This window comes from Triticum aestivum, chromosome 3B (genome assembly GCF_018294505.1).
Source record: "Triticum aestivum cultivar Chinese Spring chromosome 3B, IWGSC CS RefSeq v2.1, whole genome shotgun sequence".
Taxonomy (NCBI): Eukaryota; Viridiplantae; Streptophyta; class Magnoliopsida; order Poales; family Poaceae; genus Triticum; species Triticum aestivum.
The window spans coordinates 395,361,439-395,433,527 of NC_057801.1; positions in this window are offsets into that span (position 1 = coordinate 395,361,439).

Here is a 72,089-nt window from a genome sequence, read left to right on the forward strand (position 1 = left end):
GTTGATGTTGGACAAGGAAGACAATGTAATGGGTTATGTTTTCCGACATCTCAGTTAAAGTATATTGTCATGGATCATTCAAACATGTTGAGCTTGCCTTACCCCCTCATGCTAGCCAAAATTCCTTGCACCAAGTAGAGATACTACTTGGGCTTCCAAATATCCTTAAACCCAGTTTTGCCATGAGAGTCCACCATACCTACCTATGGATTGAGTAAGATCCTTCAAGTAAGTTGTCATCGGTGCAAGCAATAAAAATTGCTCTCTAAATATGTATGATCTTTTGGTGTGAAGAAAATAGCTTTATACGATCTTGTTATGGAAGCAATAAAAGCGACGGACTGCATAATAAAGGTCCATATGCAAGTGCAATATAAAGTGACGTTCATTCGCATTAAGATTTTGTGCATCCAACCCTAAAAGCGCATGACAACCTCTGCTTCCCTCTATGAAGGGCCTATCTTTTACTTTATGTTTTTTACTTTATGCAAGAGTCAAGGTGATCTTCACCTTTCCCTTTTTCATTTTATCCTTTGGCAAGCACCTCGTGTTGGGAAGATCCTGATATATATATCCAATTGGACGTAAGTTAGCATGAACTATTATTGTTGACATCACCCAAAGGTGAATACGTTGGGAGGCAACACTATAAGCCCCTATCTTTCTCAGTGTCCGATTGAAACTCCATAACCATTAGTATTGCATGAGTGTTAGCAATTATGGAAGATTATATGATAGTTGAGTATGTGGGGTTTGCTATTCCTGAAAATAAGATGAATTGCAATTGTTTGATGACTAAGAATGAAGTTTGCTAGTTTTCAAGAAAGTTTATGGTCTATGCTTTAGCATGTAAATTGCTTGTTACTTTATCATGAGAAGTTTTATGAGATGAACTACTGTTATGACATATAATCATGCTAGAAAAGGTGATTGAAATTATCATTGATCAAACTTGTGCACCTTCTAGCATTCACACTTCATAAATTCTTTCTTTTATCATTTACCTACTCGAGGACGAGTAGGAATTAAGCTTGGGGATGCTGATATGTCTCCAACGTAACTATAATTTATGAAGCATTCATGCTATTTTATTATCTGTTTTGAATGATTATGGGCTTTATTATACACTTTTATATTACTTTTGGGACTAACCTATTAACCGGAGGCCCAACCCATATTGTTGTTTTATTGCCTGTTTTAGTATTTCGAAGAAAAGGAATATCAAACGGAGTCCAAACGGAATGAAACCTTCGGCAGCATGATTTTTTGGAAGAATGTGATCCTGGAGACTTGGAGTTCATGTCAGAAGATCCTCGAGGAGGCCAGGATATAGGGGGAGCCCCCCCCCCCCTACTGGGCGCGCCCCCCTGTCTTGTGGGCCCCTTGAGCACCTCCCGACCAACTTCTTTCGCCTATATAGTCCCACGTACCCTAAAAACATCCACGGAGAAGATATATCGGGAGTTCCGCCGCCGCAAGCCTCTGTAGCCACCAAAACCCTCTCAGGAGTCTCTTCCGGCACCCTGCCAGAGGGGGAATCCCTCACTGGTGGCCATCTTCATCATCCCGGCGCTATCCATGACAAGGAGGGAGTAGTTCACCCTCGGGGCTGAGGGTATGTACCAGTAGCTATGTGTTTGATCTCTCTCTCTCTCGTGTTCTCACTACAAAAAAAGACACATCCGTGACATTTTGGGCCGAACGAATTTTTTTCCTGTCATACATATGACACTTCTATGACGATAATTGTGACAAAACCTGGTATCATCATAGATGTGGTGGGCTCCTACTTCTATGACAAAAAATCATGACAGAAAATGGGCTTTTCGTCCTGGGCGGGCCAGAGACGCAGCTGCATGACATTCTTTGGGCCGTCCATGACGGAAAAAACCATGGTAGAAGCGAGGGGGAGGAAAATTTTGGGGAGTTGCCGGTTACGGTGGGAGGTCGGGGGCCGAGCGATGCGCGTTTCTCTCGTACGTACGCGCGTGTATGTGAGGCGTTGGCGCTAACTAAAGCCAAGCGAGGCATTGGGCTCTAACTTAACCCGAGCGATTGTGCTGCAGGCTACGCGTTACTGAACCCGAGCGATCGATCGATGGCTGTTAACTGAACCCGATGGAGCGATTCCTTCGCTACCACTGCTAACTGAAGCCGATCGATGCTGCCTCTGGGATGAACAGTGAGCGTTGCACGCGGGGGGGGGGGGGGGTTGGATGAACAATGAGCAGTGGCGTTGCCTCTGGATGAACAGGAACCCGTGGTGTGGAGAGCTGGATGAACAGTAGACAATGGAGGGGTGGCCGTGGAGGGGTGGTTGAATAGGACCCCGTGGTGTGGAGGGCTAGATGAACAGTAGACGGTGGAGGGGTGCCCGTGGAGGGGTGGTTGAACAGTAGCCGGTGGAGTAGCGCGTGGTGGAGGTTGGATGAACAGGAGCCCGTGGAGGCTGGAGGAGGTCGACGGTAGCCCGTGGAGGCTGGAGGAGGTCGACGGTGGAGATGAACAGTATCCCGTGGAGTCCCATTTTGTGGTACGCCACACCCCTCCCGATGAACAGGACCCCCGTTTGGACCGTAGCGCTCCAACACAAGTCCGTTTCGTCCGTTTTGCGGTACGCCACACCCCTCCCGATCAACAGGACCCCCGTTTCGACCGTAGCGCTCCAACACAAGTCCGTTTCGTCCATTTTGCGGTACGCCACACCCCTCCCGATCAACAGGATCCCTGTTTCGACCGTAGGAGGCCCGTTTCCTCCGTTTTGTGGTACGCCACACCCCTCCCGATCAACAGGACCCCCGTTTCGACCGTAGGAGGTCCGTTTCCTCCGTTCTGCGATACGCCAGGCCTCGTTTCCATCGCCTGTTCCATCCAAGCCGGTTGGCTCCCACACGTTCCGTTGCCTCCCCATGAACACGACGCATTCCGTTGCCTCCCCATGAACACGACGCATTCTGTTGCCTCCCCATGAACATGACACATTCCGTTGTCTCCCCATGAACACGACGCATTCCGTTGCCTCCCCATGAACACGAGCCCTCGCCGTATGTATGCGCAACTAGGCGTTCGAGACCCCGCCTGTATGTATACATACGTGGCCGTATTTTCTTTCTTGCACCATGGCTGATGTACGTACGTGTACATGCTACGTGCACACCTCTACTAGGACACGTACGCCTCTACTACGACACGTGCGCGCCTCTACATCGACTAGTATATATGTACGTACACGTTCACGACCAGAATGACAACGCTACGTACGCTTCGACCAGGTGGGTCCCGACTGTCAGGCAGTTCCTTGCGTGCAAAAATGTAGCTGGTGGGTCCCAGCAGTTAGAGGGGCGAATCGTTTTTTTTTTGCCCGGACGCACTTCCTTTGCGTGCGAAGATGTAGCTGGTGGGTCCCAGCAGTCAAGGGGACGAATCGTTTTTTTTTTGCCCGGACGCACTTCCTTGCATGCGAAGATGTAGCTGGTGGGTCCCAGCAGTCAGGGAGGCGAATCATTTTTTTTTGCCCGGACGCACTTCCTTGCGTGCGAAGATGTAGCTGGTAGGTCCCAGCAGTGAGGGGGCGAATCGTTTTTTTTGTCCGGACGCACTTCCTTGCATGCGAAGATGTAGCTGGTGGGTCCCAGCAGTCAGGGGGAACATTTTTTCATGAAATACGGTGGCCCGTCCGGTGGGTCCCCGCTGTCAGGTGGAGGAATCATTATTTTCTGCATAATAAGGAGGCACTTCCTTGCTGCGGCCGTGGACCCAGCTGTCAGCCTCTCCACGTACAGTCCACGTCCGATGGAAGTCGTTCCTTGACCACGTTGGCGACACCGCGCCGAGAGCACCACGTCGGTGGACGACGGCGAGGCCTAGGAAGGGGACGACTCGGAGCCGGGGAAGACGCAGCAGTGGATGCCCACGCGAAGAGGAGTACGAGGGTTCACTGGTTCGGCTGCGGTGTGAGGCTGTTGTCGCTGTAGATTAACAGGGGGTGTGGGTGCGTAGAGGGATGGCCTGGCCAGCGGTGGGAGTAGTAGGGGGCGGTGAGGCCTCCGCGGCATCACAGCCAGCCACGGGAGGCAGGAGCACGCGGCACGACCGGCGATGGTTTGGGCGGCTGGAGCAAGAAGACCAGAGGTTGAAGAAGCACTACAACCGTTGGATGAACATCGTACGGTAACAGGAGCTAGAATCGTTCATATTGACTAAGTTGACAAAGCCATCCATCCCCGTCAACTTGGTAGGCCCACAAGTCAGCCTCCCAGTATGCTGGGTTCCAGCTGGCAGGGGGAGTATTCATTTTTTTGTGCGTAATAAGGAAGCACTTCCTTGCGTGCGAAGATAGCTGGTGGGTCCGACAAGTCAGCGGGGGGCACGTTTTTTTCACGAAATACAGAGGCCCTTCCGGTGGGTCCCAGATGTCAGGTGGAGGAATCATTATTTTACGTGTAATAAGGAGGCATTTCCTTGTGTGCGGCTGTGGACCCAGCTGTCAGCCTCTCCACGCACAGCCTACTTCCGATGGTGTAGTTTGTTGAACATGTTGACCACGCCGCGCCAAGCGCATCCAAGGTGGTGGACGACGGCGAGGCCCCGGACAGCAACGAGCCGGAGATGGGAAGACGCGGGAGTAGAGTCGCAGACGGAGAGGTGTATGAGGGTTAACTGGTTCTAGTGTGGTGTGGTTCTGCAGTCGGTGGAGAAGAACAGGAGGTGTGGACGGTTGGAGGGATGGCCTGGCCAATGGTGGAGTAGCGCTTCATAGCGAAGCATGCTAAGCAGAGCTGCTAGCAGCAGGAGGCGGGAGGTGGTCCCGGCGGCACTGGAGGAAGAAGATGAGAGATTGAAGACGGATGTCGGCCGTTGGATGTAAATCCAACGGCTAACATGTCAGAATCATTTGTTGACTAAATTTACAATGACTTGCGTTGGCTTCGACCTATTGGCCCACATTTCAGCCTCCAAAAATGTGGCACGTATTCAACCCATTTTTCAGAATTTACAGTCTTTTTTGCGCGGTAGAATTTACAGTCAATTTGATCTTTTTTTTTTGAATTACAGCCATTAGCTGGGCTGGGTGAACAATTAATGTAGCTTTCATGCGGCCCATTTATTTTATTTCCTAAAAAATTACAGGCCATTTGCACTTTATCTAGATACACGATTTTGCTGGGCTGATTCTAATTATAATGTTGGGTTGGGCCAGCAATGTTATCAAAAAATAAAAAAGGGCTGAGCATTTTGTTATAAATATATTTAAATAATAAGTGATATTATTACATTCGTCCTTAAATCTTACCAAGCTTTTGTACACAATCACTAGGATTTTCGTGCCAAAACAATCCAGGATTTTATTTGTTAAGAAATTATTTTTATAAGTTAATAAGATGTGGGATATTGTTTTCTTACATATGTAAGTATCTGTTAAATATATGATGACAATAAAAATAATATATAATAACATATAAAATAATTTAAATATATATAATATAGTTAAAAGGGAAACATAAGTTGTACCTGGCGTTCCTATTCTTATATAGAAAAATAGAACAGACCGCTGCGTTTTCTTCAAAAAAATACATAAATTGGGCTGCCAAAAATAAAACCTCGGATGGGAGGTCCATAGGCCGGTCGATACATGACGGCCCTAAGAAAATACAAATAGGCCCTCCCATCCGAGGTCGTGGCTGCGCATGTTAAAAATGAAAGCCTAGACGGGGCAGCCCAAAACCACGTCCAACACTTGCCAAAACTCCGTCCCTTGTTTTCTCTGTGTTTCGCACACTCAACATTGTGTGGGCATTTTGACTGTGCATCATATGAAGATGTGCTATGCATGAATGTTGATCAGCATGATGTTAACTGGCTGGTAGTTCCATTTTCGACCACGAATAAAACTTCCAACCTGATGTTAACCCTGTTTGAAAAGGTCGTGTTAATATAAATGCCCTGCCTTTAAAAGTTGCAGTTTCGTATCTGAAACTGAACTTGCAGTTTCTTATCTGAAACGGAAACTTGCAGTTTCTTCTCGTCTGCACTTTTATACTCCTATGAAACTACATTTTTTTAAGTGCTAAAAATAGATCTCTAGAATTCATAAAATTCTTCATATGCTCAATACTGCAAATCTGAAATTCAAAAGACATTCATATCTGAAAGTACTCTCAAAATACACAACACAAAACACAATTCACAACCTGCAAATACTGACAACCCTAAGCTCCTCCTGACAATTCACAACCTGCCCGACTATTGAGCTGGGGGCAGTCCCCTCCTATTCCTCGGCGGCAGACAGCCGCCCCGTGAGATGATGTGAACGGCGAGGGAGACGATGGTGGGGAAGCGCCGTCGGGCCAACTGCTTTTCTCCTCTTGCAGTTGGGTTCGGTCGACGAAGACTCCACCGACTCGCTCTGGCAGGACACCCTCACAAACGGCACCCTGTAGATGCTAGATCCTTCAATCTCTGGTGGATGCTCCATCTGGGTTCGATACTCCCACCACCGCTCCCTCACGATTGGATTCAGTGAATCTGTTTGCTCCATGGCCCAGAGGAGCAGCTCTGTGTACTCCAGCGTGACTCCCTCCGGGAGTATCACTGCCTTTTCGCTTTGTTGCAGATATTTGGCCATGGATGTCGCCGTCGCCACTAGTTGGTCCTTGTTGTCAAACCAATACTGTATCTCCAACATCCTAGCTAGCTTCACAGGGTCGCCGTCTGCGATCCTCACGTATCAGTTGTACTCCTCCATCGATCTACTTCTCCACATCACCTTCACTTGCCGGCGGTGGTTTTTGAATGGAAGAGGAGAGGAGCGGCGCTGGTTTTGGATTAGAACAGGAGAGGAGCGACGCTGGTTTTGGACTGGAACAGGAGAGGAGGGGCGGTGGTTTTGAAATGGAAGAGGAGAGGAGCGGCGCTGGATTTAGATTGGAACATGAGAGGAGCGGCGGTGGTTTAAGAGGAGAAGAGCGGAAGAGCAGCGCTGGTATTGGAAGTATTTTTTTGTTGTTTTGCGTATTTTGGGTCAAAGTTTGACCATGTACTGTATGTGACAAGCAAAATGTGAATGCATGTCACCAAAAATTGTATCGTTTGGTTCGTATCTGAATGTACTTTCAAATTATATTATTTTTGCAACGTATAACATATATTTTATGTGCAAAAATCATGGTCAATTATGACCCAGAATAAAAGGGAGACTAGTTAATGTGGGGTCGCTTTCTTAATTGAAGGGTAAATTGATTCTGATTTTGATCCAGTCACAACGCGCCGGCCCTCTCGCCCAATCCTAAATCGCTGCCACACACTCCTCTCCCTCTTCTCCATTGCAAAACCACCTCCTCTCCTCTCCATCATCTCCATTTCAAAACCACCATCTCGCCTCTCCCTCTTCTGATCTTCTCCATTGCAAAACCACCTCCTCTCCTCTCCATCATCTCCATTCCAAAACCACTGTCTCGCCTCTCCCTCTTCTGATCTTCTCCATTGCAAAACCACCTCCTCTCCTCTCCATCATCTCCATTCCAAAACCACCTCCTCTCCTCTCCATCATCTCCATTCCAAAACTACCGTCTCGCCTCTCCCTCTTCTGATCTTCTCTCCATTGCAAAACCACCTCCTCTCCTCTCCATCATCTCCATTCCAAAACCACCTCCTCTCCTCTCCCGCTTCTCTATTGCAAGACCATCGTCTCTCCTCCCATCTTCCAAAGCTAGCACTGGACCACTCAGAACAACATCTATGGAGAGGATGCAGTAGTGAATCAGGCAGACACCGACGGCGACCAGGCAAAGTTAGCCAGGTTGAAGCAGATCCTTAGTTGGTTTGACAATGAGTGGGAGATTTCAAGGACGGTGCGGGCCATGTGGCAATGTATGCGAAAAAGCGAGACGGCAGCGATGAGGGCGGCGATGTACATGTACTCCTCGGCGGCGGTCACGCCACAGTCCTCCGAGTTCATCGAGTATCTCCTATGGGCGATGGAGCAGACAGATTCTCCCGAGGCGACAGTCAGGCGGAGGTGGTGGGCGTACAGGTCGAAGGTCGAGCACCCAGAGGATAATGAATTGATCGAGTATGGTGTGCCGTTTGTGAGGGTGCAGAGCCAGCCGGAGCCACAGGAGTATTCGTTCTCCCACCGCAAGAGGAGGCCGGATGGCGCGACGTCGCTTCCCCGACGTTCTCCACGGTTCCCTCGATGCTCGCCTCGTTTCAACGGTGGCGGTAGTGTTTAAGGTAAGCTTCGCACTAACCTAATCTTCCACCTGCCCATGCTTACAATCAGTGTGACAGCTAATGAAAATCATGCTTACAATCAGTCTCCGAGTACTACGCCAATCACCCTAAAATAGCTGTGGACCTTTGGGTCAAAGTTGTGACACAATGTACAAATAAAGAAAAATACATTGGTGCTTCTCAGAAAAGAGTACTCCCTAGAAAACTGCCAATATAAGCTACTCGTATTTGGTTAGAGGATTTGCTGCCGAGAAAGATCCGTCCATAGAGAGCGCCACACATCCCACTGGTTGTGGTGGATGCCAATGCGTGCATGCAGCATGATTGGTGTCGGTAATTTTTACTTGGCACACCTCGCACTCTGCATATATGTCAGTTCCATATGTACATTTGTGCAGTTCCACCAAAATGCAGCTGAATAACCATGTTTGCACAGATAATGAAAAAGCGTGATTACATTATAGTGGCACTAGTTGATGAAACACACAAAATAAATAGAAGAAAATATTGCGATAGTATCATAGTATGCCATGCTGTGAGGGCGAGATGGGCCCTCCGACGCCTCATACGGTACGCCTCATACTAGACATCGTCCCAAGTCTCCCAGATACACCTTCTGCCAATGATGAACATCAGTGTACAGCAGTAGTACAAGGAGGCGCCTTGAGACATTCAAATCTCTATTTTTGTACATATCAACTAAAATTAAGCACCCCAGTTTGCAGAAACGCTTAAACATTAACAATGGGACTAGTTGATGAAACATACTTTAACAAAGAGAAGCACTTTCTTTATCTACATTGGAAATGAAATGATAGAGATGACACTCGCTCTATTTTAACTGTATTATTACTTCATTTTATCAGTGACACTAGGGTCGAGCAGGTGGCAAACGAGGTGTACCGTGCGTCGCAAGGATGGAGGCCGGGGGTGCTTAGACTGGGATGCTGAAGCTGGCTCTTTCAGTCACCAACATGGATGATTCAATTCATGGGACCTTTTGGTGCAGTTCACCTAAAATGAAGCAATGTCCCGTGAGCTAGCAGCTTCTTCTTCAAATTTTTTAAGAAAAGGGCTCCAGCCCCGGTTCCATTTCCATCAGAAAACGAAACCCACAGAGCTTCTTCTTCATTAGTTGCAATAAAATTGAGCAACATCAAGGTTGGTTGTGAAGCTCCTGGAATGCTCAACTATAATTTGGATATCATTTGTGCAGTTCAACTAAGATCGAGCGTGAAATGTATATCTCTGTTTGCACAAAAAAGGTGGAAAGGAGGGTGACTAACAAGTAACAAGTGATGAAACATGCATCAAATGAAAAGAAGCATGTTCCTTATCTGAATGGCAATCCTACAAGGACAGTAGCAATTTCTAAAGCAGTGGCATTGCTAGATATTAGTGTGGGCATCAGGATTAACTATGACAACCGTTAAATACGACATTACTTTGGGCACGGGAGAGTAGGCGGACCAGGACAGTTGCATTTCTAACGAAAAGAACCAACTTATCTTAATGGGAAATTTTAGCAGGACATGTAAAGAAGTGCCATTGATTCATATTACTGGAGGCATTACATTGAAAACAACATTGGTTTAACGTGTCCTTACTTTTAACAGTGCGACTGCTACATTTTACCAGTGGCATTACATAAGAGTGGCTCGGGGCAACAAACATCAGAACAGGATATCTGGGTTGGTCCCATTTTTGTTCGGTATAGCCACCTTATACTGTGTGAGGCTAGCAAATCTAGTGCTGGACTTACTCTGTTGACTTGTCCCCCAGTCCCCACTTTCTTTCCTTTTTCAACCAATAGATCGGGTTTATATTGAGTTTGTACTGCGTTTCCCTTTATTTCCCTATTAGACCTAGAGACCAGTTGGATAGCTAGTGTCTGCTACTTTTCGCCCCCATTATTTCCTCTTTCGACCAAGTCCTAGATTCAGGTAACAAATCCTCCCCCACCCCCACCCCCTTTCTTCCTTGTTTGAACCAAGTAGTACTAGATTCGAGTGCATCAACTAGTTTTACTTCTTAATTAGGTGGTTTTCGAACAGCCGATCGATCCTATCTACGAGGGGGCCTGAGAAATAGTAAAAGTTACAAATGCAGCGACGTCAGGAGCTCGGGAAGTAGAGCAAGGCCGATTTCGAAGGAAGTTATACCTGATGGTCGCCGGGGTGTCGCTAGGTGGGCGGCGGGAGGCCGCATCTGCCCACACTACGGCAGTGAGGAAGAAGGGGTCGGAGGCCCTCCCTCGCCAGCGGTGCTTGGGAGAGAACGGCAAGGCAGGCTGATCGGGACGCGCCCAGCAATGGGTAAGAGCCGTCGCCGAGGACGACTGCGTGAACGTTGCACCTTCTCACCTTCCTCGGCGGAGAGGATCCGGCTGGATCTGTGACCAGCAGTGAGCAGAGAGAGAGAGTGTGTGGCCACCGCTATCGTGTTTAGATCTCGAGAGGCCGAGACGGTGTGAAGAAAGCAACACTAGCAAGCAAGCGCGGAGGCTCCTGCCTATATAGTGGAGTAGTACTTAGTTTTCTTTTGTCTACCGGAGCCGGCTTGACCTCGTCAATGACTGTCGAGAAGTCTTCATGCACGTGGCCCGGAGGCGCAGTTGTCATCATTTTGATCTGAAGCGCCGGATTATAACATATAACACGAAAAAATGCCACATGACAAGAAATCATAACCTCACTGCCCAAAGGAGGCAACATGAATCCCGATGGACAAACTAGACGAGGAACAAAGCTCAAATTACAGATAAACTCGTAGAAAAGGGGTCCGTCGATAGATGTCCTAATTAACATAGCCGGCTTGACCTAGATGGCAGCCGAGTAGTCACTGTTCGTGCATGTGCCCCCAATGACTAGCCCAACTCAGTTGTCGCTGTTTAACCCTCGCAGTGATCCGAAGCACATGACACATAATTTTGCGAGATGACAAGAAACCTTTTTTTAGATTTCTCACCACAACTACAGCCATGTACAACACAGCCTGCACGATATGTAGACGATAGCCAATCCAGGCGTGTCTGCTGGAGTCTGGTCACATGCATGGACGAACTGATCTTCCGTGTCTTGCAGGGATCATCCAGGCACCAACGTAGTACAACACTTCTCTAGTACTATCGCTCGTCTCCCTCTTCTATTAAGTCACCCGACTTGCGGGGCCGGGGAGTGTGCCTATGGTCGGTTCTCAATTGCCGTCCCACATGTGTGCGCGAATGCAATATGACGCGCGTTCCATTCGGAGAGCAGCGTGCCAGACCGACCGACCGTCTGGGGTGCGACGCGAACGCGACGTGCGTGCTGTATACTCCGTACATGTGTACCGTCGTTTTCTAGATGCTTTGCTCCATGGCGCGGGGGCAATCCATGGATACAAAATTAGTATACTGTATACTATACTATTTAAAAGTCGAGGGCGGGGCTTTTCCTGCCCGGTAGGCCGCGGGACAGTTCCGCCTAGTCGGTTCGACAGAGACGCGAGAAGACGAGGGAGTAGGCTGCTGCAAACGTAGGGTTGTGTGATTTGACAGCGAGTTACTGCTGGACAGGTGGGGCCCCGTGATTTGACTTGCCATTATCATTTTAACTGCGGCACTACGACCGGCGTGAGTCTCCCGATTCCTGACCACCTCCATACAGGTGCCTCTCCCAATGCTCCACCATGTAGTAGTAGAGGCTGGCTCTTGCATGAGAGCCCACTTCTCCACTTTTTCCTTGCCTCTCTTTCCTCCACATATGCTATACTTACTTGCTCCTACAGGTGCTTAAGCTTGCCACATAGGCATAAAGTCTGATGTGGCAAGTTAATCAAGAAGAGAGAGACTAGTTTGGTGACCCAAGGAAGAAATGGTGCTAAGCGTGTGTACCTAGGTGAAAAGACAATTTTGAGTCTATAGCTAATTAAATGAAGCAAACTTAGCAACACCATTTCATTGGAAGAGGTCACTCCTTGGCAAATGCAATAAATACTAGTACTCCCTGTGTCCCATTATATAAGAACGTTTTTGACACTACACTAGCTAGTGTCAAAAACGTTCTTATATTATGGGATGGAGGGATTACGAAGAAAGAGATAGAGAGGAGTAAAAAAATACACTATAGCCAACCTTATAGCCAACCTTGTTGTAGTATGAGTGACTAAGTGATGACTATGTATGACATGCCAACATCAGATAGCCTAACGCGCCGTGTTAAATCTCCAAGGGCGCGAGCAACGCGACGGTCGTGGTAGGCGCGACCATGATACGGGCTGCTGGCAGCCCTTGGATCTGAGATCAAACGGTCGCATGCTAAGTTGCTGAAAATTTCCAGAATAACCCTCCAGGATAGGATATTCACCCATAGGTCTAGAATCACGCCATGCAACCGTTCGATCTCAGATCCAAGGGCTCTCGGAAGCCCGTATCATGGGAGAATGGAAAGCCACTACCCTGCCGTTCACACGCTGGCAGTTCGCTCCTACTCTTTCCCGCACGTCCTTTAATACTACGGCGGTTCGCTCCTAGTCGTCCCGTCCATTCACATTACGGCAGTTCCACTAATCCTAACCCTCCTCCCAAATCCATGGCGTCCCAAATCTCCCCGATCGGCGGTGAGTACAAGGTTAGAACCATCACCGGCGATGAGTTCGACGTCATCTACACCCGTACTTCCGCGGCGGTGAAAGGATGCCTTTCTCGCTTCAGACGCATGTTCGAAAACTCACATGATGAGTGGGTCACTGGGCTAGATGTTGAGTACACCACAGTCGTGGGACGAGAGAAGGATCTAAATGACAAAGAGAGGAAGAAGCCCGCCGTGATCCAGGTTTGCGTACATAACGTTTGCTTGGTCTACCACATATGCCATGCCGACGTTGAGTGCCAGGATTTTAAGAACTTCCTCGAGGACAAAACAGTCAAATTCGTTACTATAGACTTTAAGAACGACAAAGAAGTCCTGCGTCGGATAGGCCTCGTTGTAGGCAACCCCTTCGACCTCCAGAAGAATCGGCTGGTGCCCTCTTGTCAGCCCTCAATGCTGACCCTGGCAGGAGCCACGGTTCATCCTTCGTACCGCAAACTGGATAAACCTCCATACACGTTTCATCGTCATGCATGGCAGCGGAATGTACTAGATATAGACCACATCCAGTACGCTGCAATGGATGGCTACCTTTGTTTCAATATCTACAAGGGTTGGATGAAGAGCAACAGCCAAGTTGGCGGTTCAAGCAAAGAAGTATCGGCCAAGAGGAAGAGGGACAAGGACGAAGTCGAGGACGTGGACGAGGACTCCGAGTAAGGTGGCAGTGTCGTTGCTCATGGCGGTTCTAAACTTCTAATGCAGTGTCTACCGGATTAGTTGCATAGTTTAATTTCAGGTGTGCTTAGTTTAATTTGAGGGGTGTGTTGTGCTGAGCCCCCAGCAGAACTATGTTATGTTTCTTCTCGTTACTTTAACTCTTCAGTATGTACATACTAGTACTAGTATTTCTTTAATAGAATTTAGCACCCCAATTAAGCACGTACTAGCTTTTTTAATAGTACTATATGCATAATTTGGCGACGAGCGCTCTCTATATGTACCACCTTTTTTTAAAATTTCAATTTTTGCTCCATGGCGCAATCCATCGATAGTGGAGTACTACTGTACAAAAGTATACATTTTTTAAAAGGCTAGCGTACTGTTCATCACATATATATATAGCCAGTTAAATTCTCAACCTAGAACGACGTGCATGCCATGTAGTAAACCGATCCGGAGGAAGTATAGTAAAAATGAGGTGATTTTACCCAGCGATCGGCGGGGGAGCATGGCCTGTCATGCGGTCCCACGTGTCATGATGTACCAAGGCGATGCGCGTGTCCCTCTTGAGGCAGAAGCAATACTAGTACGTGGTTTGAGATGATGTCGAACCGAAGTGTGAAATAATGGTTGCTTCGTCCGTCTGGGAAGGTGCGGCATTGTGATTTGACGTCTCATTGCTCATTACTAACACTGGGCCGGTACGAGTGGGGTGCGTCCCCCTGCTGTTCTGCACTGTTATTTGGTGCTTGACACGTCGACCCGGTTGCACATGAGATGACCCCCACATCCTTTGTCAAAATAAACAACACCCCGATCAATGCATTTCACTCTTCCGTGCAACGGACGGGCACCTTACTTGCTCCTACAGGTGCTTAAGCTTGCCACATAGGCATAAAGTCTGATGTGGCAAGTTAATCAAGAAGAGAGAGACTAGTTTGGTGACCCAAGGAAGAAACGGTGCTAAGCACGTGTACCTAGGTGAAAAGACAATTTTGAGTCTATAGCTAATTAAGTGAAGCAAACTTAGCAACACCATTTCATTGGAAGAGGTCACTCCTTGGCAAATGCAATAAATACTAGTACTCCCTGTGTCCCATAATATAAGAACGTTTTTGGCACTACACTAGTGTCAAAAACGTTCTTATATTATGGGACGGAGGGAGTACGAAGAAAGAGATAGAGAGGAGTAAAAAATACACTTATAGCCAACCTTATAGCCAACCTTGTTGTAGTATGAGTGACTAAGTGATGACTATGTATGACATGCCAACATCAGATAGCCTAAGGCACCGTGTTAAATCTCCAAGGGCGCGACCGCGCGAGCGACACGACGGTCGTGGTAGGCGCAACCATGATACGGGCTGTTGGCAGCCCTTGGATCTGAGATCAAACGGTCGCATGCTAAGTTGCTGAAAATTTGTAGAATAACCCTCCAGGATAGGATATTCACCCATTGGTCTAGAATCATGCCATGCAACCGTTCGATCTCCGATCCAAGGGCTCTCGGAAGCCCGTATCATGGGAGAATGGAAAGCCACTACCCTGCCGTTCGCACGCTGGCAGTTCGCTCCTACTCGTCCCCGCACGTCCTTTAATACTACGGCGGTTCGCTCCTAGTCGTCCCATCCATTCACATTACGGCATTTCCACTAATCCTAACCCTCCTCCCAAATCCATGGCGTCCCAAATCTCCCCGATTGGCGGTGAGTACAAGGTTAGAACCATCACCGGCGATGAGTTCGACATCATCTACACCCGTTCTTCTGCGATGGTGAAAGGATTCCTTTCTCGCTTCAGATGCATGTTCAAAGACTCACATGATGAGTGGGTCGCTGGGCTAGATTTTGAGTACACCACAGTCGTGGGACGAGAGAAGGATCTGAAGGACGAAGAGAGGAAGAAGTTGTTGGGGATATTACCACTGGGCGTGAACCGGCCTACCTGGGTCGGGTTAGCTTCATTAGTAGTGTAAAGGTGATTAAGCAGATGAAGGCCCAAGGCCTGTAGTTGGTTTAGAACATGTAGCCGTAAACCGGCTTGATATGTAAACTTGCATTGTAAGTTAGGAATAGAGAGAGACCAACCGGGATACGAGTATGAACCAGTGTGGGACTCTGTGGACCAACGGGCGTCACCCGTGTATAAGGGGATGACCCGGCGGCGGTTCAGGGAGAGACAACAACAACTCGAGCCTAGGCGAAGCTTGTTTGCTCCCTATCCATCGAAACCACATCAATTCCATCACAACTAGACGTAGGCTTTTACCTTCATTGAAGGGGCCGAACTAGTATAAACCCTTGTGTCTTTGTGTCGTGATCCAGGTTTGCGTGCATGACTTATGCTTGGTCTACCACATATGCCATGCCGATGTTGAGTGCCAGGATTTTAAGGACTTCCTCGAGAGCAACCTAGTCAAATTCATTACTGTAGACTTTGGTAATGACAAAGAAGTCCTGCGTCGGATAGGCCTCGTTGTAGGCAACACCTTCGACCTCCAAAAGAATCGGCTGGTGTCCTCTCGTCAGCCTTCAATGCTGACCCTGGCAGGAGCCATGGTTCATCCTTCATACGGTAAACTGGAGAAACCTCCATACACGTTTCATCGTCATGCATGGCAGCGGAATGTACTAGATATAGACCACATCCAGTACGCTGCAATGGATGGCTACCTTTGTTTCAATATCTACAAGGGTTGGATGAAGAGCAACAGCCAAGTTGGCGGTTCAAGCAAAGAAGTATCGGCCAAGAGGAAGAGGGACAAGGACGAAGTCGAGGACGTGGACGAGGACTCCGAGTAAGGTGGCAGTGTCGTTGCTCATGGTGGTTCTAATGCAGTGTCTACTGGAATAGTTGCAAAGTTTAATTTCAGGTGTGCTTAATTTAATTTGAGGGGTGTGTTGTGCTGAGCCCCCAGCAGAACTATGTTATGTTTCTTCTTGTTACTTTAACTCTTCAGTAAGTACATACTAGTATTTCTTACATTTCATCTTTTAGTTGGTACAGTACTATCACTCGTTTATTCACATTATATACGTACAATATATATGGCCAACATCATATAGCCAGCAGTTTAGTTGTCAAAGAATTTCAGGGTGCTTAGTTTTGTCAAAGAATTCCAGGGTGCTTAGTTTTATTTGAGGGGTGGGTTGTGCTGGACACCATTATTGTGACTAGCCTTTTTAATAGTACTATATGCATAATTTGGCGACGAGCGCTCTCTATATGTACCACCTTTTTTTAATTTCAAGTTTTGCTCCATGGCGCAATCCATCGATACTACTGTTGTACAAAAGTATACATTTTTTAAAAGGCTAGAGGGCGGGGCAGTCTAGCTTGGTCGGTTTCACGAGAGGCGAGGGCCTTTGTGATTTGACGGCTCATTACTGCTGGAAGGCGGGGCCTTGTGATTTGACTGCTCATATAAATGCGCCGATGACCTGATCGAGGAGGAGCAAAGAACCGTGCGGTATACTCAAGTTTTCCACTGGAGTAGTACTGCGACGGAGGAGCACGAAACACGGCAGCCCAGTGCCATATGGCAATAAAAAATGATCTAATTTGCTAGTCATCTCATTGTTAGCATTGTTCTATTCATTCCCTCAAAAAACAAAAACCATTGTTCTATTCATGCCTCGCAGAGAACGTGACACGTGCGGCGAAACACCCGAAGCAAAAGATGAAACACAGCAGCAAAAGAAGAAGGAACATTATCACCCCAAATGATCTAATTCGCCACGGAGTCGTAACTGCTTCCTCATCGCCTCCATGACCTCCATCTCCTTGCGCGTCTCCTCCGCCATCTTCTTCATTCTGTCCATGACGCGGGATTTCTCGACGCGAGCCTTCATCATCTGTTCCACGGCCGCATTACGTACCTTGACAGCAGCCGGGTGCTCGATGCGGAGCTTCGCCAACTCCTCCTTCTGTTCCATGACGAGGGCCTGCAGCATCTTCATCGAGGAACTACTATTCTCATGCAGCTTCTTCCAGCCGGCGTTCTTCTCCTTCAACAGGTCGATCTCGTGGCAGAGCTTCGCCTTGTCCTCCTAAAGTCGCAGGATTTCGCCGGTCGCCTTCTTCTCCGAGGCAATGCTCTTCTTCAGCAGCATCACCAAGCCGGCGGTCAACTCCCCCTGCTGATTGAGCTCAGCGGGCATGTCGTCGAGGCTCTCCTTCAGCAACTCCGTCAAGCCTTGGATGAACTCCTTCTGCTTATTGAGGTGCTTCTTGAGCTGATCGGGCATGCCGTCGAGGGATAACGACTCCAGCTCCGCCGGCTCGGCATGTTCGCCTCCGCGGCTAGGGCGCTCCTGGGAGCCATCGCCTGCCCGTGAGAGATCTTTCGAGGTCTCTGCGTGGCGGCGAGCCCTCTTTTTTTTCGCAGCCTTGGTTGCCGCTCCCTTGTTACGAGTAGTTCTCGACCTAGAGCTCTGCTCACCGGCCATGGCAACGACAGACGAAGAAGAAGCACTTATGAGGAGGAAAGGTAGAGTAATTTTCGGTTAGGTAGTTCCCCTTTTTATAACCTAAGTACTAGCACTAGTAGTACTAATACCTGCATAGTGGGAACACGTTCAGGTTTGGTACGTAGTACTAGTAGGTGTGAGCAGGCTTTCGAATGTGATGGGAACAAGGTAAAGATTAATTGATGGTTTTGGTTTCGAGGCCCGAAACGGCTCCCGATGAGTTTAGTGGAACATAAATTTCAAGTAGACTACACTGCTCAAATGCGTAAATATTATGTTACTGTCAAAAATTGGCACAAAATACGAAGGAGACCAATGGAAGTACTACTAGCAACCCACGATTTAACTACTCGCATGCGCGCAGTGGAGTAATAATGTCTTTCTTCCGCCCTCACGTCCACTCAATTTGCATGCGCTGTATTAATTGACCATCAATGAAGTGAACGACTTTACACGCGTCAAATTATCACATGGGGTGGATCTTGGTACAAAATTGCGTCCGCCCGTGTACCCGCGTGTGCGTGCGAGGGAATGAGTGCGTGCGTGGCGTGCGTGCACATCTTCGCTTCGTGCATGTACCGCCAGTATGGCTCAGGGAGGACGAGTACATTCTTCTGGAACCAGCAGCACGTCACTGTGATCAATCCATGCAAGGAGGTCGCGACAACGCCTCCACATGTGCCACGTGGCTTCATGAACTGTAAGAGAGACACTGTGTAGCGTGCCATTGGTATTCTAATTTACGTGTTTTGCACATACTCGAAGTACTAGTAATTTACACGTGCATTGCACGCATCAGATTTTGCAACCAAATTATGAATAAATACCACACTATAGCATGTAAGCTCTTAGTCATATATGCGTGATGTAGCCCTTCGTTTAATTCTTATAGTTCATCTCATTCAAAATCAAATTAGTTTTTATAAAAAGCTAAGAACGCGTGAATAGGAAAAACATGGGATTATAGTGGAATGTCGTATTGAATCCTACAGGATTGTACGAGTGTTTGATTGTGCATAGAAAAAACGCAGAATTCTTTCAAAGAGGTTTGAGTGGATGGGATGTTTCCTATGAAATCTAGTGCAAATGAATCATATGGAAAAATTCCTATGGTTTACAATCCTACGAATCAAACAACCAAGATAGGAAAAATTCCTAATGATTAGAATCCTCCAAAATTCCTTTGAGAATCCTTTGAATCAAAGAAGCCCTTAATCTATTTTATGATTCATGGAATTGTGCGTTGTAAAGCATAAAGTAAAAACAAATAATGGCAATTCAACTAGAAAAAAAGTTTGGGCAGTTATGATACGGAAGATTCTAGAACAAAAGAGAACCACTGTTGTTTTGAGGTTTGTGCATTATGCTTAAGTTCAACCATGGAGTCTGCTAGATTGTACATGTGGCAAAATCCGGTGGGGGGCTAGAAGATGGTGCGAGGGGCCGAGTGGAGGGAGACTATGAAGGAATGCACAAGTGCGAGATCGATATTTAGAGAGAGGGGGCGAACACGTGCGCTGTTGCACGCAGTGGCGGAGCCATGAAAAATAAATGAGCTAGGGGGCCAAGCATTGCTAATCCTTTACGAGGAGGGTCAATTCATGAAATTAAACCTTTTTAGCAGCAATTGTCTAATGATCACATTCATATTAGCCTCGATATATAGTGATGTTAGGGGGGGCAGGGCCCTTACTGCCCCCTGTCTTCGCCATTGTGCACGCATCTGAGAGATGAAGCGGAAGGCATGGATGATGAGAGGGGGACGTTGGATATATAATTAATGTGGGTGTATTAGCTATTTATGTTAATCCTATATAGAGAGGTATAGATTGATCGATGTGGACGTGGGAGAGGTATAGATTGATCGATGTGGACGTGGGAAAGAGGGTGAGACCTCACTGGATATATCGATTGATCGGTTTGTGTGGAAAACTATGAAAGACCTAGCTATATACACACATACATAGAGGAACATCGATCGTTGCGCATGCACGCGTGAGAGATAAAGAATGCCCGGTATGAGGGAGAGGGGGATGTGTGTGGGTGTGTGCCTTCATGGGAGACCGACCTGAAGAAAAAGATTGCATGCGTGCGATAGATAATGCCGACTGGTAGTGTGTGTGCATGCATGCACGAGAGAAAGTTAGTGGTACAATTATAAAGAGAAGACTACTGTGTGGGTGTAAAAGAATAGGTGAGGTCATAATCAATGTAAAGTTGAATTCAAATATTTGAATAAGAGATCCTGATGTTTGAAACCCATGCATGCATGAATATAACGGAGATCTGCGCGGTGTGCTTTGGAAACGAGCATGTTGTAATGTATACACATTGAACAAGGTCAGACTGATTTGAATTTGAGATACCGATGGCAGACATCATTTGCCCATGTCGCATCCGTGCATGTAATTGGAGATGATGGGCGGCTTTCGCATCACATATCTATATCTATACCCCTATATATATATTATATTATATATATTTTTATATTGTGAGCGGGTAACTTTAACTTTGAAAGATGGTCGTTGGATGAGGCGAATCCGAAGGTCCAAAGATGGCAAATTTGAGCACTATTGGCCGTTGGATATCATCTAGATTCCACCAGATTTCGCCACATGTATAATCTAGAAGACTCCATGGTTGAACTTAAGCATAATGCACAAACATCAAAACACAAGCACTTCTTATTTGTTCTAGAATCTTCCGTATCAGAATTGCCCAAATGTTTTTCTACATGATTTGCCATTATTTGTTTTTACTTTATGTCTTACAACGCACAATTCCATGAATCTTAAAATAGATTAGCTTTCTTATAAAAACTAGATGATTTTGAATGAAATGAACTATAAGAATTAAACGAACATCTACATCATGCATATATGACTCAAAGCTTGCATGCTATAATGTGGTATTTATTCATAATTTGGTTGCCAAATCTCATGCGTGCAATGCACGTGTACCTTACTCTAGTCTAAATGGTGTTTGTGTGTGTGTTGTGCGTGTTGAGGTGCAAATTGTCTTTTTTTGGGTACACGTTAAGCTTGTTCTTCCGAAATTTCAAGCCGCGCCTTGTTATGCCGAAAATTGAAGCTAGCGTCTCTGTCTATCGTGCTGCGAAACTCCCGCCTCTTCAACCCGCGCCTTGTTAGCCCGAAATATTTAAGATATATCTTTGTCTCGTTGTGCTCCGACAACTCCCTCCATCTCAACCCGCGCCTTGCTATTCCGAAATTACAACGCGCGCGAAAACTCCCACCTCCTGTGAAATCCCGACACGCGAAATGCCCGTGGTACCCCTGAACCGAAAGAACCGCCTCAAATCGGTGGGGGGTACTTTCGTAACTTACCCCACATTTCGGACAAGCGCGTCTCTAAGCCATGGTTCCCCACTGCCATCCCATCCGCCCACCCATTCGTACACCGAGGCCGCGAAAACCCGCGACGAAACCCCACACCCTGCTCCGTCCGCCACCCAGCCGGAGCTTCTTCCCCGACGACGTCGTCCACAGCAACACCTCGACGTCCCTCATCCACCGTACCGGATGAGGATCCGTCCTCGATCTCATCGTCCCGCCGGTTCAGCCACCCCGTCCTCCACCTCCAAGGAGCTGCCCCGATGTTCCCCTCGTCTTTCGCGCCACCTCCATTCCCACACCGCCGTCTTCACCTGCACCACCGGAAGAGCATCATCATCACCGTTTCCTCGGATGAAGCTGCGGCCTAATCGGCGCCACCAAAGAGGTTGTACACTAATCGCCGCATTTTCTTCTTGATTCGATCTCATGATGCTGCCGGCGCTCGGTCCCGAGCCGACACGGCGCGGCTCCATCCACGGCGGCGTCGCCGGCCACTTCCTCCACGGCGTCGCTCCCTCGGCGGTGACGTCCACATCAGTAGGAGCTGCTGCTGCTTTAGCTCTCGCTCGCGCTGCTGCTCTGCTCTTGCTCTCGGTCCCCTGCCTGGTCTGCTCTTGCTATTGCTCTTGCTCGCGCTGCTACTCTCGCTCTTGCTCTTCCTTGCGATGCTGCTCCGATTTGGCTACACTTCAGTCGACTGAATCGACTTTTGGGTCAGTCGATTTCCAAGGGGTGGGCTCGCCGGGGTGAAGGAAGAACCAGCCGCAGTGGGGAGGGGGGCTCGCCGGAGAGGTACCCCACTATCTATCTTAGGGTTCAGGATGGGGGCGGTGGTCGCTGGCGGTGGCGGGGCGTTGGCGAGGCAGTGGTGTGGAGATCGCCGGAGAAAAAGCTCGGCATGGGGGGGGGCTAGAGGGATGGCCGGGGCAGCGGCGGACCGACGGTGGGGAGTGTTTTCGGGGCGGGCGGGGCGGCGCACCGCCGGCCGCGGGCGGCGGGGGGCTGCTGTTTGGCCGGTGGTGGCTGGCGGCTCAGGGGGGTGGAGGTTGAAGATGAACCGCAGGCCCTTGATTTCGTATCCAACGGCTGCAAAATCGACTGACCAGAGATGAAAAAGTCAGTCGACCGACGTGTAGCCTCACCTTGCTAGTGCATTCAGTTTCGACAGCAAAATTCAGTTTCGACAGCAAAATTCAGTTTCGACAGTTAGGTTCAGTTTCGACAGTTAAGTTCAGTTTCGACAGTTAAGTTCAGAGATGAGCGGCTGATGTATTTTACATCTAGCACTTTGTGGTTATGTATTTTACGTCATGTATTGGAGATGCTATTAGAATTCCACTCAGGTTAACATTGTTCGTTGTCTCTCTTGTCCTGCTTCAGCCTCGGCGTCGTACAACTCACCGGAGCTGCTCCAACGACGAAACCCTCCATCACAGCGGAGCAGTACCTCGGGCTCCATCTCCAGACGCCTAAGATCTTCTTCCCCTCCTCCGACAGCAAAGTCAGCCGGAGCATCCTCACCGGCCAACCCAATCACGCTGAGATCGACATGGCTTCGCCAAAGAGGTTGTACACTTGTTGCATCTCTTTTTTACTCTACATGTTATATATATTGTCCACTGAGCACTCGTAGTAACGGGAAATACGATTATTTTATCCTACTATATGACAAGCAGTGAGGTACCAGGCAACTTAGCTATCCGTGATGGACTCTCTTGAACGCCATCATTATTTATCTCTGCGCGTTTGAGCTGTGCATTTGTCGATGGGCCTGGGAGTTGAGCTAGTATGGCAGTGGCCTGGGTCCAAAGTAATAGAAGTAGCACAAAAACATTTTTTTAGTGTAGGATTTTCCTTGCTCAAGCCTGCCTACTAGAATCGCCAGTGCTTGAAAGGAAAAGTGAATGAAAAACATAGGAATTGGAAAGTTTCCTATGGTACTACTTTTCATGAATTTGGTGCAAAGGAATGGAGCAAAGGAAAACTGTAGGATTTGTTCCTTTAGTGTCTCCTTGAAAGAAAAACCGTAGGAATTCTAATTTCCACTTCTCCTCCTTTTCATATTCCTATTCATCAAGCACAAGACTAAGAGATAGTAGCATAATAGCATTATAACCGTACATTTTCTTGTGGTTTGACTTAATCTCACCATGCTTTTTTGCATCCTGTGATCTTCCAATTGTTGTGAATCAAACACCCAGATTGGCAGAAATCCTGTGTTTTTAAATTCTCTGTTTTGCACGTGCATTCCTATCCTATTCCTGTCTATTTCCTATCCCTGCATTGTTAGAATCCTCAAATTCAAACAAGCCCTTACTCAATTACTTCTGTTACAGATATGTGTCAAAGAAAACCTTGTGTGGTTTGTCCTGCTCCTGCGGCGCTGTGTTCCACCCCAGCTCAGCTGCTCCAACGACGGAAGGGTTCACCACAGCAGGGATCCGCTCTCCAGACTGTCTTTCGCCGCCTCAGATCTTCTTCCCCGCCGCCGGCAGCCACGACAACTGCATTACCATCATCAACTGAGCAGATGACCTTGAGGACTACACGGGTCCGCAAGAGAGGTCGCACTCTTCCGTGTCTGCTTACGTTATGCGTCGCTTAATATGATGACATGCTACATTATCGTCGTGTTCACCTATTAGACTCCGAGTCAGGTCCAAACTAATGCTGAAACTTGAGTTTTTAAATGGTTGTGGGGTACATATTGGGGCAGCAATCAGTACTATCTGTCTACTATCTGGTTAATCTCCGGTGTCTACTATGAGTTTCATGTTGGGTGCAAACAAACATTAAAGGAGCCATTATCTGTATTTTTTAACTAAAGCTATTATCTGCCTGCTATCATTGGTTTTGGGTCTATCCACAGTTTGCTACCATCACTCTGGATTTGTGCATGCACTCCTTACATAATCTCACTATGTTTTATTCCTATGCATGCCAGTTATTGTACACAATGGAACTGATCATGTAGAGCAAAAGAGACGAGCCTTGCGTGGCAATAAAATTTCATGCAGACGTCGTTCCATGGTGGGCGCAAAGGCAGCCCCCCTCCACCCATTTCGGATCGTAATCAAGAGGAAGATAACTGTTCTGAGGGGGATTCAGAAGGAGAAGACCACTCCTATTTACCCCATGAGGTCTTCGCTCTAACTTGGCATGCTGATGTTGGTAATATCATGCATATGGTGCCTTGCATTGCTTACTGTATACATTAAAGATGTCATCTGCTTAGTTTAGACATGCTTTGTGTCAATGCCATCTGTTTTGTTTCTTTATCGTATATGTGAATCATGCAATGCCATCTTGTCTAGCCAGGCATCATATATGTGAATTTTGCAATGCCACCCTGGTTAGCCAGTCATCTTATATGTGAATTATATCATGCCATCATTTTTTTATTATGTGTTAAATTTGTCAACAATTTTAGTACATTCAATTACTCTTCCTGTGCATCAGCCATTCGGCACGGTCATGGAAAAATCTGGAGTGGAAACAAGGTCTTCAGAGCAGACAATGCTATCTGACGAAGCGCATGTCTTGCTGGTTACCGATAGCTCCTCAGAGGAGGATTCAGAGACAGATGACCAGTCATATTTCCCCCCTGAGGTGCATGCCCTAACTTGGCAGGGTTATGTTACTCATATCGTGCGTATGGTATCTTGCATTGCTATGTCATTTGCTTAGTTTAGACATGCTTTGTGTGAATGCCACCTGTTTAGTGTCTAATTACCATATATGTGAATTATGCAATGCCATCTTGTTGCAAGACATTATATATGTGAATTATGCAATGTTATCTTGTTGCAAGGCATTATGTATGTGAATTATGCAATGCCATGCTGTTTAGGCAAGCGTCATATATGTGAATTATATCATGTCGTCCTTTTTTTGTATTTCTCATTGCTTTTGTCGACAATGTTTGTATATTCAACTGCTCTTCCTGTGCATCAGCCATTTGAATTGGTGATGGAGAAATCTGGAGTGAAAACAAGGTCTTCAGAGCAGACAATGCTACCTGCTGAAGCAGATATCTTGCTGGTTACAGATAGCTCTTCAGAGGAGGATTCAGAGGCAGATGACCAGTCCTATTATCCCCCTGAGGTGTATGCTCAAACTTGGCAGGGTTATATTACTCATATAATGCATATGTTGTATTGCAATGCTTATTTTTTACATCATATACACAATATTGAATGCCATCTCCTTAGTTGACACATCATATATGCAATTGCCCTCTGCTCACTTCCTTAGTATATAAATCATATATTTGAATTATGTCATGCCATGATGTTTACATAGACAGCATGTATCTGAATTATGGCATGCCAACCCATTTTCTAAAGACATAATATAGTTATATCATCTCATCCTGTTTACATAGTCATCATATTTTAAATTATGTCATTCTATCCGTGAATTATATCATGCCATCATGTTTCCATCGACGGCATGTTTGTGATTTATGGCATGCCAACCACTTTAATAGACACATCGTATAGTTATATCATGTCATCCTGTTTACATAGTCATCATATTTTGAAGTATGTCATTCTATCCTGTTTAGTTAGCCATCATACATGTGAAATTGTGTCATGCTATCCTGTTTAATTAGCCATCATATATGTGAAATTATGTCCTGCTATTCTGTTTGCTTAGACAACATAAATGTGAATTATTTCATGCCCTGTTTTCTTCCCTACTATCCATTGCACCTGTCTATCTTACAATGTCTGTACATTCAATTACTTTTCTTGTTTATCAGCCATTTCAATTGGAGGGAGTGATGGCAGTATCTGTGGGAGTAAAAACACGGTCTTCAGAAAAGATCGTGCTACCTGTCGATGCAGATAGAACCACGGTTGTACTTGCCCAAGAATCAGCCCCACCACACATAACCCACACTCATGCAGATTGTACCCCTACCCAGTTGGACAGAGAACCAGCTACACCCCTTCTAACCCCAACCCCAGCAGATAGACACCCAGTTCCCGTTGACACAGCACCGTCTCCACCACAGAGCACCCAAACACGAGCAGTTAGTAAGGCAACTGCAGTGCCCAAATCACGAGGACCACCACTCCGAACCCGAAGTCAACGCTTAAAGCAGAAGAAGAATTGTTCTCAGGTCAGGTTCCGTAGCTATGGTTCATACTACTTTGCTCTTGCATCACTGTATTTACTGATACCAACCAATTTCAAATTTGAAGGATGCAATTGAAACTCCAATGGCGCAACAGGTATGTTTTAAACCTGTTTCTTCAACGTGTTTGGCTGTTTGCTGTTGTAACTTGCTCTATGTTGATTTCAGTTTCAATTGAATAAACAGTTATGTTCTCATGCCATGCACATTACAAGTGTTGTTATTGCTGTGTAGTTTCCCACACTTATATTCTGTCTATGCTGCTTTGTCTTAAATAGATATGATTCGAACTGTATCTATCTTGATTTGGCAACATAAACTAGAATGATATAGACCATACAGTGACCATACTACATAGATATATGTTTGTTTCATGTTGTTATCCTGTCCACCTTACTACTGAACTGGTTTACCAAAATGAGTTTCATATACTACATTGTAAACCTGAGATGTGTTTGTTTGTTTCCCTTTTAGAACGCGGATAAAATATTGGAGAAGAGTACCCTGTTATGCAATGGTAAAGGAAGTAATGCAGATAAGGTTCAAGATAGTGAGACATCCCTGTTGGTCTCCAAGAAAGCTGATAAAAACTATATTGAGGACACTGAGACAACCCCAAAGTCCTGTCTTGATGTAGTGTTCGAGTTACTGGCTACCACTGCTGGCACCAGCTCTTCGAACTCGTTGCCTGAATCAGTTCGGCTTCTTGAGTCTCAACTTCAAGTTGAAAGACATCGATCAGATGTTATGCGACAGGAAGCCGAAGGACTGAGGAAGTCCCTGCAGAATTCAGATGCATACTTTCTGGTGCAACAGCAGCGCTGGAGGACTTAAGCGCCAAACTAGAGAAAGTTAATAAGCTTGCTAAGCATCTTGCCAGCATTATGGGTACCCAAGATATTGTTTCTTGAGCTCTTCTGAAGTGGTTTCAGTTCTGGACTTGTTTTGCTGCGGCGTTTATATGCTGCTGTTTTCCCTATATTTGCACTGGTGGCGAACTTTGATGCCCAGTGGATGTAATATGTGTAATAGCCGTGATAGCCTAGTGTAAGTTGCTTGCTTATTTATTTCCTTGTTGTCTTGTTTATTTGTTTGCTTGTAGTCAGTGTAGTTCTTTTTCTGCGGTTTGCTAGTGGCTGCAACAACCTATTTTTTAAAACTAGGCCACAATAACCATGGGCTAATATTTACTTTAGTGACACTGCACCTACGGGCCGTAGAAATAGTGGGCCTTCTACGGGCCATATAAACAGTGGGCCTTCCACTGGCTGTAGAAACAATGGGCCTTCTACGGGCCGCAGAAACAATGGGCCTTCTACGGGCCGTATCATCAATGGGCCTTATACGGGCAGTATGATCGATTGGCCAAACATGGGCCAATAACAGGCCGCATTATGGCCGTAAACGGGCTAGACTTGGAATTGTCCGTTAATGGGCCGACCATAACGGGCCATCGTTAATAGGTCGTATTTCATGACGCTATGAAAATGGACCAACGTGTTAATGGACCACAAACGGGCCGACTGTAACCACGGGCTGAATTTGGCCCATAAGCAGAAAATGACATTAATGGGCCGTAAGTAAACGAATGCTGGAAATGAGCCCAAGAATAAATGGGCTCTGAGAAGGCCGAAATATAACATGGGCTGGAAACGGCCCAACGGAATAACGGGCCCTTAATGGGTATAAAGTGATACACTGTTCATTACGGGCCAGTTTCACCACGGGCCGTTAATGGGTGTAAAGTAATACATTGTTCATTACGGGCCAGTTTCACCACGGGCTATTAATAGGCCAAGAGTTACATAGGGCCTCATATGGGCCGAAAGACGTCATGGGCCATACATGGGCCAGAAGTGAAAACGGGCTGGAATCATATTGGGTGGCCCAGATGACGCTACTGGGACTAATTCAGATAGGGCACAACGGGCCTTGGGTTAGCGGGCTGTAAATGGGCTATGTGCGAACAGGCCCTTAATAGGCTTTACATGGGCCGGCCCACCACCTTTTGACCAAGTCAAATGGGCCGGCCTTTTCACAGGAATGGGCCTCTGTTGGGCCGTGCCATGTGTCGACGTATCATAGGCGCCTTCTGTCCAATGAGTGGATGACATCTGTCCCAATGGTGAGCCGACACGTGTTTCCTCCAGCCAATGATGATTTTACACATGGAAAATCCCCATTGGTCGGGGCTGTTAACGGGTTATCGGATCCAAAATCCGACCCAATAGCTTAACAGCGTTCCGTTACGGTGGATGCCACGTGTCGGTCACCCTTGACGAAAGCACTTCTGTGACGCGCGATTTATCGTCATGGAAGTGGACACTTCCGTGATGATGATTTTGGTAATGTCATGGAACACTTCTACGACAGCACAGGTATGACTATCTTGATTCTATCATAAATTTGTCATGGATGTACATGCATGACAAAAAACGCAACCTACTGTGACAAACACGTATCATCACGGAAGTGTATTTTTTTTTGTAGTGTCTCTCTATGGCACGATCTTGATGTATCGCGAGCTTTGTTATTATAGTTGGATCTTATGATGTTTCTTTCTCCCCGTCTACTGACTTGTGATGAATTGAGTTTCCCTCTTGAAGTTATCTTATCGGATTGAGTCTTTGATTTGAGAACACTTGATGTATGTCTTGCCGTGTTTATCTGTGGTGACAATGGGATATCACGTGCCACTTGATGTATGTTTTGGTGACCAACTTGCAGGTTCCGCCCATGAACCTATGCATAGGGGTTGGCACACGTTTTCTTGACTCTCCGGTAGAAACTTTGGGGCACTCTTTGAAGTACTTTGTGTTGGTGGGATGAATCTGAGATTGTGTGATGCATATCGTATAATCATGCCCACGGATACTTGAGGTGACAATGGAGTATCTAGGTGACATTAGGGTTTTGGTTGATTTGTATCTTAAGGTGTTATTCTAGTATGAACTCTTGAATAGATTGATCCAAAAGAATAACTTGGAGGTGGTTTCGTACCCTACCATAATCTCTTCGTATGTTCTCGCTTTGGAGTGACTCTTTGTTGCATGTTGAGGGATTGTTATATGATCTATTTATGTTATTATTGTTGAGAGAACTTGCACTAGTGAAAGTATGAACCCTAGGCCTTGTTTCCTATCATTACAATACCTTTTACAGTCACTTCTATCATTAGTTACCTTGCTGTTTTTATATTTTCAGATTACAAAAACCTATATCTACTATCCATATTGCACTTGTATCACCATCTCTTCACCGAACTAGTGCACCTATACAATTTGCCATTGTATTGGGTGTGTTGGGGACACAAGAGACTTTTTGTTATTTGGTTGCAGGGTTGTTTGAGAGAGACCATCTTCATCCTATGCCTCCCACGGATTGATAAACCTTAGGTCATCCACTTGAGGGAAATTTGCTACTGTCCTACAAACCTGTGCACTTGCAGGCCCAATAACGTCTACAAGAAGAAGGTTGTGTAGTAGACATCAGACCCTTTGTGGGTGGAGCCTTTCATGGACTCGCGCAATTGTTACCCTTCGTGTATTGAAGTCTCCATCAACGTGGACGTATGGTAGCACCACCTATCGGAACCACGCCAAAAATCTCCGCGCCTATGTTTGCTCATTCCAATTCCCATCCCTTTTACATTCTTGCACTTGCATGCTTTACTCTTTCCGCTGCCTATGCTCTTGCCATGCTTGTGTAAAATGTATTGTGTGCCCTTTAACATGTGCTAAACTCAACTTTAACTTGAAGAATTGTAAAAACTGCTACTTTTACTTGTTAAGGGACTAATCACCCCCCCCCCTCTCTAGACCCCTCTTCTCGATCTTTCACTGGCCTCTTTGAGCAGGACACAAACCCTAGCAAAACTCATCAAAGCATGAAAAAAACAGAGCCCTCCCGCCGGCAAGGGCCGGAATTCATTGTGCCTCCATGGCCCTAAGACCACAGGAGACGAGGTAGACCAGCGAAGGCAGTGGTGGAAGGCACGAGAAACCCTAGCCAAAGGGCCCTCTTTTCCTTCAGACGACAACCCTATTTTATACCATCTATTGGAGTTGGACATTTTTATGATGTAAAAAAACATCTTTTGGTTATGTATATTTTACTCACACCACAATTTGGTGATGTAAAATGCATCATCTATTGGAGATGCACTTAACTTGCCTCGTGAGGTATTCAAAATACATAACGACATCTTCAATGTTGACCTGCAAATTTCCTCCGGCATCCGTCCGCGGACAGGGCGGGGGACCATTCCGTGGACACTGATGCTGGAGGCCGCCATCCAATTCTACCATGTATATGTCTTCCAGTAAAGGGCAATTTGAAATTCAAACAAAAGTCTGATCCATACCATGCACCGGATCACATGCCCGATCACATCGAGAAAGAGGCAAGTATGCTCAAATTGTACATGGCTGATCACAAAAGAATATCCGTCCGGCAGTCCGTGCAAAAACTTGAGATTTTTTGCCCTATTGGACCGGCGATCCGACCCTCCTCCACGCTCAAGGTGTCGTCTCCGCGTATGTAGGCTCTGCCTCCAACTCCTCATGTTGCCGCTGCAACATCTCGTAGGGACGGTGCTATGTCCTGAGCTTGCGTTGGTTTTCCTCGAAGAGGAGAGGGTGATGCAGCAAGTGTACCGTAAGTATTTCCCTCAGTTTTGAGAACCAAGGTATCAATCCAGTAGGAGGCTCCTCAAAAGTCCCACGCACCTACACAAACAAACTAAGAACTCGCAACCAACGCAATAAAGGGGTTGTCAATCCCTTCACAGCCACTTGTGAAAGTGAGATCTAATAAAGATAGTATGATAAATAAAATATTTTGGTATTTGATAATATGGGATGCAAAAAGTAAAGATGCAATAAAAGTAGATTGAAAGCAATATGATAAGAGATAGACCCGGGCATAGGTTTCATAGTGGCTTTCTCAAGATAGCATAAAGTATTATGGTGGGTGAACAAATTACTGTCGAGCAATGATAGAAAAGCGCAGAGTTATGAGATTATCTAGGCATATCATGTATATAGGCATCACGTCCATAAAAGTAGACCGACTCCTGCCTGCATCTACTACTATTACTCCACACATCGACCGACTCCTGCCTGCATCTAGAGTATTAAAGTTCATAAGAAAGAGTACACATTAAGCAAGATGACATGATGTAGAGGGATAAACTCATGCAATATGATATAACCCCATCTTTGTATCCTCGATGGAAACAATACAATATGTGCCTTGCAACCCTTTCTGTCACTTGGGTAAGGTCACCGCAAGATTGAACCCAAAGCTAAGCACTTCTCCCATGGCAAGAAAGACCAATCTAGTAGGCCAAACCAAACTGATAATTCGAAGAGACTTGCAAAGATAACTCAATCTACATAAAAGAATTCGAGAAGATTCAAATATATTCATAGATAAACTTGATCATAAACCCACAATTCATCGGATCTCGACAAAACACACGCAAAAAGAGTTGACATCAAAAATCTCCACAAGAGAGGGGGAACATTGTATTGAGATCCAAAAGAGAGAAGAAGCCATCTAGCTAATACTATGGACCCGTAGGTCTGTGGTAAACTACTCATGACTCATCGGAGGGGCAAGGATGTTGAGTAGAAGTCCTCCATGGTCGATTCCCCCTCCGGCAGGGTGCCGGAGAAGGCTCCAAGATGGGATCTCGCGGATAAAGAAGGTTACGACGGTGGAAATTGTGTTAGTGGTGCCCTGGATGTTGTCGGGGTACGTAGTATATAGGAGGAGAAGTACGTCATTGGCCGCCCGAGGGCCCACGAACAGGGGGCGCGCCCTACAGGAGGGGCGCCTCCTATCTCGTGGGGCCTCGGATGCTTCTGACTTGCACTCCAAGCTCTCCGATCACGTTCGTTCCAAAATCACTCCCGAAGGTTCATTCGTTTGGACTCCGTTGATATTCCTTTTCTTCGAAATACCAAATAGGCAAAAAACAGCAATATGGGCTGGGCCTCCGGTTAGTAAGTTAGTCCCAAAAATGATATAAATATGTAAAATAAAGCCATAGACATCCAAAAGGAGTAATATAATAGCATGGAACAATCAAAAATTATAGATACGTTGGAGACGTATCAAGCATCCCCAAGCTTAATTCTTGCTCGTCCTCGAGTAGGTAAATGATAAAAAGAAATTTTTGATGTGGAATGCTACCTAGATAATTCTCAATGTAATTTCTTTATTGTGGCGAATGTTCATATCAATGATACAAAAGAAAAGTTCATATTGACATAAGAAATAGTATACTTCAAGCATACTTATCAAAGTAATCATGTTCTTCTCAAAATAACATGCTAAAGAAATTATCCTACAAAAATCATATAGTCTGGCTGTTGCTCTATCTTCATCACACAAAGTATTTAATCATGCACAACCCCGATGACAAGCCAAGCAATTGTTTCATACTTTAATAATCTCAAACTTTTCAACTTTCACGCAATACATGAGCGTGAGCCATGGAATAGCACTATATGTGGAATAGAATGGTGGTTGTGGAGAAGACAAAAAGGGAGAAGATAGTCTCATATCAACTAGGCGTATCAACGGCTATGGAGGTGCCCATTAATAGATCATGTGAGCAAGTAGGGATTGCCATGCAACGGATGCACTAGAGCTATAAATATATGAAAGCTCACACAAAGAAAACTAAGTGGGGTGCATCCAACTTGCTTTCTCACGAAGACCTAGGCACTTTGAGAAGCCCAAATGGAACTATACAAGCCAGGTTCTATAATAAAATTCCCACAAGTATATGAAAGTGACAACATATGAGATCTCTAACTTGAAGATCATGATGCTATTTTGAAGCACGAGTGGTGGAAAAAGAGATAGTAGCATTGTCCTCTCTCTTTTTCTCTCATTTTATTTTTTTCTTCTTTCCTTTTTTTCTTTCTTTTTTTTCTTTGGCTTCTCTTTTTTCTTTTGGCCTTTCTCTTTTTTTCTTTTTTTCTTTTTGTAAAGTCTGAAGTCTCATCCCGATTATGGGGGATCATAGTCTTCATCATCCTTTCCTTACTAGGACTGCTCTAATAATGAAGTCATCACACTTTTATGGATTTACAACTCAAAGCTAGAACAGATATGACTCTATATGAATGCCTCGGCGGTGTACCGGGATATGCAATGAATCAAGAGCGACAGTATGAAATTATGAAAGTGGCCTTGCCATAAATACGAGTCAACTACATGATCTGCAAAAGCAATTATGACAAAGTAATGAACGTGTCATATGAACGGAACGGTGGAAAGTTGCATGGCAATATATCTCGAAATGGCTTGGATGCAATGTGGTATGTTGGAAATATGCCCTAGAGGCAATAATAAAAGTATTATTATTATATTTCCTTGTTCATGATAATTGTCTTTTATTCATGCTATAACTGTATTATCCGGAAATCGTAATACACGTGTGAATACATAGACCACAATATGTCCCTAGTGAGCCTCTAGTTGACTAGCTCGTTGTGATCAACAGATAGTCATGGTTTCCTGGCTATGGACATTGGATGTCGTTGATAACGGGATCACATCATTAGGAGAATGATGTGATGGACAAGACCCAATCCTAAGACTAGCACAAAAGATCGTGTAGTTCATTTGCTAGAGCTTTGCCAATGTCAAGTATCTCTTCCTTCGACCATGAGAGCGTGTAACTCCTGGATACCGTAGGAGTGCTTTGGGTGTATCAAACGTCACAACGTAACTGGGTGACTATAAAGGTGCACTACAGGTATCTCCGAAAGTATCTATTGTTTTATGCGGATCGAGACTGGGATTTGTCACTCCGTGTAAACGGAGAGGTATCTCTGGGCCCACTCGGTAGGACATCATCATATGCGCAATGTGACCAAGGAGTTGATCACGGGATGATGTGTTACGGAACGAGTAAAGTGACTTGCCGGTAACGAGATTGAACAAGGTATTGGATACCGACGATCGAATCTCGGGCAAGTAACATACCGATAGACAAAGGGAATTGAATACGGGATTGATTAAGTCCTTGACATCGTGGTTCATCCGATGAGATCATCGTGGAACATGTGGGAGCCATCATGGGTATCCAGATCCCGCTGTTGGTTATTGACCGGAGAACGTCTCGGTCATGTCTGCATGTCTCCCGAACCCGTAGGGTCTACACACTTAAGGTTCGATGACGCTAGGGTTATAAAGGAAGTTTGTATGTGGTTACCGAATGTTGTTCGGAGTCCCGGATGAGATCCCGGACGTCACGAGGAGTTCCGGAATGGTCCGGAGGTAAAGATTTATATATGGGAAGTCCTATTTTGGCCACCGGAAAATGTTCGGGATTTTTCGGTATTGTACCGGGAAGGTTCTAGAAGGTTCCGGAGTGGGGCCCACCTGCATGGGGGGACCCACATGAACGTGGGTAGTGGGGGCAAGGCCCCACACCCCTGGTCAAGGCGCACCAAGATCCCCCTTAGAAGGAATAAGATCATATCCCGAAGGGATAAGATCAAGATCCCTAAAAAGGGGGATAACAATCGGTGGGGAAGGAAATGATGGGATTTCTTTCCTCCCACCTTGGCCAACGCCCCAATGGACTTGGAGGGCAAGAAACCAGCCCCTCCACCCCTATATATAGTGGGGAGACGCATGGGAGCTACAGACGAAGTTCTGGCGCAGCCCTCCCCCTCTCACAAGTCTCCTCTCCCGCGGTGCTTGGCGAAGCCCTGCAGGATTGCCACGCTCCTCCACCACCACCACGCCGTTGTGCTGCTGTTGGATGGAGTCTTCCTCAACCTCTCCCTCTCTCCTTGCTGGATCAAGGCGTGGGAGACGTCACCGGGCTGTACGTGTGTTGAACGCGGAGGTGCCGTCCGTTCGGCACTAGGATCATCGGTGATTTGAATCACGACGAGTACGACTCCATCAACCCCGTTCACTTGAACGCTTCCGCTTAGCGATCTACAAGGGTATGTAGATGCACTCTCCTTTCTACTCGTTGCTGGTCTCTCCATAGATAGATCTTGGTGACACGTAGGAAAATTTTGAATTTCTGCTACGTTCCCCAACAGTGGCATCATGAGCTAGGTCTATTGCGTAGATTCTTTGCACGAGTAGAACACAAAGTAGTTGTGGGCGTTGATGTTGTTCAATATGCTTACCGTTACTAGTCCAATCTTGTTTCGACGGTATTGTGGGATGAAGCGGCCCGGACCGACCTTACACGTACTCTTACGTGAGACAGGTTCCACCGATTGACATGCACTTGGTGCATAAGGTGGCTAGCGGGTGCCAGTCTCTCCCACTTTAGTCGGAACGGATTCGATGAAAAGGGTCCTTATGAAGGGTAAATAGCAATTGGCATATCACGTTGTGGTTTTGCGTAGGTAAGAAACGTTCTTGCTAGAAACCCATAGCAGCCACGTAAAACATGCAAACAACAATTAGAGGACGTCTAACTTGTTTTTGCAGGGTATGCTATGTGATGTGATATGGCCAAGAGGAATGTGATGAATGATATGTGATGTATGAGATTGATCATGTTCTTGTAATAGGAATCACGACTTGCATGTCGATGAGTATGACAACCGGCAGGAGCCATAGGAGTTGTCTTTATTTATTGTATGACCTGCGTGTCATTGAAGAACGCCATGTAAATTACTTTACTTTATTGCTAAACGCGTTAGCCATAGAAGTAGAAGTAGTCGTTGGCGTGACAACTTCATGAAGACACGATGATGGAGATCATGATGATGGAGATCATGGTGTCATGCCGGTGACGATGATGATCATGGAGCCCCGAAGATGAAGATCAAAAGGAGCAAAATGATATTGGCCATATCATGTCACTATTTGATTGCATGTGATGTTTATCATGTTTATGCATCTTGTTTACTTAGGACGACGGTAGTAAATAAGATGATCCCTTACAAAATTTCAAGAAGTGTTCTCCCCTAACTGTGCACCGTTGCTACAGTTCGTCGCTTCTAAGCACCACGTGATGATCGGGTGTGATGGATTCTTACGTTCACATACAACGGGTGTAAGACAGTTTTACACAGCGAAAACACTTAGGGTTAACTTGACGAGCCTAGCATGTGCAGACATGGCCTCGGAACACGGAGACCGAAAGGTCGAGCATGAGTCGTATAGTAGATACGATCAACATGAAGATGTTCACCGATGATGACTAGTCCGTCTCACGTGATGATCGGACACGGCCTAGTTGACTCGGATCATGTGATCACTTAGATGACCAGAGGGATGTCTATCTAAGTGGGAGTTCATAAGATGAACTTAATTATCCTGAACATAGTCAAAAGACCTTTTGCAAATTATGTCGTAGTTCACGCTATAGTTCTACTGTTTTAGTTATGTTCCTAGAGAAAATATAGTTGAAAGTTGACAGTAGCGATTATGCGGACACTAGAACGCTTATGTCCTTAATGCACTGCTTAGTGTGCTGAACCCCAAACGTCGTTTGTGGATGTTTCGAACATCGAACATACACGTTTTGATAACTACGTGATAGTTCAGTTAAATGGTTTAAGTAGAGGCACCAAAGACGTTTTCGAAACGTCGCGGAACATATGAGATGTTTCGAGGGCTGAAATTGGGATTTCAGGCTCGTGCCCACGTCAAGAGGTATGAGACCTCCGACAATTTTCTTAGCCTACAAACTAAGGGAGAAAAGCTCAATCGTTGAGCTTGTGCTCAGATTGTCTGAGTGCAACAATCACTTGAATCGAGTGGGAGTTGATCTTCCAAATGAGATAGTGATGTTTCTCCAAAGTCATTGCCACCAAGCTGCTAGAGCTTCGTGATGAACTATAACATATCAGGGATAGATATGATGATCCTTGAAATATTCATGATGTTTGACACCGCGAAAGTAGAAATCAAGAAGGAGCATCAATTGTTGATGGTTGGTGAAACCACTAGTTTCAAGAAGGGCAAGGGAACAAAGGGATACTTCATGAAACGGCAATTCAGCTGCTGCTCAAGTGAAGAAACCCAAGGTTGAACCCAAACCCGAGACTAAGTGCTTCTGTAATAAGGGGAACAACCACTGGAGCAGCATTACCCTAGATACTTGGTAGATGAGAAGGCTGGCAAGGTCGATAGAAGTATATTGGATATACATTATGTTAATGTGTACTTTACTAGTACTCCTAGTAGCACCAGGGTATTGGATACCGGTTCGGTTGCTAAGTGTTAGTAACTCGAAATAAAAGCTACGGAATAAACGGAGACTAGCTAAAGGTGAGCTGACGATATATGTTGGAAGTGTTTCCAAGGTTGATATTATCGTACGCTCCCTCTACCATCGAGATTGGTATTAAAACCTAAATAATTGTTATTTGGTGTTTGCGTTGAGCATAGACATGATTGGATTATGTCTATCGCAATATGGTTATTCATTTAAGGAGAATAATGGTTACTCTATTTATTTGAATAATACCTTCGATGGTCTTGCACCTAAATAAATGGTTTATTGAATCTCGATCGTAGTGACACACATTTTCATGCCAAAAGTATAAGATTGTATGATAGTACCACTTACTTGTGGCACTGCCATGTAAGTCATATTGGTGTGTACGCATGAAGAAACTCCATGCAGATGGATCGTTTGGACTCACTTGATTTTGAATCACTTGAGATATGCAAATCATACCACATGGGCAAGATGACTGAAAAGCCTCGTTTTCAGTAAGATGGAACAAGATAGCAACTTGTTGGAAGTAACACATTTTGATGTGTGCAGTCCAATGAGTGCTGAGGCATGCAGTGAATATCGTTATGTTCTTACTTCACAGATGATTCGAGTAGATGTTGAGAATATTTACTTGATGAAACACAAGTCTGAATTATTGAATGGTTCAAGTAATTTCAGAGTGAAGTAGAAGATCATTGTGACAAGAGGATAAAATGTCTATGATACGATCATAGAGATGAATATCTGAGTTACGAGTTTTGGCACACAATTAAGACATTGTGGAAATTGTTTCATAATTAATACCGCCTGGAACACCATAGTGTGATGGTGTGTCCGAACATCATAGTTGCACCCTATTGGATATGGTGCGTACCATGATGTCTCTTATCGAATTACCACTATCGTTCATGGGTTAGGCATTAGAGACAACCACATTCACTTTAAATAGGGCACCACGTAATTCCGATGAGATGACACCGTATGAATTATGGTTTAGAGAAACCTAAGTTGTCGTTTCTTAAAGGTTTGGGGCTGCGACGCTTATGTGAAAAAGTTTCAGGATTAAGCTCGAACCCAAAGCGGATAAAATACATCTTCATAGGACACCCAAAACAGTTGGGTATACCTCCTAATTCAGATCCGAAAGCAATATGAATTGTTTCTAGAATCGGGTCCTTTCTCGAGGAAAGGTTTCTCTCGAAAGAGTTGAGTGGGAGGATGGTGGAGACTTGATGAGGTTATTGAACCGTCTCTTCAACTAGTGTGTGGCAGGGCACAGGAAGTTGTTCCTGTGGCACCTACACCAATTGAAGTGGAAGCTTATGATATTGATCATGAAACTTCGGATCAAGTCACTACCAAACCTCGTGGGATGACAAGGATGCGTACTACTTCAGAGTGGTACGTAATCCTGTCTTGGAAGTCATGTTGCTGGACAACAATGAACCTACGAGCTATGGAGAAGCGATGGTGGGCCCGGATTCCGATAAATGGCTCGAGGCCATAAAATCCGAGAACGGATCCATGGACTTTGGTGGACTTGCCCGATGATCGGCAAGCCATTAAGATAAATGGATCTTTAAGAAGAAGACGGACGTGGATGGTAATGTCACCGTCCATGAAGCTCGACTTGTGGCGAAAAGTTTTTCACAAGTTCAAGGAGTTGACTACGATGAGATTTTCTCATCCGTAGCGATGCTTAAAGTCCGTCGGATTCATGTTAGCATTAGCTGTATTTATGAAATCTGGCAGATGGATATCAAAACGAGTTTCCTTACCAGTTTTCGTGAGGAAAGGTTGTATGTAATACAATCAGAAAGTTTTTGTCGATCCTAAGGATGCTAAAAGGTATGCTAGCTCCAGCGATCCTTCTAAGGACTGGAGTGAGCATCTCGGAGTTGGAATGTATGCTTTGATGATGATCAAAGATTTTGGGTTTGTACAAAGTTTATGAGAAACTTGTATTTCCAAAGAAGTGAGTGGGAGCACTATAGAATTTCTGATGAATACATGTTGATCAGAAATGATGTAGAATTTCTGGAAAGCATATAGGGTTATTTTGAAAGTGTTTTTCAATAGAAAGCCTGGATTAAGCTACTTGAACATTGAGCATCAAGATCTATAAGGATAGATCAAAATGCTTAATAATACTTTCAAATGAGCACATACCTTGACATGATCTTGAAGGTGTTCAAGATGGACCAGTCAAAGAAGGAGTTCTTGCCTGAGTTGTAAGGTACGAAGTTAAGACTTAAAGCTCGACCACGGCAGAATAGAGAGAAAGGACGAAGGTCGTCCCCTATGCTTAAGACGTAGGCTCTTCAGTATGCTATGCTGTGTACCGCACCTGAAGTGTGCCTTGCCATGAGTCAGTCAAGGGGTACAAGAGTGATCCAAGAATGGCTCACAGGACAGCGGTCAAAGTTATCCTTAGTAACTAGTGGACTAAGGAATTTTCTCGATTATGGAGGTGGTAAAAGAGTTCGTCGTAAAGGTTACGTCGATGCAAGCTTAACACCTATCCGGATAGCTCTGAGTAGAGAGACCGGATACATATAATGGAGCAATAATTTAGAATAGCTCAAAGTAGAACAGTTATTTGGAATAGCTCCAAATAGAGCGTGGTAGCTGCATCTAGGAGATGACATAGAGATTTGTAAAGCACACACGGATCTGAAAGGTTCAGACCCGTTGACTAAAACCTCTCTCACAAGCAACATGATCAAACATAAAACTCATTGAGTGTTAATCACATAGTGATGTGAACTAGACTACTGACTCTAGTAAACTCTTGGGTATTAGTCACATGGCGATGTGACCTGTGAGTGTTAATCACATGGCGATGTGAACTGGATTATTGACTCTAGTGCAAGTGGGAGACTGTTGGAAATATGCCCTAGAGGCAATAATAAAAGTATTATTATTATATTTCCTTGTTCATGATAATTGTCTTTTATTCATGCTATAACTGTATTATCCGGAAATCGTAATACACGTGTGAATACATAGACCACAATATGTCCCTAGTGAGCCTCTAGTTGACTAGCTCGTTGTGATCAACAGATAGTCATGGTTTCCTGGCTATGGACATTGGATGTCGTTGATAACGGGATCACATCATTAGGAGAATGATGTGATGGACAAGACCCAATCCTAAGACTAGCACAAAAGATCGTGTAGTTCATTTGCTAGAGCTTTGCCAATGTCAAGTATCTCTTCCTTCGACCATGAGAGCGTGTAACTCCTGGATACCGTAGGAGTGCTTTGGGTGTATCAAACGTCACAACGTAACTGGGTGACTATAAAGGTGCACTACAGGTATCTCCGAAAGTATCTATTGTTTTATGCGGATCGAGACTGGGATTTGTCACTCCGTGTAAACGGAGAGGTATCTCTGGGCCCACTCGGTAGGACATCATCATATGCGCAATGTGACCAAGGAGTTGATCACGGGATGATGTGTTACGGAACGAGTAAAGTGACTTGCCGGTAACGAGATTGAACAAGGTATTGGATACCGACGATCGAATCTCGGGCAAGTAACATACCGATAGACAAAGGGAATTGAATACGGGATTGATTAAGTCCTTGACATCGTGGTTCATCCGATGAGATCATCGTGGAACATGTGGGAGCCATCATGGGTATCCAGATCCCGCTGTTGGTTATTGACCGGAGAACGTCTCGGTCATGTCTACATGTCTCCCGAACCCGTAGGGTCTACACACTTAAGGTTCGATGACGCTAGGGTTATAAAGGAAGTTTGTATGTGGTTACCGAATGTTGTTCGGAGTCCCGGATGAGATCCCGGACGTCACGAGGAGTTCCGGAATGGTCCGGAGGTAAAGATTTATATATGGGAAGTCCTATTTTGGCCACCGGAAAATGTTCGGGATTTTTCGGTATTGTACCGGGAAGGTTCTAGAAGGTTCCGGAGTGGGGCCCACCTGCATGGGGGGACCCACATGAACGTGGGTAGTGGGGGCAAGGCCCCACACCCCTGGTCAAGGCGCACCAAGATCCCCCCTTAGAAGGAATAAGATCATATCCCGAAGGGATAAGATCAAGATCCCTAAAAAGGGGGGATAACAATCGGTGGGGAAGGAAATGATGGGATTTCTTTCCTCCCACCTTGGCCAACGCCCCAATGGACTTGGAGGGCAAGAAACCAGCCCCTCCACCCCTATATATAGTGGGGAGGCGCATGGGAGCTATAGACGAAGTTCTGGCGCAGCCCTCCCCCTCTCCCAAGTCTCCTCCTCTCCCGCGGTGCTTGGCGAAGCCCTGCAGGATTGCCACGCTCCTCCACCACCACCACGCCGTTGTGCTGCTGTTGGATGGAGTCTTCCTCAACCTCTCCCTCTCTCCTTGCTGGATCAAGGCGTGGGAGACGTCACCGGGCTGTACGTGTGTTGAACGCGGAGGTGCCGTGCGTTCGGCACTTGATCATCGGTGATTTGAATCACGACGAGTACGACTCCATCAACCCCGTTCACTTGAACGCTTCCGCTTAGCGATCTACAAGGGTATGTAGATGCACTCTCTTTCTACTCGTTGATGTTCTCTCCATAGATAGATCTTGGTGACACGTAGGAAAATTTTGAATTTCTGCTACGTTCCCCAACAAGGTATGGTGGCTGTTCTGAGGAAGGTAAATGGTGGGTATATGGTACCGGCGAAAGTTGCACGATACAAGAGAGGCTATCAATGGTGGAAGGGTGAAAGGGTGCGTATAATCCATGGACTCAACATTAATCAAAAGAACTCATATACTTGTTGCAAAAATTTAGAAGTCATCAAAAACCAAAGTACTATGCGCATGCTCCTAGGGGGGTAGATTGGTAGGAAAAGACCATCGCTCGTCCCCGACCGCCACTCATAAGGAAGACAATCAATAAATAAAATTGTGCTCCAACTTCATCACAAAGTGGTTCACCATACGTGCATGCTACGGGGATCACAAGCTTCAATGCAAACATTATTTAAATTCATAATCACCCAACTAGCATGACTTTAATATCACTACCTCCATATCTCAAAACAATTATCAAGCATCAAATTGATCATAGTATCCAATTCACTTTCTATGATAGTTTTTATTATACCCAACTTGGATGCTCATCATTCTAGGACCAACTTTATGATCATAGCAAATACCTTGTTATTCTAAAAGACTCTCAAAAAGATATAAGTGAAGCATGAGAGGCTAGCAATTTCTTCAAAATTAAAACACCACCGTGCTCTAAAAGATATAAGTGAAGCACTAGAGCAAAAACTATCAAGCTCAAAAGATATAAGTGAAGCACATAGAGTATTCTAGCAAATTCTAATCAAATAGGCTTCTCCCAAAAGGTGTGTGCAGCAAGGATGATTGTGGTAAACTAAAAAGCAAAGACTAATATAATACACGACTCTCCAAGCAAAACACATATCATGTGGCGAATAAAAATATAGCTCCAAGTAAAGTTACCAATGAACGAAGATGAAAGAGGGGATGCCTTCCCGGGGCATCCCCAAGCTTATGCTTTTGGCTATTCTTGAATATCTTGGGGTTCCATGGGCATCCCCAAGCTTAGGCTCTTGCCACCCTTTGTTCCATAGTCCATAAAAGCTTTACCCAAAACTTGAAAACTTCACAACACAAAACTCAATAGGAAATCTTATAAGCTCCGTTAATGAAAGAAAACAAAACGACCACATAAGGTACTACAATTAAATCATTATTTATTTAATTTGGTGTTAAACCTACTGCATTACAACTTCCTTATGGTTTATAAACTAATTTACTAGCCATAGATGCATTGAAATAAGCAAACAACACACGAAAAACAGAATCTGGCAAAAACAGAACAGTCTGTAGCAATCTGTAACTAACGCAAACTTCTGGAACTCTAAAAATCCTACCAAAATAGGAAGTCATGTACAATTTGTTTATTGAACATCAGCAAAAAGAATCAACGCAAAAGCACATTCCTGTGATTTAACAAAACTAAATTTGTGCGCGCAAAGTTTCTGTTTTTCGGCAGAATCAAATCAATTATCATCATAGGTTATCCTATAGGTTCTACTTGGCACAAACACTAATTAAAAGATAAAAACACATCTAAACAGAAGGTAGATGCAAGATTTATTACTAAACAGGAGCAAAAACAAAAAACATAAAGAAAAATTGGGTTGCCTCCCAACTAGCGCTATCGTTTAACGCCCCTAGCTAGGCATAAAAGCAAGGATAGATCTAAGTAGTGCCATCTTTGGCACTTAATTCATAAGTAGAGAGATTGTGATCTCTAGGGATTTCTCCCTTTTTAGCAATGGCTAAACCTTTAGGCAAAAATTCAAGAAATTCATTGGTAGCAAAAGGTTCCTTAACGATAGAGAAACAATTGGGGAGAACACTTATGGATTTGAGATCCGCGTCTCCCTTAGAAGATTCGCCCTTATTTTTAGGAACATAAATAAACTTGGCAGTTTTAGTAGGGGGGTTTGGAGTGTTTTTCATGGGGTAAAACGTGGAACCTAAGTTTGTAATAATATCCTCAAGTTTACCGATTCTAGCAGAGTCTAGATCTATTTTTTCATTGAATATAGGTTCCTTTTCTTTAAGATTTTTCAAAGTAACTTCAACCCTAGATCCAAATTGGGTAATGTGATTATGAATCTTTTTATCCAAATTTTCAATCACCTTAACAGTGGCAATTTTATTTTCAATAATATCAAGCTGTTGCATCACATGTTCTAGAGTTAAAACCGTTCCATTAACCAAAAGAGGTGGTGGGCCAAACAAATCTAGCATAGCATTATAAGCGTCAAAAGTATGGCTACTCATAAAATCACCTCCGGTGGCAATATCAAGAACACATCTATTCCAAGGAGTAATGCCTACATAAAAATTGCGGAGAAGAACGGAAGTATCAAGCTTCCTAGTAGCTTTATATTGGGCATTGCAAATTCTATGCCAAGCATCTTTTAAACTTTCCCTCTCCCTTTGCTTAAAATTGTGAATTTCTTGTTCGGGACTCAGAATAAGGATAGGAGGACTAGCCATGACGACATGGTAAACGAACTAACACACGAGCAAACAGAAAAAGACAAGCGACAAGAGAGGAGGAGATTGGGAAAGAGAGGGAAAATAAAACGTCAAGGGTGAAGTGGGGGAGAGGCAAACGAGAGGCAAATGGCAAATAATGTAAATGCGAGGGAGATGGGTTTGTGATGGGTACTTGGTATGTCTTGACTTGAGCGAAGACTTCCCCGGCAATGATGCCAGAAATCCTTCTTGCTATGTCCTCAGCTTGCGTTGGTTTTCCTCGAAGAGGAAAGGGTGATGCAGCAAGTGTAGCGTAAGTATTTCCCTCAGTTTTGAGAACCAAGGTATCAATCCAGTAGGAGACTCCTCAAAAGTCCCACGCACCTACACAAACAAATTGAGAACTCGCAACCAACACAATAAAGGGGTTGTCAATCCCTTCACGGCCACTTGCGAAAGTGAGATCTAATAAAGATAGTATGATAAGATAAATATATTTTTGGTATTTTATAATATGGATGCAAAAAGTAAAGATGCAAATAAAAGTAGATTGAAAGCAAATATGATAAGAGATAGACCCGGGGGCCATAGGTTTCACTAGTGGCTTCTCTCAAGATAGCATAAGTATTACGGTGGGTGAACAAATTACTGTCGAGCAATTGATAGAAAAGCGCATAGTTATGAGATTATCTAGGCATGATCATGAATATAGGCATCACGTCCATAACAAGTAGACCGACTCATGCCTGCATCTACCACTATTACTCCACACATCGACCAACTCCTGCCTGCATCTAGAGTATTAAGTTCATAAGAACAGAGTAACGCATTAAGCAAGATGACATGATGTAGAGGGATAAACTCATGCAATATGATATAAACCCCATCTTGTTATCCTCGATGGCAACAATACAATACGTGCCTTGCAACCCTTTCTGTCACTGGGTAAGGTCACCACAAGATTGAACCCAAAGCTAAGCACTTCTCCCATGGCAAGAAAGACCAATCTAGTAGGCCAAACCAAACTGATAATTCGAAGAGACTTGCAAAGATAACTCAATCATATATAAAAGTATTCAGATAAGATTCAAATATTATTCATAGATAAACTTGATCATAAACCCACAATTCATCGGATCTCGACAAACACACTGCAAAAAGAGTTTACATCGAATAGATCACCATAAGAGAGGGGGAGAAAATTGTATTGAGATCCAAAAAGAGAGAAGAAGCCATCTGGACCCGTAGGTCTGTGGTAAACTACTCACAACTCATCGGAGGGGCAAGGATGTTGATGTAGAAGCCCTCCGTGGTCGATTCCCCCTCCGGCAGGGTGCCGGCGAAGGCTCCAAGATGGGATCTCGCGGATACAGAAGGTTACAGCGGTGGAAATTGTGTTTCGTGGTGCCCTGGATGTTTTCGGGGTACGTAGGTATATATAGAAGGAAGAAGTACGTCGGTGGCTACTCGAGGGGCCCACAAGACTGGGGGGCGCACCCTACAGGGGGGCGCGGCCTCCTATCTCGTGGGGGCCTCGGATGCTTCTTGACTTGCACTCCAAGCTCTCCGGATCACGTTCGTTCCAAAAATCACGCTCCCGAAGGTTTCATTCCGGTTGGACTCCATTTGATATTCCTTTTCTTCGAAATACTGAAATAGGCAAAAAAACAGCAATATGGGCTGGGCCTCCGGTTAGTAAGTTAGTCCCAAAAATGATATAAATATGTAAAATAAAGCCCATAGACATCCAAAAGGGGTAATATAATAGCATGGAACAATCAAAAATTATAGATACGTTGGAGACGTATCAGATGGCTTGCATGATCATTCTTGCGTCGACATCCAAAGACTCCACCTTCAAGGACAACATCTTGGCGTCCTCCGCATCGGTTGTGGTCTTCACCTTCTTTTCTTTGAGCATGGACTTCTTCTCTTTGATCAAGGCCCTCTGCTATTCGAGCGCCAGCTTCTTCTTGGTCGCCTCCATCAGCAGTTTGAACCTCTCCACCTTTTGTCCTCCTTGATGTCGAACCGTCTGACGTATGCCTCCTCCTTCTTCGACAAGATGTCCTATAACTTCCCCGTCAACTTGACAACCACACCTTCTAGCTTCGCCTCTCCTCCTCCCACTTGTTTCCCCAAAACCTTCTTATAATCTTCTTAGGCGGTTCATTTGTTGGGTCGGTTGGGTGATCCGTCTCCAACGTATCTACAATTTTTGATTGTTACATGCTATTATATTACCCCTTTTGGATGTTTATGGGCTTTATTTTACACATTTATATCATTTTTGGGACTAACCTACTAACCGGAGGCCCAGCCCGTATTGATGTTGTTTTTTTTTGCCTTTTTCATTATTTCGAAGAAAAGGAATATCAAACAGAGTCCAAACGGAACGAAACCTTCGGGAGCGTGATTTTTGGAACAAACGTGATCCAGAGGACTTGGAGTGCAAGCCAAGAAGTAGCCGAGGCGGCCACGAGGGTGGAAGGCGCGCCCCCTATCTCGTGGGCCCCTCGGGCGGCCACCAACGTACTTCTTCCTCCTATATATACTCACGTACCCCGGAAACATCCAGGGAGCCAACAAAAAACAATTTCCACCATTGTAACCTTCTATATCCGCAAGATCCCATCTTGGAGCCTTCGTCGGCACTCCGCTGGAGGGGGAATCGACCATGGAGGGCTTCTACATCAACACCATAGCCCCTCCGATGAGTTGTGAGTAGTTTACCACAGACCTTCGGGTCCATAGATATTAGCTAGATGGCTTCTTCTCTCTTTTTGGATCTCAATACCATGTTCTCCCCTCTCTTGTGGAGATCTATTCGATGTAACTCTTTTTGCGGTGTGTTTGTCGAGATTCGATGAATTGTGGGTTTATGATCAAGTTTATCTATGAGAAATATTTGAATCTCCTCTGAATTCTTTTATGTGTGATTGAGTTATCTTTGCAAGTCTCTTCGAATTATCAGTTTGGTTTGGCCTACTAGATTGATCTTTCTTGCCATGGGAGAAGTGCTTAGCTTTGGGTTCAATCTTGTGGTGTCCTTGCCCGGTGATAATAGGGGTTGCAAGGCACGTATTGTATTGTTGCCATCGAGGAGAAAAAGATGGAGTCGGTCTACTTGTCATGGACGTGATGCCATATACATGATCATGCCTAGATAATCTCATAATTATTCGCTTTTCTATCAATTGCTCGACAGTAATTTGTTCACCCACCGTAATACTTATGCTATCTTGAGAGAAGCCACTAGTGAAACCGATGGCACCTGGGTCTATCTTTTATCATATAAGCTTTCAGTCTACTTTTATTTGCATCTTTACTTTTCCAATCTATATTATAAAATACCAAAAATATATTTATCTTATCATGCTATCTCTATCAGATCTCACTTTCGCAAGTGGTCGTGAAGGGATTGACAACCCCTTTATTGCGTTGGTTGTGAGTTCTTTGTTTGTTTGTGTAGGTGCGTGGGACTTTTGAGGAGCCTCCTACTGGATTGATACCTTGGTTCTCAAAAACTGAGGGAAATACTTACGCTATTGTTGCTGCATCACCCTTTCCTCTTCAAGGAAAACCAACGCAATCTCAAGGCATAGCAAGAAGGATTTCTGGCACCGTTGCCGGGGAGGTCTTCGCTCAAGTCAAGACATACCAAGTACCCATCACAAACTCATCTCCCTTGCATTTACATTATTTGCCATTTGCCTCTCGTTTTCCTCTCCCCCACTTCACCCTTGCCGTTTTATTCGCCCTCTGTTTCCCAACCTTCCTCTCTCTCTTTCGTTAGCATTCTTTTTCTTCCTCGCTTTTGTTTGCCGTTATTTCTGAAATTGGGGAGATTATCGTCGATATGGACAATAATGATAACATGGAAAATTCCGAGGCTCCGGCCGAAGACCCCCCTATCTTGCATACTAAAAAGTTTCGAATCTGTAGTGGTAACATTATTGGAAAAGGTGTTATTCAAGATTTCTTTACTTGTGCCGGTGCTTTACCTTCTATGGGTGGTTCTATTCTTCATAGAACTAGTAGTCTTGTGGATGTTGTCGCTATGCTTGTAGTTGAACTTGAAAGACAATTTATGCATATGCATCCTTGCATACAAAGAATTTTCCTAGAATTTTCTAATATTGAGCATTCTTCTGTTAAGCGCGTTGTTACTATCTTTTTGGCTCATGAGTTTAGATTTATAATAAGAGAGGCTAAAGAAATCTTTGCGCACTATAGGGTGGACGCCGGTTGTCCTCCCATAGAGGCGATCCTCTTCGATCAAGAGGAAATTAGGCATTTTCAATCTTCTGACTATGTTGCTTTCAATGAAAACCTTAGAAAAAAGGTTCCTACCAATGTCCTAGTTGATAGAATTTCTGAACTTAATAATGATTTCGCTCTTAGAAACAATGTGCTAGGATACTCTCTTGAGTGTAGGCTCACAAAATTTTGCCAAAAGAATGCTTATAGTGATGAATTAGTTGTGCATTATGAAGGGCCAAAGGAGGAACCCATTCCTCCTGTGATTGATCTTGAGGACTTTTGTCCCACTAAATTTAGCCCTTTTGATTACTTTTGCTTGCCTCAAAGAAAACTTGCTTCTAAACATAGAGAATATGAGATGAGTTTTCAAGATCTATCTTATTATTATGGTACTACGTAGATCTATCTTTGCTTTTATCCCTAGCTAGGGGCATTAAATGATAGCGCTAGTTGGCAGGCAACCCAATTTTATTTGTGTTTTTTGTTTTTGTTTCTGTTTAATAATAAATTTTGCATCTACCTTCTGTTTAGATGTGTTTTTATGTTTTAATTCATGTTTGTGCCAAGTAGAACCTATAGGATAACCTATGGTGATAGTTGATTTGATTCTGCTGAAAAACAGAAACTTTGCGCGCACGAAATTAGTTTGGTTAAATCACATAAACGTGCTTCTGTGTTGATTCTTTTTGCTGTAGAACAATAGATAAATTTTCCGGGACTTTCTATTTTGGTAGGATTTTTAGAGTTCCAGAAGTTTGCGTTAGTTACAGATTGCTACAGACTATTCTGTTTTTGACAGATTCTGCCTTTCGTGTGTTGTTTGCTTATTTTGATGCATCTATGTCTAGTATTAAGTAGTATGAACCATAGAGAACTTGGAATACAGTAGGTTTAACACCAATTTAAATAAAGAATTAGTTCATTACAGTACCTTATGTGGTGGTTTTGTTTTCTTTCACTAACGGAGCTTATAAGATTTCCTGTTGAGTTTTGTGTTGTGAAGTTTTCAAGTTTTGGGTAAAGATTTGATGGACTATGGAATAAGGAGTGGCAAAAGCCTAAGCTTGGGGATGCCCATGGCACCCCAAGATATTCAAGAATAGCCAAAAGCCTAAGCTTGAGGATGCCCCCGGAAGGCATCCCCTCTTTCGTCTTCGTTCATTGGTATTTTTATTCGCCACATGATATGTGTTTTGCTTGGAGCGTCTTGTATGATATTAGTCTTTGATTTTTAGTTTACCACAATCATCCTTACTGTACACACATTTTGGGAGAATCCCACTTTATTAGAATTTGCTAGAATACTCTATGTGCTTCACTTATATCTTTTGAGCTAGATAGTATTTTCTCTAGTGCTTCACTTATATCTTTTAGAGCACGGCGGTGGCTTAATTTTGAAAAAATTGTTGATATCTCATGCTTCACTTATATTATTTTGTGAGTATTTTAGAACAGCATGGTATTTGCTATGGTTATAAATTTGGTCCTAGAATGATGAGCATCCAAGTTTGGTATAATAAAAACTATCATAGAAAGTGCATAAAACACTAGGATCAATTTGATGCTTGATAATTGTTTTGAGATATAGAGGTGGTAATGTTAGAGTCATGCTAGTAGGTAATTATGAAATTGGGAAATACTTGTGTTGAAGTTGGCAAGTCCCGTAGCATGCATGTATGGTAAAAGTTGTGTGACAAATTTGTTGCATGAGGTGCTCTTTTTATTGTCTTCCTTATGAGTGGTAGTCGAGGACGAGCGATGGTCTTCTCCTACCAATCTATCCCTCTAGGGGCATGCGTAGTAGTACTTTGATTCAAGGGCTAAGTAGACTTTTGCAATAAGTATATGAGTTCTTTATGACTAATGTGAGTCCATGGATATACGCACACTCACCCTTCCACTTCGCTAGCCTCTATTGCGCCGCGCAACTTTCGCCGGTATCATGCACCCATTATTTACCTTCCTCAAAACAACCACCATACCTACCTATTATGGCATTTCCATAGCCATTCCGAGATATATTGCCATGCAACTTTCCACCGTTCCGTTTATTATGACATGCTTCATCATTGTCATATTGCTCTTTGCATGATCATGTAGTTGACATCGTATTTGTGGCAAAGCCACCTTCATAATTTTCATACATGTCACTCTTGATTCATTGCATATCCCGGTATACCGCCGGAGGCATTCATAAAGAGTCATATCTTATTCTAGTTTTGAGTTGTAATTCTTGAGTTGTAAATCAATAAAAGTGTGATGATCTTCATTATTAGAGCATTGTCCCAGTGAGGAAAGGATGATGAAGACTATGATTCCCCCACAAGTCGGGATGAGACTTCAGACTTTACAAAAAAAGAGAAAGGCCAAAAAGAAAAAAAAGAAAGGCCAAAGAAAAAAAAAAGGAAAAAAGAAAAAAAAGAGAAGAAAAAAATAAATGAGAGAAAAAGAGAGAAGGGACAATGCTACTACCCTTTTTACCACACTTGTGCTTCAAAGTAGCACCATGATCTTCATGATAGAGAGTCTCCTATGTTGTCACTTTCATTTACTAAGTGGGAATTTTTCATTATAGAACTTGGCTTGTATATTCCAATGATGGGCTTTCTCAAAATGCCCTAGGTCTTTGTGAGCAAGCGAGTTGGATGCACACTCACTTAGTTTCTTTTGTTGAGCTTTCATATATTTATAGCTCTAGTGCATCCGTTGCACGGCAATCCCTACTCACTCACATTGATATCTATTGATGGGCATCTCCATAGCCCGTTGATACGCCTAGTTGATGTGAGACTATCTTCTCCCTTTTTGTCCTCACAACCACCACCATATACCACCATAGTGCTATGTCCATGGCTTGCGCTCATGTATTGTGTAAGAGTTTGAAAAAGCTGAAGCGCGTTAAAAAGTATGAACCAATTGCTCGGCTCGTCATCAGGGTTGTTCATGATGGGAGTATGTTGTGTAATGAAAATGAAGCATGTCCTAACTATATGATTATGTAGGGATAAGCTTTCTTTGGCTATGCTATTTTGATAGGACGTGATTATTTGTTAGTATGCTTCGAAGCATTATTATTTTTTATGTTTTATAAGCTTTTATCTCGAATCATTTGGATCTGAACAATCATGCCATAATAAAGAAAATTACATTGAGAATTATGCTAGGTAGCATTCCACATCAAAAATTCTGTTTTTATCATTTACCTACTCGAGGACGAGCAGGAATTAAGCTTGGGGATGCTTGATACGTCTCCAACGTATCTATAATTTTTGATTGTTCCATGCTATTATATTACCCCTTTTGGATGTTTATGGGATTTATTTTACACATTTATATCATTTTTGGGACTGACCTACTAACCGGAGGCCCAACCCGTATTGCTGTTTTTTTGCCTATTTCAGTATTTCAAAGAAAAGGAATATCAAACGGAGTCCAAACGGAATGAAACCTTCGGGAGCGTGATTTTTGGAACAAACGTGATCCAGAGGACTTGGAGTGCAAGCCAAGAAGCAGCTGAGGCGGCCACGAGGGTGGAGGGCGCGCCCACCCCTACAGGGCGCGCCCCCTATCTCGTGGGCCCCTCGGGCGGCCACCGACGTACTTCTTCCTCCTATATATACCCACGTACCCCAGAAACATCCAGGGAGCCAACAAAAAACAATTTCCACCACTGTAACCTTCTGTATCCGCGAGATCCCATCTTAGAGCCTTCGTCGGCACTCCGCCGGAGGAGGAATCGACCATGGAGGGCTTCTACATCAACACCATAGCCCCTCCGATGAGTTGTGCGTAGTTTACCACAGACCTTCGGGTCCATAGTTATTAGCTAGATGGCTTCTTCTCTCTTTTTGGATCTCAATACCATGTTCTCCCCCTCTCTTGTGGATATCTATTCGATGTAACTCTTTTTGCGGTGTGTTTGTCGAGATTCGATGAATTGTGGGTTTATGATCAAGTTTATCTATGAGAAATATTTGAATCTCCTCTGAATTCTTTTATGTGTGATTGAGTTATCTTTGCAAGTCTCTTCGAATTATCAGTTTGGTTGGGCCTACTAGATTGATCTTTCTTGCCATGGGAGAAGTGCTTAGCTTTGGGTTCAATTTTGCGGTGTCCTTACCCAGCGACAATGGGGGTTGCAAGGCACATATTGTATTGTTGCCATCGAGGATAAAAAGATGGGGTTTATATCATATTGCATGAGTTTATCCCTCTACATCATGTCATCTTTCTTAATGTGTTACTCTGTTCTTATGAACTTAATACTCTAGACGCATGCTGGATAGCGGTCGATGTGTGGAGTAATAGTAGTAGATGTAGGCAGGAGTCGGTCTATTTGTCACGGACGTGATGCCTATATACATGATCATGCCTAGATAATCTCATAATTATTCGCTTTTCTATCAATTGCTCAACAGTAATTTGTTCACCCACCGTAGTACTTATGCTATCTTGAGAGAAGCCACTACTGAAACCTATGGCCCTCGGGTCTATCTTTTATCATATAAGCTTTCAGTTTACTTTTATTTGCATCTTTACTTTTCCAATCTATATTATAAAATACCAAAAATATATTTATCTTATCATACTATCTCTATCAGATCTCACTTTCGCAAGTGGCCGTGAAGGGATTGACAACCCCTTTATTGCGTTGGTTGCGAGTTCTTTGTTTGTTTGTGTAGGTGCGTGGGACTTTTGAGGAGCCTCCTACTGGATTGATGCCTTGGTTCTGAGGGAAATACTTACGCTACTATTGCTACATCACCCTTTCCTCTTCAAGGAAAACCAACGCAAGCTCAAGACGTAGCATTGGGTCCCTAGTTTCTTCCTAGGTGGCTTGAGTGGCGGTCTTGGCTATGAATAGGTTCCACTTCGGTTGTCCATTCAACTTCAACCAGCAATGCATGACAGTGAAGTTTTTCTTCACCAACTTCTTGAACACCATACACGCATGGGATGTGTACAAAATAAAACATTATCAAGACCTATGCATAAATATCCAACTAGTGATCAACAAAAGTATGCATATCTGGGCGATGATCAACAAAAGTATGCATATCCAGCTGGTGATCAACAATACTTTGCAAATCCAGCTACAAAACTATGCATGTCTGCTACTTGTGAGCTACGTTGGGATTTCCTCGAAGAGGAGAGGATGATGCAGTACATTAGAGATAAGTATTCCCCTCTGTTAAAATCAAGGTTATCAATCCAGTAGGAGAACCACGCAACACCTCATTAGAAGTACCTACACACAAGATAATAAATCCTTGCACCCAACATGAATAAGGGGTTGTCAATCCCTCGGCGGTTACTTGCAAGATTAAATTGTATGGTGATAGATAGACAGATCCAACAAAAATACAAAATAAAATAAAGAAAGAAAAATTGCAGCAAGGTATTTTTGATTTTAATATATGAGAGAAAATAGACCCGGGGCCATAGTTTTCACTAGAAGATTCTCTCTTGAAAATAGCATACGGTGGGTAAACAAATTGTTGTTGAGAAATTGATGAAAAGCAAATAATCATGACGATATCCAAGGCAATGATCATGTATATAGGCATCACGTCTAAGATAAGTAGACCAAAACAATTCTGCCTATACTACTATTACTCCACACATCGACCGCTTTCCAGCATGCATCTAGAGCATTAAGTTCATAAAAGAACGGAGTAATGCCTTAAGCAAGATGACATCATGTAGACAAAGAAAACTCACGTATGAATAAACCCCATCTTTTTATGCCTTAAGCAATACATGTCATGTCCCCTTCTGTCACTGGGATTGAGCACCGCAAGATAGAACCCATCACAAAGCACCTCTCCCATTGCAAGAAAAACCAATCTAGTTGGCTAAAACAAATCAATAGATCGAAGAGAAATACAAAGCTATAACAATCATGCATAAAAGGGTGTAGAGAAAACTCAAATAATATTCATGGTTAAATCTGATTATAAACTCACAATTCATTGGATCCCAACAAACACGCCGCAAAAAGTCACTACATCGAATAGATCTCCAAGAACATCAAGGAGAACATTGTATTGAAGATCAAGGAGAGAGAAGAAGGCATCTCGCTACTAGCTATCACTACTGGAATTTGCTAATTTGTCGTCTGCCAACTCGTTGCCGTCAACTGGCGGACGGCAAAGAGAGGCTTTGCCATCAGCCACCAAAAAACGGACGGCAAAGAGGCAGCGGATGACAACGGAGGGCTTTGCCATTAGCAAATCTATGCCGTCCGCCAGCTGACCGCAAAGAGCGTGGGTGGCGGACGTATGGGGACGACCTAATGGCCGTTTTCTTTGTCGTCTGCTGGCTGACGGCAAAACTTCATTGTCGTCAGCCAGCAGACGGCAAAGAGAGCGGCCGTTAGGTCGTCCGTTTCACCTCGGCCCCACCCCACTAGGTATGTTCTTTGTCGTCTGCTAGCAGACGGCAAAGAACTGACCTACTAAGAAAAGGGGACGCGCCCGCGGCCCCTCCCCTCTCTCTCGATCTCCTCTTCACCACCCGCGCCGCCGTCCTCGACCGCCACCCCGTCCCATCTCCCCACTGCCCCGCCGGCCCGGAGCCCCGCCCCATCGCCCCGGCCCGGCTGGCTTCGCCGCCCCGCCCTGCACCACCCCTGCCGCGGCGCCCGGCTCGCCGCCCACCCCGTACCACCCCCGCCGCGGCGCCCGGCTCGCCGCCCCGCCCCGCCCCACCCCCTGGCCCGTGGCGGCGCCCCGCCCCCGCCGCCCCGTCTCCCGCCGCCTCCTCCACCACCGCCGAGCCGCCCAAGGCTTGCCGCCCCGGCGGCACCCCGTCCCCGCCGCCCAAGGTGATTTTTTTACTGTTTTTTGTGTTTAGGTTTAGGTTTTAGTGGTAGGATTAGGTTACTGCCAGATTTAGGTTTAGATAGTTAGAAGAAGAAAATAACTGAAAAAAGAAAAATAAGTAGAAGAAGAGGAAAAAGGGAAAAAGGAAGAGGGTTGCCCGGGGGATAGATGGTGGATCCAGTGGGTCCCGATGGCCATGCCGAGAACCCCTGGTCTGAGTGCTGACTTGTTGATCGTGCGTTGACTGTTCTCGGCGTCGATGGCGGTCGAACACCATTGCGAATTAGGGAGTTAATTAGGGGGTTCCTTGGTGTCGAAGGTACCCTAAATAGTAAGTATCGTCAGTGCGAGGTACATGTGGCTGTCGGTGTCGAATACTACATCCATGTCCCATAAGTGACACAGGGGTCCTGCATCCAGCAGCAACAGTTCTCGGCGTCGATGGCGGTCGAACACCATTGCAAATTTGTCTGGCAGCCTCAGAGATGACGATTGAAAGCTAAGTGTTGAAACTAGAAACACCCAAACTAACTCAAGTCGGTTTGGTTGTTTGAAAATTTTAAAAGTTGGCTTTAATCTTCATCGCAGAGGCTGCCAGACAAATTCGCCAAGGTGTTCGACCGTCATCGGCCACCAGAACTATTGTTGTGGGACGCCGGGCGCTGGCTTCACTTGTGGGATGTGAATCTAGTGTTCAATGTTGTCCGCCTCATGTACCTTGCACCGATGGTAGTTGCTATTTAGTTTACCCGGGGACAAGCGGGTTAGAGGGTTCCTCGGTGTCGATGGTACCGTAAATGGCAAGTATCGTTAGTGCGAGGTACATGTGACCGTCGATGTCGAATACTTGCTATGTTACTCATCTTTCGATTTAAATATGCAGTTATTTCGTCGTTGTGAGGGTCTAGTGTTCAATGAGCTCTGCCCCTGCATTCATTGGTGAGAACAAATGACATCTCCTCCTTCCCCCTTCATTTGCTCTGTTCCGGTCTTCGTGCCGATGAAACTTTCTAGCCATAGGTGTCAATCATCAGTATGCGTAACCACTATGCGTCTCCCGTTCGAAAGGGTTACATCTATATATATGCATGCATTTGCATATTTATAATTGTGATTCTTTCAAATTGTCCAACGTTATCCATGAACAGCCCGAGTATGTGTAGATTGGGTTCGTTTTCCCATATGCTCAGCTCTGGATCTGATGCGGAATTTAGTCAGTGCCTCCCTATTGTTCTCCGGGTACACATCCTCTCTGCTTATTGCCGAGACGTGTATCAGGAGAACAGCAGGGAGGTGCTGCCAAAATTTTGCGTCGGCTTCGGAGCAGAGCATGGGAAAATGAACCCAATCTACACATACTCGGCTGGGATTAGGACCTATCTGTTGGAAATATGCCCTAGAGGCAATAATAAATTAGTTATTATTATATTTCCTTGTTCATGATAATCGTTTATTATCCATGCTATACTTGTATTGATAGGAAACTCAGATACATGTGTAGGTACATAAACAACACCATGTCCCTAGTAAGCCTCTAGTTGACTACTTGTTGATCAATAGATGGTTACGGTTTCCTGACCATGGACATTGGATGTCGTTGATAACGGGATCACATCATTAGGAGAATGATGTGATGGACAAGACCCAATCCTAAGCCTAGCACAAAGATTGTGTAGTTCGTATGCTAAAGCTTTTCTAATGTCAAGTATCATTTCCTTAGACCATGAGATTGTGCAACTCCCGGATACCGTAGGAATTCTTTGGGTGTACCAAACGTCACAACGTAACTGGGTGGCTATAAAGGTGCACTACAGGTATCTCCGAAAGTGTATGTTGGGTTGGCACGAATCGAGACAGGGATTTGTCACTCTGTGTGACGGAGAGGTATCTCTGGGCCCACTCGGTAGGACATCATCATAATGTGCACAATGTGATCAAAGGGTTGATCACGGGATGATGTGTTACGGAATGAGTAAAGAGACTTGCCGGTAACGAGATTGAACAAGGTATCGGCATATCAACGATCGAATCTCGGGCAAGTATAATACCGCTGGACAAAGGGAATTGAATACAGGATCTATTGAGTCCTTGACATCGTGGTTCATCCGATGAGATCATCTTGGAACATGTGGGAGCCAACATGGGTATCCAGATCCCGCTGTTGGTTATTGACCGGAGAACGTCTCGGTCATGTCTGCATGGTTCCCGAACCCATAGGGTCTACACACTTAAGGTTCGATGATGCTAGGGTTATAAAGGAAGTTTGTATGTGGTTACCGAATGTTGTTCGGAGTCCCGGATGAGATCCCGGACATCACGAGGAGTTCCGGAATGGTCCGGAGGTAAAGATTTATATATGGAAAGTTGTTGTTCGGGTTCCGGAAAAAGTTCGGGTTTTTTCGGTATTGTACATGGAAGCTTCGAGAAGGTTCCGGAGGATTCCGGAGGGGTCCGGAGGTCCGGAAATTGTTCCACCACGTCCAATACAGCAGAATGGGCTGTAAGGGAGCGCCCTAGCCTTAATGGGCCAGGGGCACCAGCCCCCCCAAGGCCCATGCGCATGGGAGAGGGGAAACCCTAAGGGAGAGGGCCTCCACTTGACTTGGGAGGCACTCCTCCCCCCCTTGGCCGCCGCCCCCTCCTCAGATTGGATCTGAGGGGGCCGGCCCCCATCTCCCTTGCCCCTATATATATGTGGGGGTGGGAGGGCAGCCGCACCCAAGTTCTGGCACAGCCCTCCCCCTCTCCCAAGTACTCCTCCTCTCCCGCGGTGCTTGGCGAAGCCCTGCAGGATTGCCACGCTCCTCCATCACCACCACGCCGTTGTGCTGCTGCTGGATGGAGTGTTCCTCAACCTCTCCCTCTCTCCTTGCTGGATCAAGGCATGGGAGACATCACCGGGTTGTACGTCTGTTGAACGCGGAGGTGCCGTCCGTTCGGCACTAGGATCTCCGGTGATTTGAATCACGACGAGTACGACTCCTTCAACCCCATTCTCTTGAATGCTTCCGCTTAGCAATCTACAAGGGTATGTAGATGCACTCTCCTTCCCCTCGTTGCTGGTTTCTCCATAGATAGATCTTGGTGACACGTAGGAAATTTTTGAATTTCTGCTACGTTCCCCAACAGTGGCATCATGAGCTAGGTCTATTGCGTAGATTCTTTGCACGAGTAGAACACAAAGTAGTTGTGGGTGTTGATTTTGTTCAATATGCTTACCGTTACTAGTCCAATCTTGATTCGGCGGCATTGTGGGATGAAGCGGCCCAAACCGACCTTACACGTACACTTACGTGAGACAGGTTCCACCGACTGACATGCACTTGGTGCATAAGGTGGCTAGCGGGTGCCAGTCTCTCCCACTTTAGTCGGAACGGATTCGATGAAAAGGGTCCTTATGAAGGGTAAATAGCAATTGGCATATCACGTTGTGGCTTTTGTGTAGGTAAGAAACGTTCTTGCTAGAAACCCATAGCAGCCACGTAAAACATGCAAACAACAATTAGAGGACGTCTAACTTGTTTTTGCAGCGTATGCTATGTGATGTGATATGGCCAAGAAGAATTTGATGACTGATATGTGATGTATGAGATTGATCATGTTCTTGTAATAGGAATCACGACTTGCATGTCGATGAGTATGACAACCGGCAGGAGCCGTAGGAGTTGTCTTTATTTATTGTATGACCTGCGTGTCATTGAACAACGCCATGTAATTACTTTACTTTATTGCTAACCGGTAGCCATAGTAGTAGAAGTAATAAGTTGGCGAGACAACTTCATGGAGACACGATAATGGAGATCATGGTGTCATGCCGGTGATGATGATGATCATGGAGCCCCGAAGATGGAGATCAAAAGGAGCAAAATGATATTGGCCATATCATGTCACTATTTGATTGCATGTGATGTTTATCATGTTTATACATCTTATTTGCTTAGAACGACGGTAGTAAATAAGATGATCCCTCATTAAAATTTCAAGAAAGTGTTCCCCCTAACTGTGCACCGTTGCGAAAGTTCGTCGTTTCGAAGCACCACGTGATGATCGGGTGTGATAGACTCTTACGTTCACATACAACGGGTGTAAGCCAGATTTACACACGCGAAACACTTAGGTTAACTTGACGAGCCTAGCATGTACAGACATGGCCTTGGAACACAAAAGACCGAAAGGTCGAGCATGAGTCATATGGAGGATACGATCAACATGAAGATGTTCACCGATGATGACTAGTCCGTCTCACGTGATGATCGGACACGGCCTAGTTGACTCGGATCATGTAATCACTTAGATGACTAGAGGGATGTCTATCTGAGTGGGAGTTCATAAGATGAACTTAATTATCCTGAACATAGTCAAAAGACCCTTTGCAAATTATGTCATAGCTCGCGCTTTAGTTCTACTGTTTTAGATATGTTCCTAGAGAAAATATAGTTGAAAGTTGATAGTAGCGATTATGCGATCGGTAGAAAGCTTATGTCCTTAATGCACCGCTCAGTGTGCAGAACCCCAAACGTCGTCTGTGGATGTTGCGAACATCGTACATACACGTTTTGATAACTACATGATAGTTCAGTTAAATGGTTTAGAGTAGAGGCACCAAAGACGTTTTCAAAATGTCGCGGAACATATGAGATGTTTCGAGGGCTGAAATTGGGATTTCAGGCTCATGCCCATGTCAAGAGGTATAAGACCTCCGACGATTTTCTTAGCCGGCAGACTAAGGGAGAAAAGCTCAATCGTTGAGCTTGTGCTCAGATTGTCTGAGTGCAACAATCACTTGAATCGAGTGGGAGTTGATCTTCCAGATGAGATAGTGATGTTTCTCCAAAGTCATTGCCACCAAGCTGCTAGAGCTTCGTGATGAACTATAACATATCAGGGATAGATATGATGATCCTTGAGGTATTTGCGATGTTTGACACCGCGAAAGTAGAAATCAAGAAGGAGCATCAATTGTTGATGGTTGGTGAAACCACTAGTTTCAAGAAGGGCAAGGGCAAGAAGGGATACTTCATGAAATGGCAAATCAGCTACTGCTCTAGTGAAGAAACCCAAGGTTGAACCCAAACCCGAGACTAAGTGCTTCTATAATAAGGGGAACAGCCACTGGAGCAGCATTACCCTAGATACTTGGTAGATGAGAAGGCTCGCAAGGTCGATAGAAGTATATTGGATATACATTATGTTAATGTGTACTTTACTAGTACTCCTAGTAGCACCAGGATATTAAGATACCGGTTCTGTTACTAAGTGTTAGTAACTCGAAATAAAAGAGCTACGGAATAAACGGAGACTAGCTAAAGGTGAGTTGACGATATATGTTGGAAGTGTTTCCAAGTTTGATGTGATCAAACATCGCACGCTCCCTCTACCATCAAGATTAGTATTAAACCTGAATAATTGTCATTTGGTGTTTGCGTTGAGCATAGACATGATTGGATTATGTCTATCGCAATACGGTTATTCATTTAAGGAGAATAATGGTTACTCTATTTATTTGAATAATACCTTCAATGGTATTGCACCTAATAGGAATGGTTTATTGAATCTCGATTGTAGTGATACACATTTTCATGCCAAAAGATATAAGATAGTAATGATAGTACCACTTACTTGTGGCACTGCCATGTAAGTCATATTGGTATAAAACGCATGAAGAAGATCCATGTTGATGGATCTTTGGACTCACTCGTTTTGAAAAGTTTGAGACATGTGAACCATGTCTGTTGGTGTATACGCATGAAGAAACTCCATGCAGATGGACCGTTTTGGACTCACTCGATTTTGAATCACTTCAGACATGCAAGTCATACCACATGGGCAAGATGACTGAAAGCCTCGTTTCAGTAAAATGGAACAAGAAAGCAACTTGTTGGAAGTAATACATTTTGATGTGTGCAGTCCAATGAGTGCTGAGGCACGCAGTGGATATCGTTATGTTCATACTTCATGGATGATTTGAGTAGATACTAAGTATATTTACTTGATGAAACACAAGTCTGAATTATTGAATGGTTCAAGTAATTTCAGAGCGAAGTTGAAGATCATCGTGACAAGATGATAAAATGTCTATGATATGATCATAGAGATGAGTATCTGAGTGAAGAGCTTTGGCACGTAATTAAGACATTGTGGAAATTGTTTCACAATTAATACCGCCTGGAACACCATAGTGTGATGGTGTGTCCTAACATCATAGTTGCACCCTATTGGATATGGTGCGTACCATGATGTCTCTTATCAAATTACCACTATCGTTCATGGGTTAGGCATTAGAGACAATCGCGGTCACTTTAATAAGGCACCACGTAATTCCGTTGAGACGACACCGTTTGAACTATGGTTTGGAGAAACCTAAGTTGTCGTTTCTTAAAAGTTTGGGGCTGCGACGCTTATGTGAAAAAGTTTCAGGTTGATAAGCTCGAACCCAAAGCAGATAAAATGCATCTTCATAGGACACCCAAAACAGTTGGGTATACCTCCTAATTCAGATCCGAAAGCAATAGGGATTGTTTCTTGAATCGGGTCCTTTCTCGAGAAAAAGTTTGTCTCAAAAATTGAGTGGGAGGATGGTGGAGACTTGATGAGGTTATTGAACCATCACTTCAACAAGTGTGTAGCAGGGCACAGGAAGTTGTTCCTGTGGCGCCTACACCAATTGAAGTAGAAGCTTATGATAGTGATCATGAAGTTTCGGATCAAGTCACTACCGTACCTTGTAGGGTGACAAGGATGCGTACTACTTCAGAGTAGTACAGTAATCCTATCTTGAAGGTCATGTTGCTAGACAACAATGAACCTACGAGCTATGGGGAAGCGATGGTGGGCCCATATTCCGACAAATGGTTAGAAGCCATGAAATCCGAGATGGGATCCATGTATCAGAACAAAGCATGGACTTTGGTGGACTTTCCCGATGATCGTCAAGCCATTGAGATAAATGGATCTTTAAGAAGAAGACGGACGTGGACGGTAATGTCACCGTCTATGAAGCTCGACTTGTGGCGAAGAGTTTTTCACAAGTTCAAGGAGTTGACTGCGATGAGATTTTCTCATCCGTAGCGATGCTTAAAGTCCGTCAGAATCATGTTAGCACAAGCTGCATTCATGAAATCTGGGAGATGGATGTCAAAATGAGTTTCCTTACCAGTTTTCGTAAGGAAAGGTTGTATGCGATACAATCAGAAAGGTTTTGTCGATCCTAAGGATGCTAAAGGGTATGCTAGCTCCAGCGATCCTTCCATGGACTGGAGTAAGCATCTCGGAGTTGGAATATGCACTTTGATAAGATGATCAAAGATTTTGGGTTTATACAAAGTTTATGAGAAACTTGTATTTCCGAAGAAGTGAGTGGGAGCACTATAGAATTTCTGATGAGTATATGCTGTTGACATATTGTTGATCAGAAATGATGTAGAATTTCTGGAAAGCATATAGGGTTATTTGAAAGGTGTTTTTGAATAGAAAACCTGGATTAAGCTACTTGAACATTGAGCGTCAAGATCTATGAGGATAGATCAAAAAATGCTTAATGGTACTTTCAAATGAGCATATACCTTGACATGATCTTGAAGGTGTTCAATATGGATCAGTCAAAGAAGGAGTTCTTGCCTGAGTTGTAAGGTATGAAGTTAAGACTTAAAGCTCGACCACGGTAGAAGAGAGAGAAAGGACGAAGGTCGTCCCCTATGCTTTAGACGTGGGCTCTACAGTATGCTATGCTGAGTACCGCACCTGATGTGTGCCTTGCCACATGTCTGGCAAGAGGTTACAAAGGTGATCAAGGAGTGGATCACCAGATAGCGGTCAAAATTATCCTTAGAGGAATAAGGATATGTTTCTCGGTTATGGAGGTGATAAAGAGTTCGACGTAAAGAGTTGCATCGATGCAAGCTTAACACCTATCCGGATAGCTCTGAGTAGAGAAGCCGGATACGTATAGTGGAACAACCATTTGGAATAGCTCCAAGTGGAGCGTGGAAGCAATATTTACAATATGACCTAGAGATTTGCGAAGTACATACGGATCTGAATATTGCAGACCCATTGACTAAAACCTCTCTCACAAGCAAAACATGATCAAACCCCAGAACTCATTGAGTCTTAATCACATGATGATGTGAACTAGTTTAATGACACTAGTAAACTCTTTGGATGTTGGTCACATGCCGATGTGACCTGTGAGTGTTAATCACATGGCGATGTGAACTAGATTATTGACTCTAGTGCAAGTGGGAGACTATTGGAAATATGCCCTAGAGGCAATAATAAATTAGTTATTATTATATTTCCTTGTTCATGATAATCGTTTATTATCCATGCTATAATTGTATTGATAGGAAACTCAGATACATGTGTGGGTACATAGACAACACCATGTCCCTAGTAAGCCTCTAGTTGACTAGCTTGTTGATCAATAGATGGTTACGGTTTCCTGACCATGGACATTGGATGTCGTTGATAACGGGATCACATCATTAGGAGAATGATGTGATGGACAAGACCCAATCCTAAGCCTAGCACAAAGATCGTGTAGTTCGTATGCTAAAGCTTTTCTAATGTCAAGTATCATTTCCTTAGACCATGAGATTGTGCAACTCCCGGATACCGTAGGAATTCTTTGGGTGTACCAAACATCACAACGTAACTGGGTGGCTATAAAGGTGCACTACAGGTATCTCCGAAAGTGTCTGTTGGGTTGGCATGAATCGAGACAGGGATTTGTCACTCCGTGTGACGGAGAGGTATCTCTGGGCCCACTCGGTAGGACATCATCATAATGTGCACAATGTGATTAAAGGGTTGATCATGGGATGATGTGTTATGGAACGAGTAAAGAGACTTGCCGGTAACGAGATTGAACAAGGTATCGGCATACCAACGATCGAATCTCGGGCAAGTATAATACTGCTGGACAAAGGGAATTGAATACGGGATCTATTGAGTCCTTGACATCGTGGTTCATCCGATGAGATCATCGTGGAACATGTGGGAGCCAACATGGGTATCCAGATCCCGCTGTTGGTTATTGACCGGAGAACGTCTCGATCATGTCTGCATGGTTCCCGAACCCGTAGGGTCTACACACTTAAGGTTCGATGACGCTAGGGTTATAAAGGAAGTTTGTATGTGGTTACTGAATGTTGTTCGGAGTCCCGGATGAGATCCAGGACGTCACGAGGAGTTCCGGAATGGTACGGAGGTAAAGATTTATATATGGAAAGTTGTTGTTTGGGTTCCGGAAAAAGTTCGGGTTTTTTCGGTATTGTACCGGGAAGCTTCCAGAAGGTTCCGGAGGATTCCGGAGGGGTCCGGAGGTCCGGAAATTGTCACGTCCAATACAGAAGCATGGGCTCTAAGGGGGCGCCCTAGCCTTAATGGGCCAGGGGCACCAGCCCCCCCAAGGCCCATGCGCATGGGAGAGGGGAAACCCTAAGGGGGAGGGCCTCCACTTGACTTGGGAGGCACTCCTCCCCCCCTTGGCCACCGCCCCCTCCTCAGATTGGATCTGAGGGGGCCGGCCCCCCTCTCCCTTGCCCCTATATATATATGTGGGGGGTGGGAGGGCAGCCGCATCCAAGTTCTGGCACAACCCTCCCCCTCTCCCAAGTACTCCTCCTCTCCCGCGGTGCTTGGCGAAGCCCTGCAGGATTGCCACGCTCCTCCATCACCACCACGCCGTTGTGCTGCTGCTGGATGGAGTCTTCCTCAACCTCTCCATCTCTCCTTGCTGGATCAAGGCATGGGAGACGTCACCGGGCTGTACGTGTGTTGAACGCGGAGGTGCCGTCCGTTCGGCACTAGGATCTCCGGTGATTTGGATCACGACGAGTACGAATCCTTCAAACCCGTTCTCTTGAACGCTTCCGCTTAGCAATCTACAAGGGTATGTAGATGCACTCTCCTTCCCCTCGTTTCTGGTTTCTCCATAGATAGATCTTGGTGACACGTAGGAAAATTTTGAATTTCTGCTACGTTCCCCAATAGTATCCTTACCTATTAGCGTGTAGGTTGCATGGACGTAATAAAACTAACAAACTCCATTAGCTGATGGATATGGTTTGCCTAATTATGTATATGTTTCTTGTGTGTCCAGTAGGAAGTCAATATGAGTGATCGTGCGTGGATGTACACCGGTTACACTAGTCAGTATGTTTGGACCGAGGAATGGTTAACAAAAACTAAGGGGTTTGTTAGAGCCGCATTTGCAAATGGCCAGAAATTTAGCTGGTGCCCCTGTGTCCGGTGGGACAACTATAATCAGAGGGACGAGCTTCAAATGAGTAAACACCAGCAGAAGTTTGGTTTTACGCCTGGTTACATGGTCTGGACATTACATGGTGAGTCTGCCCAACGTGCCAGAGCCGAGGTGGTTCATCGTTGCACCGACGAGCATGGTACCGGGACCACAGACATGGTGCAAGACTTTGACGATGCTCGGGACTTGGACGAGGAGATGGAGGAATCTGCAAAGGCCTTCACTAAAATGTTGGAGTCCTCAAAACGTCCTCTCCACGAGCACACTGAGCTTTGTCAGCTGGATGCCATCTCACAAATAATGGCTTTGAAGGCTCAATTCAACTTGGGCAGAGAATGCTACGATGCGATGATGACAGTTTTCAGACGATTTCTACCCAAAGGACATGTGCTACCTCCAAACCTGTACCAGTCAGACAAAATCCTCCGTGCTCTTAAGATGCCCTATGAGAATATACATGCCTGTGAGAAAGGATGTGTCTTATTTAGGCTTCAGTATGAGGACTTGAACTATTGTCCCATTTGCAATTCTTCCAGGTATGTTGTGGTAGACAACGGTATGGGTGAGAAGACGCAGACCAAAATACGCATTAATGTTCTTCGGTATATGCCAATCGTACCAAGACTTCAACGTCTTTTCATGGTCGAAGAGATGGCCAGAGAGATGACATGGCACAAAATGGGCAAAAGAACCGAACTAGATGCAGATGGGAATGTGATGATGGTGCACACATCGGATGGTGAAGCGTGGAAGCGCTTCGATGCATGTACATAAGGAAAAACGACAGATCCAACGCATCCTCGAGTCGCCGTCAGCACAGATGGGTTCAGTGTGTTTGGTCAGATGGCAGCCCCATACAGCTGTTGGCCCGTGTTTGTCATTCCACTCAATCTCCCCCCCCCCCAGGCAGATTATGCAAAGAAAGAACATTTTCCTGACGTTGATAATTCCAGGGTCCAACTATCCAGGGAAGAATATGAATGTGTACATGCAGCCGCTTAACAAATTGCAAGAAGCTTGGGATAATGGGTTCAAGACATACGACACCTTTAGCAAAGAGAACTTCATAATGTGTGCCTGGTACATGTACTCGATGCATGACTTGCCGGTGTATGCGCTATTCGTTGGCTGGTGTGTGCATGGAAGGTTCCCATGCCCCACATGCAAGGGAGCTCTTGAGTTTCGTTGGCTGACAGCGGGGTGCAAGTATAGTTGCTTCGACTTGCATAGACAGTTTCTAGATCCTCACCATAAGTTCAGGAAAGATAAGAAGAACTTCATGAAAGGTAGAGTTGTCAAACACTCTACACCACCTACGTTGATAGGCCAATAGACCCTAGATTAGATAAACACTCTCGATCCAGATCCAGAGCGTCCAGGGTATTTCAAGGGGTATAATAAGGAACACGCATGGACTCACAAGACATGCTTCTGGGATCTGCCTTACTTCAAAGACCTCCTTTGCCCACACAACATCGACGTGATGCACACTGAAAAAGAATATCGCCGAAACCATTTTTGGTGCATTGTTCGGCATAGAGGGGAAATCAAAGGATAATACTAAGGCTAGAGACGATCTAGAGGAGCTCTGTGATAGACCGTTACAAAACATGCAAGAACCGAAAGGAAAGCGGAACTGGAAGAAGCCAAAGGCATGGTTCAATCCTGGAAGGCCAGCTATGAAGGAAATTATTTTGTGGGTGAAAATGCAGTTGATGTTCCCCGATGGGTATGCAACAAATCAAAAGAGGGGAGCGAGTCTTGATAAATTGAAAATATTTGGTCTAAAAAGTCATGATTGGCACATATGGATAGAGCGGATAATGTCAGTGATGTTGCGTGGCTTCAACCCTGAGGATGAATGGCTAGTACTGGCAGAGCTGAGCTATTTCTTCCGTGTTCTTTGTGCAAAAGAACTATCGCCTGGCCTCCTAGAAGAAATGGAACAGTTGGTGCCGGAGTTGATCTTCAAGTTAGAGATGATCTTTCCGTCAAGCTTCTTTAATCCAATGCAACACTTGATTTTGCATCTCCCGACCAAGGCACGATTGGGGGGGCGTGCAAAATCGTTGGTGCTACTCAACTGAGAGGATGCAGAAGACACTTCGAGAAAAATGTAAAAATAAACGTAGAACAGAAGCATCGATGGCTGAGGCATTCATCACTGAGGAGATGTCAAACTTCGTGACAGCACACTACGAAGCCAAAAATCATCATTTGCATAATCCGAAGCCTCGGTACAATGCTGACGAGCCTAAAAAGGGTCAATCCAACCTGAGCCTATTCAAAGGGAATCTCGCACCATCCAGTGCTTGGAAACCAGTATCTTTGGATGTTGAAGAATGGTGGACCATTTCGCTGTATCTCTTTAACAACCTAACAGAAGTGTGGCCGTACATCAAGTAAGATCTCGTTACATTGTTTCGCAACTTCTAATTTCTTTGAACTGCTCTTTTTCCTGGATATTTGATGCAGTCGATACGTCGCCATATTCTCGTATGGAGCGGTGATCCAAAAGGATTCCGTCGAAGAGTATAAGCTTCTGGCAAAGCAAGGAGGCGAATATCCCGGTTTCATCTCTTGGTTCAAAAAAAGGTCCGTTCATTTGACAATTACGACATCAATGAGTATCGCTTTCATACCTATGGCAAAGAGCTATCTATGGCCGACCGAAAGTCTACAAATTATTGTGTCTCTGCTATCGGCGAAGGAGGTGTCGAGTATTATGGAAGAGTTGAAGCAATTTATGAACTTCAATTCTATGGTGATAAGCCACCAAACGTCGTACTCTTCAGATGTTATTGGTTCCAGCCCAGGGAGACTAGAAGGACTCATGAACATATAGGGCTAGTCGAAATCAAACAAAGCACCCATTTGTATGTTCCCAATGTCTATATTACGACTCAATAGGAAACTCAAGCTTTTTATCTACCGTGGGCCTATCAAAGTGATCCAAATCTCAGTGGTTGGGATGTTGTTTATGAAGTGCCGCCATGTGTTAGACCACCTCGCCCCAATGAAGAGGATTATGAACGTCACATTAACCAAGACACATATGACGAAGGAGAATTCTTCCAAGAAACACGTCTTGCCAAAAAAACATTTCAAGAAACGCTCTACTCCACCCCAGAACATTGAAGTAGACAACGATAGTGAATCCGACCCTGAGCTGGAACAAGAAGAGCCGAAAGAAGAAGAAGTTACTGCTGCAGATGACCTGTCAATGCTTGAACGATTACGTAAAGGTGGCCTTCCACATGATGATGCATTTATTAATGATGATGATGAGCACGTCATTACCGATGGTGATGATGATGATGCATTTATTAATGATGATGATGATCACGTCATTACCGATAGTGATGATGATGGTGCATTTATTAATGATGACGATGAGCGCGTCATTACCGATAATGATTCTTAGGTATTCAAATTTTTATGTTGTACTTTGTATGATTTATATAGTTGGTATGTATAATTTTCTTACTTTGTATGACCATTTCTTATACATAGTGCCATGGTCTTGATTTCCGTCCCCGTCGGCCCTCGCCCACTTTATGATCCGAATGTGGTAAATTCTCTTTCATAACTATTTGTTGCATTTCACATTTATGACAATTACGACCATCAAGTTGACATACAGATATTTTAATCTAGGAGGTATGTGAACTGGAATTTGAAACCGACCCTCTTGTCGAGAAGTTAAATTTAGTTGAAAAAGAACATGAGTATTTGAAAGAAAAAATTAAAATAATTGAAGAAGAGAAGATGACATTGGAATTGTATGTTGCCGATGTCATCGATGATCACAAGATGAAGATGAATGCAATGTGCTTGAAGATGGATGCAATGCGCCTGAAGCTTAAGAAGATTAGAAAATATGCCATTGATAATGAGGCTTGGTATCATTATGCCGTTGGACCAATTGTTACCTTAGTTGCGATCTTCATCATATTTGTTGTGATGAGGGTAAGTTTTCTCTAATGTTTTGCTTTACAAATGGATACTTAGCTTATTTTCCTTCTAAATGGCATAATTACCTAAGTTATATAAAAAAAATGAGCTATACTTAGCTTATTCAGTTCATTTATGACATACTTAGCATACTTAGGTCAAAAATGGCATGATAATCTTTGTTACGTCCTAAATGATATAGACTTAGCTTATTTTCCTCGAAAATGACATAATAACCTTACTAAGCTCCAAAATGACCTATTTACCTAGCTTAGCTCTAAAATGACCTACACTTAGCATTTTTACCGAGCTTAACTCTAAGAAGAGGAGAGGAGAAAAAGAAAGAGAAGAAAAAATCTTCTTCTTCTTCTTCTTCTTCTTCTTCTTCTAACTAGTCTTCTTCTTCTACTACTTCTTCTTCTAACTTTCATCTTTCCCAATTTGCAGATTTGCTTTACATGAGGAAGGCTTGGATTCATGGAGTGTACTATTCTTGGTGCTTCCTTGTTGTTTATGAAAACTTGTTTGGATATGTATGTCTATATGGGTATGTTGTTGGAAACTTGTTTGTGGTTATGTATATATGGATATGTTGGACTTTGTTGAACTATGTTGTTGGATTTGATCAAATATGTTGTTGGACATGTTGTTGGATATGTATGCATGTATATCTGTGTTTGAAACCATGCCTAATTAATTGGATTTAAATAAAAACAGGGGATGTGTAGCCTCTTTGCCGTCAGCTAGCGGACGACAAAGCTCTTTGTCGTCCGCTAGCAGACGACAAAGAGGACACGTGGCAGTCACCTGTGCAAACTGGCAACACTGGCTGCCTATTTGGTCATTTTGTCGTCTGCAAGCGGACGACAAAGTGACCAAATAGGCCTGGCAAACAGGGCCATCTATGCCGTCTGCTAGCCGACGGCATAGCTAGCCACGTGGCAGCATCCCAGTGCTGCCTAGCTAAGCTCTTTGTCGTCCGTCAGTGGATGGCAAAGAGCTTTGCCTCTTTGCCGTCGGCTGGCGGACGGCAAAGAACGCTGTTAACCCCCTAACGGCTCTCACCTCACACCGCTGCCGTCCGTTGTCGTTGCCGTCTGCTGGCCTCGGATGGCTGATGGCACAATCCTTTGCCGTCCGTTTCTACGAAGTGGATGGCAAAGAAGGCCTTTGCTGGCACGTGTTCAGCCGGACGATTTGCCATCCGCTGGCTCACGGCAAAGGACCCTTTGCCGTCCGCCATGGCGGACGGCAAAGAAGCTGATTCCAGTAGTGTATGGACTCATAGGTCTGAGGTAAACTACTCACACATCATCAGAACGGCAGCAAGGTTGATGTAGAGCCACTTCGTGATTGATTCCCCCTCCGGCACAGTACTGGAGAAGGCCTCCAGATCGGATCTCATGGGAGCAGAAACTTGCGGCGGCGGAAAAAGTATTTCGGGTGGCTCTTTGATGTCAGGGGAATATTTGACAATTTATAAAGGTGGTATTAGGTCAAGAGGTGCCACGAGGGGCACACAAGCCTGGGGGTGCACCCCCTAGGGCACGCCTCTCGAGCTTGTCCCTCCCTTGTGACTCTTCAGGTCTTCTCCCGAACCTTCTAGGGTCTCTTCTGGTCCAGAAAAAGTTAATCCAAAGTTTTTTCTCCGTTTGGACTTTGTTTGATCTTGATCTCCTGAAAAGTCAAAATAGGCAAAAAACAGCAACTGGCACTGGGCACTAGGTTAATCTATTAGTCCCTAAAAATGATATATAATTGCATATAAAACATCCAAGATTGATATTAGCATGAAACAATAAAAAATTATAGATACGTTGGAGACGTATCAATGTCCAGCTACAATACTATGCATATCCGGCTAGTGATCAACGAAGTATGCATATCCGACCAAATAAACTTACTTGCTCGTGGATTTACGCACCGCTAGGCCATCATGCGATGAGATGCTTCAAGTGGTCGCAATACTTCGAGACGGCCTCTTGGATGGTGTACCAACGATGGTTGAGGGACTTTGATTCACGTTTGCGGATGACCGC